Source organism: Solanum lycopersicum, chromosome 1 (assembly GCF_036512215.1).
Source record: "Solanum lycopersicum chromosome 1, SLM_r2.1".
In the NCBI taxonomy this organism is placed as follows: Eukaryota; Viridiplantae; Streptophyta; class Magnoliopsida; order Solanales; family Solanaceae; genus Solanum; species Solanum lycopersicum.
Window position 1 is genome coordinate 21,904,982 of NC_090800.1, and position 72,089 is coordinate 21,977,070.

At 34.0% G+C, this 72,089-nt stretch overlaps 1 protein-coding gene and 1 long non-coding RNA gene across 2 annotated transcripts; one reads left to right on the forward strand and one right to left on the reverse strand.

Annotated features, from left to right (window-relative positions):
- Window positions 1-24,228: 24,228 nt before the first annotated feature.
- Window positions 24,229-41,562, reverse strand: LOC138340814 (uncharacterized). The gene is made up of 2 exons (XR_011213664.1): window positions 40,333-41,562; window positions 24,229-24,473 (listed from the first exon to the last, which is right to left on the reverse strand). It is a non-coding gene; the product is annotated as an uncharacterized lncRNA (long non-coding RNA).
- A 9,857-nt stretch (window positions 41,563-51,419) lies between these two features.
- LOC138341704 (uncharacterized) lies at window positions 51,420-51,881 on the forward strand. The gene is made up of 2 exons (XM_069293303.1): window positions 51,420-51,563; window positions 51,684-51,881. Exons 1-2 carry the CDS (start codon window positions 51,420-51,422, stop codon window positions 51,879-51,881), a joined length of 342 nt encoding a protein of 113 aa, XP_069149404.1.
- The last annotated feature ends 20,208 nt before the right edge of the window (window positions 51,882-72,089 follow it).

Genomic DNA, 72,089 nt, shown 5'->3' on the forward strand with positions numbered 1-72,089 from the left:
ATTAAACTTTGGTTATTTGATAACGTGCCCATATAAGAAATTTGTCAATGCAGTTAGATGCGAAAAGTCATTTTTGGTGTAGTAAGATAGAGGATTCGGTTTTTAAGGATTTCATTTTTAGTTCATGTCTTAGGTATTTTAGCTTTTAACTTTTGGCCAAAATTTTACTTTAGCCAATATTTTTGGTAATGGTGCTCGAATTGAAATTTTGTTACAGCAATTAGCCATATAAATTCAGTTTTGAGCTCATAGGATGGTTGGTTTGAGATTTGAGAATTTTATTTTCGCTTTGTGTCGCTAAACTTTTTAACTTTTAACTTTTCACTAAAATTTGAATTAGGTCATTTTTTAGGAAAACATGCTAAAATTTGAATTTCGTTAGCACAATTAGCTATGGAAGGTCATGCTTTAAATTTATAGGATGGTTGGTTTGGATTCTTACGTTTTCATATTTAGTTTGTACCGTTAGGCAATTTAACTTTTAACTTTTAGCAAAAATTTAATTTTGCTTAGTATTTTTTGTAACGTGCTCTGATGAAAATTCAGTCGGCTCGATTAGCTTCAAAAAGTCACTTTTAAACCTCACAAGATGGTTGTTTCAGATTCTGAGACTTCCATTTTAAGTTTGTGTTGTTAGGCGTTTTAACTTTTAGGTTTTTGGCCAAAATTTAGATTTGGTTAATATTTTTGGTAAACGTGCTCAAATTAAATTTTTTGATATAATAATATGTGTCATATTGAGATTAATTAACTTGTTATCATAGATTTTACATTGTTTCATTTAAATATAACTTATAAATTTATTAATATTTTTGAATTTATATTCGTGTTCTTAGATTCTTAAATGCAATAAAATTAATAAATATTTTACTATCGAATAATCATTTAGTTGATAATTTTGAACATATTTTCAATTAATTACTAACCTAACATTGAACTTGAACTATATAATATCAATAAACTAACAATCAATTAGTAAATTTATTAGAAAAATAAATAATCATATTAACATATTAAAAAATTATCACAAACAAGGGTTGTGGTGTTGTGGTAAGTACTCCTGCATCCTTAACCAAGAGGTCTCAATTTCGATTCGTGTTGGGTACATAATCATCGTTATTAAGGAGTGCCTTACCACCTAATGTGGGACTTTTCGGTGTGAATCCAGATTAAGTTGAGCTCCAATGTAGGTACCGAACAACGGATGGAAAACCAAGAAAAATTTAAAAAAGTATTTAAAATTTATTGGCAAATTACCAACACAAATTTTTTGTTACTAAAATTACCAACCAATTACCAATGTATGAATCGAAAAATGAAGAAAAAATTTATCAACTCCTTTCATTTTGGTAGTAAAGGTACTAAATATATATAACCAAAAATTAGTTGGTAAATTTACCAACGGAAATTTCAGGGCCATATTTCAAAAGTTTGTAACATCTTCGGGTGTTTACCAACTGATTTTTGGTTGGTAAGTTTACCAAAAAATTAAAATCAGTTGGTAATATTCACTAACGAGCTTTTTAGCAACAGATTAATATAAGTTGGTATTTGGTTCGTAACTCCATTTGCCAACCGATTTGATCAATTTACCAAGAAGAGCAATCACCTCTTACGGGGCAGCGGAGTGGAGACAATGACGAGCTAGGATGAACAGAGACTTTTACCAACAAATGGAAACTCAAAAACGAACGATCTACCAGAAATCTGCAGAATCTCAGACTCGGGCAAACTTGAGAAAAACCGATTCAAAACAAAATAGAAAGTGTGATGATAAAAAATAAGTTTTCTACCTTGAACGTCTAACTATATTTTCCTTTGGTTAGTCTTTTCTTGATGTAGCTCTCAATATTTTAACTAAAATTTTCGACTAAAAAAAGTCCCCCCTTTAGATGAAAAGAAAAGACGTTTAGATAGAGTGGAATATGAGGTTTTTACCTTTTTTATGGAAAGGGGTATATTTCGGGTGAGAACAAGGGCAGAATTAGAATCCCGGAATCAAGTCTCAATTCAAATATTCCAAGGATGAAGGAACAACTGGTTGTACGAGAATGCAAACCAAATCCTCACGAAATCCAGGCGACAGGGAAGCTTGGACGGCTTAGATCGATCGATCATCCTTGAGTGCTACTGGCTTAATTTCTAGGCGAGCAAGGATGAGTAGACACAGCTGGAAGGAATGAAAAGCAAACTGTAAAAGCATACTGGTGAGGAAGACGACAACACATTAAAGAGAAATTGGTCTGCTTTTCCTTGTATTTTTATAGAAAAGGCGTCATTTGGAGCTGTTGTTGCTGCCCTCATGAGCTCGCCCTTGTGTGAGGAGCGTCCAGGCGTCACTAGTGTCACTGCTTCTCGACACGGTACAACTGTTGCTAGGTTTCTTTTTGTTGAAGGAATTAAATAAGACGAATTAATATTAATTAAATAATGAGCTTCTTAATCTTAACGAAATAAAATACTCAATTTTAATTGTAAAATTATTAAAGCATCAACTTACATCATCACTTTAATTAAGACTTAACTAAATTAATGAAAAATTTAACTTAAAAGTGCAAAATAATTTTGTGACGACTTCAACTATTTATGAAACATACTAATCGAATATATGTACCTATATAAAACACATTAATTATTTAGAATATTACACAAATAAGTAAAATCATTTTAAAAGCTTCAAAACATAGAATTTATATTTTCCATAAAACCACTTATTTCAAACTGTTTGGAAACTAAGAAGCTCAAAAGTTAATTTCTATCATGGCGGGTCAAAATTGGGTGTGAACAGGTAGTTTATTGATCATTTCAATATATAATTTAGTCGTATTCGCTTGAATTTTTGCAGAAGAACTTAGTGAAGGTAAAATGAGGCATGTCCAACAAGCTAAATCTTCTTGTATAGGAAGAATGGTAGCCAAAGAAATGGTTATGGCTTGTCAAAAAGCAAAAATATTTACATCTAAAAATTCATTCTTCTTTAGTTTTATGCAATCATCATATGTGTCTCCAGCCAGAGGCCCGATGCAATTGGTAAGATAGATATTCATGGATATTTTAGTTATCTATAACTAATCACTGACTTATTATCACATGATGATGAATCTTTTGTTCCATATGATAATGCATCCTTCAAACTGACAGAGCATAACATTGTCAGTAGCTACAATTTTTTTCCCACTAGACAGAGTAACATTGTATTTCAAGTTTCAAACAATAGACAATGGACGGTAAAATGAACTCTTGGAATAGCAAACGCGAAGTTCAGTACTGCTTGGATGGACTTTGTGTTGTACAACAACCTAAAAGATGGCGATGTTTGCGTATTTGAATGGACGCAAACTTCTGTTCAATGTCATGATATTTCCTTCTACTAAATGTATTTAAGATTGCTTTATCACTTGTTTAGTTTCCTACTTTAAACTCCTATCTATATTTTGTTCAGCTACTATGTGTTATGTTTGTTCTTATTGAGATAATGTATATCTGGATCTCTATGCCTCTCTTTCTTATGTTAGTTGATGAAATGTCTGATTTACTATGCAAGACTAAAGGTGCATTCAGGTCATAAATATCATTCAAAATAGTTCTATCTATTTTATTGTTCAACTCAATTTACTTACCTAAAATGAAGAAGAGGGAATGTTGTACTACTGGATTGATAATTCCATATTTCTTTTAGTAAATGTTTTAATTTTATTGTGTTAAACCTTTTTTCACTATCATTGCAATTGAAATTTAATATGATAATTGTATTAGTTATAACACTTTATCTTGGGATGCGTACAAGATTAATAAGACGGAAGTAATCTCTCGTCCTTAAGACGTGAGAGTTGAAAGGTATATCCATTTCATATTTTTCTTAATTAGTCTCTCCTTCGTTTGGGCCGAAACTAGACAAAATAAAAACCTACTCACAAGGGCCAAGCTAGTTAGGGTCATACCTTATGCATTTTTTTATTGGTGTGGTGGTGCTTTCCTTTCTTTGTGGCGAGAAGATTGAAAAAGACTCACACCATTGTGACAATAGGGGGATCACCCTATTTTAGTATTTCAGAATACATTTGCTTCTTTTTTTCAAAAAAAAATATAATTAATATGTTTATTTTTCATTGGATTAATTTTAAAAATTTAAGTTTAGCAGACTATCTTTGGATTGGAGTAGCAAAATTGTATCAGTAATGTTTTGATGTGAAAAATGCTCATACAATACATATGCCTTTTACATATTTCGCATTTTATGAATTAACTCAAAAACATATATTGCTCAAAATTTATTTCAATATAAAGATGATATCATAAATTTGAATATGCTTCTACAATTGCTGCACATTTCACTAATTATTTTAAATAAAACGTACAATATTTGTGTGAGTGTAAATAATTGGTAATAGGGTTAGGTGAATGAGTCTTTAATAGAAGTCAAAAGAAAGAAAAAGAAAGAAACAATCTTTATTTATTCCAAGAGAAAGCAATAGTAGTCACATTCACGTGGGTGTACGTCTTCTTTCCTCGTGAGACAAGCATTGCATTGTTCTTGTGAATCACACTCCTATATATAGTAAACACGTTCTTCAACTATTTCTCATCCTACCATCAATCACGGAAAACAAGTTCTACGTCTCTTCCTTATGGAACTTTTCTCCCAACAATCCTAAGTTCATCCAAACCATTACTTTATCAGATTAATTACGTCGTCTTGTAAGTAATTAATTGTAATTTTATTCCTTGTAATTGTTTATTTAGTCCACACTAATTATGTTGTATGAAACTAAATTTATCATTTCTTTTGCTGTCACGACCTAAAACCGAGCCGCGACTGGCACCCACATTTACCCTCCTATGTGAGCGAACCAACCAAATCTAAACCTTATCATTTATATATCAACAGAAAATAATGCGGAAGACTTAAACTCATAAGTAAAATAAATAATAAACTTCTATAACTCAAACTTATCATTATCCCCAAAATATGGAAGTCATCATCACAAGAACATCTATTTCAAATTACTAAATTAAGAATGTCTAAGAACTAAAAATACATAAAAGCTAGTCCATGCCGGAAGTTCAAGGAATCAAGACTTGAAGAATGTGATCCAGTCCAAGCTAGACGCATTAGCTCACCCTGAATTTCCGAAGGTAGTGAAGACTGGCTAGATCTACTGTTGGGTTGAAGTTGACGGAACGTTTGCTGCATTTCCACAATAACAAAGAAGAAAACATAAAAGTAGGGGGTCAGTACAACCACAAGTACTGAGTAGATATCATCAGCCAACTCAAAATAGAAAACAGTATAAATATCAGTTAATATCATAAATCAACTATAAACTCAACATGTAACAATAACAAGTACTATAACCATCAATAAGTACCATTAAGTTCATCCATGAGGGCTCAAGCCTCAATACCATGCTCATTTGGGAATTAAGTTCATTATATTGAGTATATTATCATCTTTCACGATTCATTATCTTTCTTCCTCTTGTGTCGGTACGTGACACTCCGATCCCCTATATGTGTCGGAACGTGACACTCCGATCCCCTATATGTGTCGGAACGTGACACTCCGATCCCCTATATGTGTCGGTACGTGACACTCCGATCCCCTAGTACTATGTGTCGGAACGTGACACTCCGATCCACTAATACTATGTGTCGGAACGTGACACTCCGATCCCCTAATACTATGTGTCGGAATGTGACACTCTGATCCACTAATCTCATTCTATCTGTTCGTCAAGCCTTCTCTATACCAAGGCATCATCAATCCCATTGCTTTAATTCATCAAGCCTTCTTTTATACCAAGGCATTATCATTAATAAGTAGATTAAAGTTTCTTTCAAGATTTGGGATTCAATGGTTTTCATCATGCTTGTTTTACCAAAATCACATAATCATATTCATGCAAGCATACAATTAAGCGTATAGACAGGTTTACAATACCACCAATACATACCATTCACTATTAAGAGTTCACTACGAGTATCGTAAGAGAAACCATAACCTACCTCCATCGAAGAATTGGAATCAACAAGCAATCTCCCAAGCTTTGATATTCTTCTTCCTCGTTCGACTCTCTCTCTCAATCGATCAATCTATCTCTCTCTTTTCTTTTCTCTTTTCTTATTCAAACCCTCTTTCTTTTACCCTAATTAACATATAATTAAGTGCAAAAGATGACAATAATACTCCACTAATTAACCCAAAGTTACCTCTTTTATCCCTCAAGAATTTTGAGTTATTAATGTAAACCCACGAAATCTATAATTAAGGAAAGAATAGTCCAAAACGTCCCTTAAAACGTGTAAAGAAATCCAATTCTATCTGGGATTGCGTAACCTGTGACGGGCCGTCGTGACTGCGACGGTCCGTCACTCAGGTCGTCGTGAGGGCCAGGACTTTATTTTCACCAAGGACACTGTGACGGTCCGTCACACCTGTGACGGTCCGTCCTGCAAGTCCGTTACGAAGTTCAGAGAGTCGATTTTCAGTACCCAATTTCAGAATTCCTAAGTATATTGAAATGAGACATCTGTGACGGACCGTCGTGCCTGTGACGGTCCGTTGTGGGTTCCGTTGTTTCAGCCAATTTTCCAGAAATAAAATCTGCTGCTCAAAACGACTAAACAGGTCGTTACATTTGCACACAGAGGATTCCAGTAGTATTTGCTGAATAACATTGCAAGAACATGTTAAACCACGTTTTTCTTGAGGCTCCTAATGAAAAATCATGGGAGGTTGAAGTGGAAAATTCTCAAGGACAAATTTGGATAGCCAAAGGATGGAATGATTTGTGTGGATATTACTCAATAAGCGTCAGGATCTCATTAGTCTTCACATATAACCCGCGTTCTCACTTTGTTGTCGCTATATATGATTAGAGTTCAAAAAGAAATTGAATATCCAATAGATCAAGAGAACGAATCAGAGAAAGAAGAGGAAGATATTCCAGAACTCCAAGCTAATGTTAATGTAATCAGATAAGAAGAAGACATTCCATGTAACCTTCAAGCTAATGCTAATGTAATCGAGGAAGAAGAGGAAGATATTCCAATTGACCTTCAAGATAATGCTAATGTAATCGATGAAGATATTCCAGTCAGCATTATCTTCATCAATTACATTAGCATTATCTTGAAGGTCAATTGGAATATCTTCCTCTTCTTCCTCGATTACATTAGCATTAGCTTGAAGGTTAATTGGAGTATCTTCTTTCTTCTATGATTACATTAACATTAGCTTGGATGTCTGAATATCTTCATCTTCTTCATCTGATTCATTCTCTTGATCTATTGCATATTAAATTTCTTGTTGAACTATGATCATATATAGCGACAACAAAGTGAGAACACGGGTTATATGTGAACATTGGTACCTGCAAACTAACTACGAATTATATCAATTCCACTTTTTATATGACAAGAGTGATACCAAGATTTTGGTATAGAAATAACACTGATCTTAGATCATAGTTTCAATCAAATACGAGATGCGCTTGACCTCAAAATCTATAATAGGATAGCCCAACTAATCCTTTGAACCAAATGACCCGCATAAAGAATTCCTTTTTATATCTTACTCTAATGAATTGCAACCATTTTTATGATTTTTTGCTAATCCACCATGAAATATATTTTCGATTGTAGCCTTCAAGTAATTAATGTGTGGTAAATTTTTCATTTCCTGTACCAACAACATGCTTGGTCCTGTTAGAATTGTTAAAATATCAATCTCATCCAGACAAACTACAAAAACTCATGCTTCAGGAGCAAAATTTTTCTCAAATTCTAGTGTTTCTACTACAACTAATCAATTTTGTTCTACCTAATCCCTCTTTCATGATCACATTTTTTCGAGCTTACAATGCCGAAAATCTTTGTTGAATGGAACTAATTTGATGATTCATAGGAGCATTATTATTTTATAGGCAAAACAATCAAGCAAGAAGAGCACTGAGGCGGAGGTGATCCCAAATAGAAACGTAGAAGCAGTCGCGATCGAAACTATTGACACAGATACTAATGTCTATTCTGAGAAAACGGTGGATGAGTCCAAAAATATGTGATCACATGGTTAAATCATATATGTAATAGTTTCTGGGCTATTTATTATTAATTATGGTTTCCACAGATATTTCGAATTATTAGTGAAGTGTTCTATTAAATATATGAACAGTATAATGTTGTTGCTTTTTAGATCATCTAAGAAGTGTTGAACAAGGTTCTTCCCTTTATGTGGAATTAATGTATGTGTGACTGCTACTGAGGCATTGGTTGCTTTATCAATTGAAGATATATGTATGTTTTGTTATTCTGAATGAATCCAATTGTCACACTTCTAGCACAGTGTTTGAATATTGACCCTAAAATTTGCCAAAGGAACAAGTATATTCTACCTATTCCTTTGAAGATTACAGTAGTTACATAATATAAAGCAAATAAAGTAATGATACAATATTTTATCGCGGAAAACCCCAGCTCATAAAGGGTAAAAATCTACGACCTACACCTCCATAGGATTTAACTCTACTTCATTAAACTCTGAGCCTCAACAAATGATTACAAATCTATGCAACCTAACAAATTATAAGCTCTAATTCCTAGACGACAATAACCAACTAGATCATCGATCCCACTTAAAGTTAAGAATTCAAATTACAACTCTTACAATCCAAGGAACTAACTCTAATTCCTAAACACCAACACAAACCCCCCAAGGTTTATGTTCACAAGTCTTTAAGTCACCCCAATTTAAAGACTATATTCCTACTCCAATTTATACTTTACTAGATCTAGAAAAGAATTTAAGATACAACTCAATACAAGCAAACTTGACTTAAGAACCGTAAAACATAAGCCTATGAATCAGTTCTTCAATTGTTGTTTCCTGGCGTTCACTGCACTTCGTAATCAGAAACCACTCAAATATAAACTCCCTCTATTTGATTGTATTCTGCTTGTAACTCTCTGTTTAAGTGCTCAAGTTTCTCCAAAGAAAATATTACCCTATTTATAGACTTTGAACTCTTCAAAACCTTCTCCAACTTGAACTTGATTTACATATTTGATCATGCTTCCTACCCTGAGGATTTGAAAGTTATTTACGTCGTTATACCTCCTACTCTGTTGATGCTTCCTACTTCGTTTATGCTTCCTACATAGCTTAGGATTTCTTTATGAGAGGAAAATTTTTGCACTAGATTCTTGTCGAAAAAGCAACCACTCCACCGCTTTATAACTTTTAATTCGCGTGGTTGACGTCCTCCTTATCTAAATGGGATTTGATCTCAAAGGAGCATGTCAACACAACCGGTTCCTTTCCTCTGTTTCTTTATTTGTCAATTATCAAAATCTTTCTCGATCTAACACATAGGGTGATGAGAGAGTAATTTCATGGCAGATCATTTCTTATTAAAGTATAAGACTGTTGAAATAGATAGGGGCGGAGGTACACTATGCCCAGGGTGTTCAATTGGACACCCTTCATCGGAAAATTATATCGTATATATAAGTAAAAATATATTATAAGTTGTTAATAACATATTTTGGACACCTTTAAGTACACTAAAGATTCTTAGAACAGTGGTATCTTTGTCAAACGCGAAGTGTTGCAAGTGTGCACGCGCACGGATTTGATTCCCAGTTGCTGCATTTGTTTTTACAATTTTAAAAAGCTCCTAATTAATTTCTAATTGTAGTTAAAAAATCAGTTATGTTTTTTATAATTCAATAATTAATATTATCTATTAAAAAATCTTAATTAGAGACCTAATAATAGTTACTAAATATTTTTTTTCAACAATTCAAAAATCATATTATCTATTAATAACAAAAAAAACATGGTAAACAATAAATTTTTGATCATTTTTTTTTTCAATTTTGAAAAAATTTTGTAAGTAATTATTTAATTGAAATTTAATAATCAAATTCTAAATTTTTTTTCCTATAAAGATACTAAAAGTGAAAAAGGCTCAACATAGAATTTCTTTTTAGAAAAAAATCGTTTGATATTACTCTTCAATTTTCATATCGTGTTGTTAAGTCACCAATGTTTGGTGAGATCTTGAAGTATAAAAGTAATTTTACTATACACTGAATTTTATCTTTATCTTTTTTCTTTTTCATTCACGTCATATTAAATAAATATGAAAATCCAAGCTAAATTTTACGTGGATTGATTTTTAAAAAAATAAATACATTTTTTAATTAAAAAATAATTGTTAATGTTAAGTAGTTTGATTGAAAAATTTTAGTACACCCATCGTCAAATTATATTTTTTTACCTATGCAAATCTTGGACATTCTTCGTGAAATTTATAGCTACGCCACTAAAAGTAAAGCTGGGGTGGGGTGGGGTGGACTACTTAGAGATTTACATATGGAGTTAATAAATTGTGAATTGTTTATATAAATTTTTTAGATGTATAATTTCATTTTATCTTGTGCAGATGTAATAACTATCTCTTTCAACGGTATATTTTTAATATCAGGCAAGATTTATACAATAAAATAGTAAAAAATCTCATTATGATGTTTGGGTGATCCATTCATCTTGTTAATGGTGGCTATATTTTTTATAAAGAATTTTTATTGAGAACAACTAAAAAATTTGTGAGGTACTGAAAAAATATCCATAGAAATATAAAAGGATTAGGATTTCCAAAAAACTGGTAGTGGATAAATAAGGTAAAAAGTTAAATGCATTTATTATAGTCACATGGGAATTTTGTTTATTTCTTAAAAAAACAACTCAACTTTGACAGATTTTGTGTCACGACCCAAATCGGATCGCGACTGGCACCCACACTTACCCTCCTATGTGAGCGAACCAACCAATCTAAACCTTAACATTTCAATGTAATAACAACAGAAAGTAATGCGGAAGACTTAAACTCATTAATAAAAACCAATTCAATAACTATCAATATTCAACATCTATTATTCCCAAAACCTGGAAGTCATCATCACAAGAACATCTACTTTAAACTACTAATTCTAAGAGTTTCTAAGAAGCTAAAAATACATAAGAAGCTAGTCCGTGCCGGAGGTTCAAGGCATCAAGACATGAAGGAGGAGATCCAGTCCAAGCTAGAAGCGTTAGCTCACCCTGAAGATCCGGTGTGACGAAGACTGGCTTGAATTACTGTTGAGTCGAAGATGACGGCACGTTTGCTGCATTCCACAATTAAACAAGAAGAAAACAATAAAAGTAGGGGTCAGTACAAAGCACGGGTACTGAGTAGATATCATCGGCCAACTCAAAATAGGGAACAGTATATATCAAATATTATCGTAAATCAACTATAAAACTCAACATGTAACAACAACAAGTACTATAATCATCAATATGTACCATCAAGTTCATCCATGAGGGCTCAAGCCTCAACACCATACTCATTTGGGAATTAAGTTTATTAAGTTGAGTATATTATCATCTTTCAAGATTCATTATCTTTATTTCCCCTCGTGTCGGTACGTGACACTCCGCTCCCTCATATTCATTATTCCTCTTGTGTCGGTACGTGACACTCCGATCCCCTAAATCTACGTGTCGGTTTGTGACACCCGATCCCCTAAATCTACGTGTCGGTTCGTGACACTCGATCCCCTAATTCTACGTGTCAGTTCGTGACACCCGATCCCCTAATTCTACGTGTCGGTTCATGACACCCGATCCCCTAATTCTACGTGTCGGTTCATGACACCCGATCCCCTACATGTGTCGGTACGTGACACTCCGATCCACTAATATCATTTTGTAAATCATCAAGCCTTCTCTACACCAAGGCATCCTCAATCCCATTACTTTAATTCATCAAGCCTTCTTCTATACCAAGGCATCATCAATCCCATTACTTTAATTCATCAAGCCTTCTTCTATACCAAGGCATCATCATTAATAATGTATATTAAAGTTTCTTTTCAAGATTTGGGATTCAAAATTTTCATCATGCTTATCTTATCACAATCACATAATCATATTCATGCAAACATACAATTAAGCATAAAGTAGGGTTTACAATACTACCAATACATATCATTCTCTATTAAGAGTTTACTATGAAAGCATGAAAACCATAACCTACCTCCACCGAAGAACTGAAATCAAGTAAGTTAATCCTCAAAGCTTGGTGTTTTCCTCTTCTTCTCGATCGTTTCTCTCTCAATTCGTTTCTCTTTCCTCCTCTTTGTTCTTTCTAGTTTTCTTTATTCAACCCTCTTTCTTTTACCCTAATTAATATGTAATTAAGGATAAAAGATGGCAATAATACCCCACTAATTAACTTAGGGTTACCTCTTTTAACCCCCAAGAATTTGAGTTATTAATATAAACCCACAAAATCTATAATTAAGGAAAGAATAGTCCAAAACGTCCCTTAAAACTTCACCAGAAATCCGACTCTACCTGGGATTTGCGCAACCTGTGACGGGCCGTCGTGCCTGCGATGGTCCGTCCTGTAGGTCGTCGGAAGAGTCAGAGACCCAATTTTTTCCACCAAGGGTCTGTGACGGTCCGTCCTGCCATTCCGTCACAAAGTTCAGAGAGTCGTTCCCTGTACCAAATTCTCAAGAGTTGAAGTGTTTTGAAACGGTGGATCACGACGGTCCGTCGTGCCTATGACGGTCCGTCCTGCGTGTCCGTCACAGAGTTCAGAGGGTTGATTTCAGCACCCAAATTTCAGATTTTCTAAGTTTTTTGGGACGAGACACCCTCGACGGTCCGTCGTGCCCATGACGTTCCGTCACGGGGTCCGTCGCTTCAGCCAGCTTTTTCCAGAATTGAAGTCTGTTGCTCAAAACGACTAAATGAGTCGTTACATTAGATACCAATTTACCCATCGTTCGTCCCCGAACGATCAAAAGAAGGAAAACAAGGGCGAAAAGGAGTACCTGAATCTGTAAACAGATGTGGGTATTTTTCTCACATATCCGCCTCCTTCTCCCAAGTGGCTTCTTCAACCGGTCGATTCTTCCATTGCACCTTGATGGATGCAATCTCTCTTGACCTCAACTTGCGAACCTCTCTATCTAAAATGGCAACAGGCTCCTCCTCATAAGACAAGTTCTCATCGAGCAAAACTGAATCCCAACGGATAATGTAGTTTCCATCCCCGTGGTATCTTTTCAACATCGACACATGGAATACCGGGTGTACTCCGGACAGCCCTGGGGGCAAAGCTAACTCATAAGCCACCTCCCCTACTCGCTTGAGTACTTCAAATGGTCCAATGTACCTTGGACTTAGTTTACCCCTTTTTCCAAACCGCATCACCCCTTTCATGGGCGAAACTTTCAACAAGACTTGTTCACCTTCCATGAACTCTAAGTCTCTAACCTTTCGATCTGCATACTCTTTTTGTCTACTTTGCGCCGCTAGAAGCTTTTCTTGAATAGACTTCACTTTTCCCATCGAATCCCTCAAAAGGTCAGTATCCCAAGGTCTAACCTCGAACGAATCAAACCAACCAATGGGAGACCTACATCTCCTACCGTACAATGCTTCAAATGGAGCTATATCAATGCTTGAGTGATAGCTATTATTGTATGAAAACTCCGCTAAGGGTAGGAAGCTATCCCAATGACCACCAAACTCTATCACACATGCACAAAGCATATCCTCCAATACTTGAATCGTTTGCTTAGACTGACCATCGGTATGAGGATGGAACGCAGTACTAAGGTCCAACCTAGTACCCAATTCCGTATGCAATGTTTTCCAAAACATAGAAGTAAACTGCGTACCTCTGTCTGATATGATGGATAGTGGAACCCCATGCAATCGCACCACTTCCGAGATGTAAAGTTTGGCTAACTTTTCTGCATTGTAAGTCACCTTGACCGGAATGAAATGAGCAGATTTAGTTAACCTATCAACAATCACCCAAATAGAATCAAACTTTCCCAATGTCTTGGGAAGACCAACCACGAAGTCCATTGCGATCCTCTCCCATTTCCATTCCGGAATGGGCATTCTATGAAGTGTTCCTTCGGGCCTTTGGTGTTCATACTTTACTTGTTGACAGTTTGGACATTTGGCAATAAAATCCACAATGTCACGCTTCATTCTACTCCACCAAAAGTGTTGTTTTAGGTCACGATACATCTTGGTTGCACCCGGATGTATAGAATACCTTGAACTATGATCTTCTGTCAGAATAGTGTTGATCAAATCATCGACGCGGGGTACACATACCCTTCCCTTGATTCTCAAAACACCTTCCTCATCGATTTGAGCTTCCTTAGCCTCCCCTCGCAATACTTTATCTCGAATTCTTCTTAGTTTTTCATCATCAAACTGTTTTCCCTTAATTTTGTCAAGAAAAGAAGATCTTGACTCCAAACAAGCCAACAATCCTCCCTTCTCATTTACTTCTAATCTCATCAAGTCGTTAGCTAGAGTCTGAACCTCTCTAGCTAATGGGCGTCTAGAGGCTTGCAAGTGAGATAGACTTCCCATACTTCCCTCCTTTCTACTTAAAGCATCTGCTACAACATTCACCTTCCCCGGATGATACAAAATGGTGATGTCGTAGTCCTTCAGTAGTTCCATCCATCTTCTCTGTCTCAAGTTCAAATCTTTCTGAGTAAAGACATACTGAAGGCTACGATGATCCGTGTAGACCTCAAACTTAACCCCATATAAATAGTGTCTCCATTGCTTTAATGCAAACACTACCGCAGCCAATTCCAAATCATGAGTTGGGTAGTTACGTTCATGCACTTTTAATTGCCTTGAAGCATAAGCAATCACACTCTTCTCTTGCATTAGTACTGCACCCAAACCCGAATAGGATGCATCACAATAAACAATGAAGTTCTTACCCTCTACTGGCAAGGTAAGGATAGGTGCGGTAGTCAACAAAGTCTTGAGCTTCTGAAAGCTTTCCTCACACTCATCCAACCATACAAAGGGAACATTCTGCTTAGTCAAGTTCGTCAATTGGGAAGCAATAGAAGAGAACCCCTTGACAAATCGGCGGTAGTAGCTAGCTAACCCAACAAAGCTCCTTATTTCTGACACATTAGTAGGTCTTACCCAATTCTTCACTGTCTCAATCTTAGAAGGATCCACCATCACTCCATCCTTAGAAACCACGTGCCCCAAGAAGGACACTGCATCTAGCCAAAACTCACACTTAGAGAACTTGGCATAAAGCTTTTTCTCCCTCAACATTTCCAATACCTTTCTCAAATGCTCTTCATGTTCCTTCTTGCTCTTTGAGTATACTAATATATCATCAATAAATACGATCACGAAGAGGTCCAAGTATGGCTTAAAAATCCCGTTCATCAAGCTCATGAATGCAGCAGGGGCATTCGTTAGACCAAAAGACATCACTACAAATTCGTAATGCCCATACCTCGCTCGAAAAGCAGTCTTTGGCACATCCGTTGCCCGTATTTTCAATTGATGATAACCATATCTCAAATCAATCTTAGAGAAGACACAAGCACCTTGTAACTGATCGAACAAGTCATCAATGCGGGGAAGAGGGTACTTGTTCTTAATAGTTACTTTATTCAGTTGTCTGTAGTCTATGCACATTCGAAAACTCCCATCCTTCTTCTTTACAAACCAAACCGGAGCACCCCAAGGAGATGCACTCGGTCTAATGAAGCCTTTGTTCAATAACTCTTGAAGTTGTGCTTTTAACTCTCTTAACTCCGCGGAAGCCATTCTATAAGGGGGTATAGAAATGGGGCGAGTACCGGGTTCAAGATCAATACAGAAGTCAATATCCCTATCCGGTGACATACCAGGAAGATCTGCAGGGAACACATCCAGAAACTCAAGAACTACCGAAACCGACTCAATCGAAGGTACTTGGGTAGTGTATCCTTGAGATGTGCCAAGAAAGCTAAATACCCTTTACTAATCATTTTCTTAGCACGAAGAAAGGAGACGATGCGGACCGGATTGGAAGTGTAGTCACCCTCCCACACTAACGGGTCTGTCCCAGGCTTGGCTAACGTCACCGTTTTAGCATTACAATCCAAGATTGCAAATTGCGGAGAAATCCAAGTCATACCCAGAATCACATCAAAATCGTCCATTTCTAAGATAACCAAATCTACATAGGTGTTGGTCCCCACAAAGTTCACCAGACAAGACCTATACACCTTTTCAACTACCACAGACTCACCCACCGGAGTAGAAACACGAATAGGCATATCAAGAAATTCACAATGTAAATTTAGACCATTAGCAAATGACGAAGATACATAAGAAAACGTGGATCCAGGATCAAACAATACGGAAGCCATGCAATCACAAACCAGAAGATTACCTGTGACGACAGCATCAGATGCCTCCGCTTCACACCGCCCAGGGAAAGCGTAACAATGGGCCCTATCGTTCGTCTATCCGTTGCCCCTACCATGTTGTGATGTAGTGGCCCCAGTTTGCCCATTACCTCTGCCGTTTTGGTGACCACCATTACCTCGACCACCACGTCCTCCAGAATAACGACCTCTACCATGACCACCTCTACCTCTAGCTATTGGGGGTCTATAACTTGGACTGGGACAATTTCTCCTAATATGTCCAATCTCCCCACATCCATAACATTCTCTGGAGTCACTCATAGGTCTCTCGGAGAAGTGTTGACCGGTCTGAGGTGGACCCCCAACTACAGCCTGTAGTGAAGATTGAATGGGTCGAACTGAGTAACCTCCGGAACCTTGTCCTCTAGAGTAAGAACCCTTAAACTCACCTCCCCTTCGAAACCTCTTTGATGTCGATGTCGTGGTGAAGTCGTCTGGCTTCACTCCTTCCACTTCTATCACAAAGTCTACCACTTCTTCGAAGGATTTGGCCGTTGCCGCTACCTGTAAGGCCGAAATCCGCAATTCTGACCTCAACCCCTTCACAAACCGGCGAATCCGCTCTTGAGGACTGAAACAGAGTTGAGTGGCATATCTGGATAGTGCACGGAACTTAGCCTCATAAGCATTAACCGACATCCTACCTTGCTCTAGGCTCAGGAACTCATCCCTTTTCCTATCCCTCAATGTCCGGGGGATATACTTCTCCATAAACAAGCTAGAGAATGAGGCCCAAGTCATAGGTGGTGCCTCTGTTGGTTGACACTCAATATGTGACCGCCACCACATTTTGGCGTTTCCTTGAAACTGATAACTCACGAACTCAACACCAAACCGTTCTACTACACCCATCTTGTGTAGTAGCTCGTGACAGTCAACCAGAAAATCATAAGCATCCTCCGATTCAGCACCCTTGAAGACTGGAGGTTTCTATTTCAAGAACTTACTGAAAAGTTCATGCTGATCATTTGTCATTATAGGCCCAGTAGTCAGACGTGGAAACGTGCCTATTTCCAATGGAACATCCATACGGGGAGCCATATAGCCGCATGTTGTACCTCCGGAGCCTGAGGTGCTGGTGCAGAAAACACTGGGGGTGTCTGGCCCTGATCAGACAACCCGCTAAGATAAGCCAGAACCTGATTGATCATCTCTGGGGTAGGTTGGGGTGGCATTTCCTCGTTTTGCACCTGTTCAGTTTCCCCATCCTCCCCTTCTCTTGTTACCTCCTCAGTCGGTGGAGGAGTCACTGCCCTAGTATCTGATGGGCTAGGTGCTCGTCCTCTTCCCCTAGAGGACGTCCTCCCACGACCTCTACCACGGCCCCTTGCCGTTGTTCTTCCTCGAGCCACAGCCCCAGTGGCTGGCTCAGTTGTTTCTTGTATGGCCGGTGTTGGTGTTGGCGTAGTCGTTGCTCTAGTTCTAACCATCTGCGAAAGAGAGTGAAGATGGTCAGATACCAATTTGTATCGCCTAGATACCAATTGGACTCAAATAGTAGCACGAAAGAAAGAATGAAAACCAATTCAATAACTATCAATATTCAACATCTATTATTCCCAAAACCTTGAAGTCATCATCACAAGAACATCTACTTTAAACTACTAATTCTAAGAGTTTCTAAGAAGCTAAAAATACATAAGAAGCTAGTCTGTGCCGGAGGTTTAAGGCATCAAGACATGAAGGAGGAGATCCAGTCCAAGCTAGAAGCGTTAGCTCACCCTGAAGATCCGGTGTGACGAAGACTGGCTTGAATTACTGTTGAGTCGAAGATGACGGCACGTTTGCTGCATTCCACAATTAAACAAGAAGAAAACAATAAAAGTAGGGGTCAGTACAAAGCACGGGTACTGAGTAGATATCATCGGCCAACTCAAAATAGGGAACAGTATATATCAAATATTATCGTAAATCAACTATAAAACTCAACATGTAACAACAACAAGTACTATAATCATCAATAAGTACCATCAAGTTCATCCATGAGGGCTCAAGCCTCAACACCATACTCATTTGGGAATTAAGTTTATTAAGTTGAGTATATTATCATCTTTCAAGATTCATTATCTTTATTTCCCCTTGTGTCGGTACGTGACACTCCGCTCCCTCATATTCATTATTCCTCTTGTGTCGGTACGTGACACTCCGATCCCTCATATTCATTATTCCTCTTGTGTCGGTACATGACACTCCGATCCCCTAAATCTACGTGTCGGTTTGTGACACCCGATCCCCTAAATCTACGTGTCGGTTTGTGACACCCGATCCCCTAATTCTACGTGTCGGTTCGTGACACCCGATCCCCTAATTCTACGTGTCGGTTCGTGACACCCGATCCCCTAATTCTACGTGTCGGTTCGTGACACCCGATCCCCTACATGTGTCGGTACGTGACACTCCGATCCACTAATATCATTCTGTAAATCATCAAGCCTTCTCTATACCAAGGCATCCTCAATCCCATTACTTTAATTCATCAAGCCTTCTTCTATACCAAGGCATCATCAATCCCATTACTTTAATTCATCAAGCCTTCTTCTATACCAAGGCATCATCATTAATAATGTATATTAAAGTTTCTTTTCAAGATTTGGGATTCAATATTTTCATCATGCTTATCTTATCACAATCACATAATCATATTCATGCAAACATACAATTAAGCATATAGTAGGGTTTACAATACTACCAATACATATCATTCTCTATTAAGAGTTTACTATGAAAGCATGAAAACCATAACCTACCTCCACCGAAGAACTGAAATCAAGCAAGTTAATCCTCAAAGCTTGGTGTTTTCCTCTTCTTCTCGATCGTTTCTCTCTCAATTCGTTTCTCTTTCCTCCTCTTTGTTCTTTCAAGTTTTCTTTATTCAACCCTCTTTCTTTTACCCTAATTAATATGTAATTAAGAATAAAAGATGGCAATAATACCCCACTAATTAACTTAGGGTTACCTCTTTTAACCCCCAAGAATTTGAGTTATTAATATAAACCCACGAAATCTATAATTAAGGAAAGAATAGTCCAAAACGTCCCTTAAAACTTCACCAGAAATCCGACTCTGCCTGGGATTTGCGCAACCTGTGACGGGCCGTCGTGCCTGCGACGGTCCGTCCTGCAGGTCGTCACAAGAGTCAGAGACCCAATTTTTTCCACCAAGGGTCTGTGACGGTCCGTCCTGCCATTCCGTCACAAAGTTCAGAGAGTCGTTCCCTGTACCAAATTCTCAAGAGTTGAAGTGTTTTGAAACGGTGGATCACGACGGTCCGTCGTGCCTATGACGGTCCATCCTGCGTGTCCGTCACAGAGTTCAGAGGGTTGATTTCAGCACCTAAATTTCAGATTTTCTAAGTGTTTTGGGACGAGACACCCTCGACGGTCCGTCGTGCCCATGACGTTCCGTCGTGGGGTCCGTCGTGGGGTCCGTCGTGGGGTCCGTCGCTTCTGCCAGTTTTTTCCAGAATTGAAGTGTGTTGCTCAAAACGACTAAATGGGTTGTTACATTTTGAAATCTCATATGCAATAGTTTCTCATTTCCTTTGATTAGCACTTCCAATAAATTAAATTGTAATAATGTTTGGACAAATAAATTGAAAGGTCGAATGTACGTATTATAATCAAGGGTTATTTTGAATTATTTTTTTACAAAAAAAAATTTAACTTTTACATGTTTTGAATTTTCAAACTCTAAATGCAAAAGTGTGAGCTAATATATGGAGGAAATTAACAAATATAATAATTTGTATTAAAAATGAAAAAAATAACTCTTCAGTTTCTGGAAAAATTTTAAACTACGAGGTCAACATAATAAAAATTTATTAATTTAATTAATGACATAGATAAATAACATACATTGTATGTATGTGTAGTTAATGTGATGATAAAAAAAAAACTCTTTCAGAAATCATTTTTATCTCTTTTAACGTAATTTAACCTTACAATACTAGTGTTATAGAAAATCATATAAAGTCATAAGCTATTGCAAATTCTTATAGTAACTAGTGAATTCAGCCGCGCTTCGCACGGTCATAATAACTCGTTAAATTCACTAACTAACTTTTTAGAATAGTTGAATATTTAAAATATTTTATATATTTTCTATAGTGAAATCCTAACAATTAAATCAGATTTCATGTTTTAATGAAATATATTATTAGTATTTAAGTTTTATATCTTTTATAATCTTAAGTAAGAGTCTTTATCTTCTAATAATATTTTTTTATATCGCTAAACTTATGCTCCTTATTTTTGTAAGTAAAAGAAAATTTGATTCAAGAAGTTATATACATGTTTATATATACACAAGTTTTCCTTTCATTTATATGGAAGCATTGATGAAAAACATTTCAATATAAATGCAACAACCTATTTGAATTAGTTATTTAAACTTGAAAATAAAAAAATTAAAAAAACGTAGAAACATAAGAAAGAAATAGTTTTGAATTGTGAAAACCCAATTGATCATTTGACCTTCATTTTTATGATTCTACTATTTTAAATTTTCACGACTTAAAATTTAAAAAAATAGAAAAACAATGAATAATAACTTTTATTAAAAAATAATCAATATATATCGTATGGTAAAAATAATTTAAAAAACTAAACAATCTATATTTTTTCATTCCTCTACAAATTTATATATGTCATGTCCATCCAATCACAAGTAACTAAAAGGATGTATTTAATCATTATATTTATTTATTTATTTTGAATTTCAACTATGGAAAACTCAATTTGACTATGAAAGTTTAAAATTTAACTCATAATTTTTAAAATTTTGAGAAATAATAAAAAAGATTTTCAATCCAAATCATTGGCAAAAAGTCAAAGTAATTTGCATTACACAACCCCAATTTTCATAAATTATTTTTCATTTTTTAAAATAACAATTTTTTTAAAAAAATTGTACAATAAAAGTGGACAATTGCCTATAAAGTTTTCTGATTTATGGTCATAATTATTGTGTCTTAAGAAATTTATATAAAAAAAATGTAGTGAAGCAAACTCTCTTTGGTGTCTTGATCTCGTTTTACTTTCTTTTTCTCTAGCAACTACATGGATAAAGAATTAACAATTCATAATATAAATAACGATCAATCTCTTTTGCTGTATGAATTTTTGAGCAACATTTTTTTTGTTTATTGGCTTCTAAAACAATTTCTTGAATTTGAATTTAAATTTGTTCCTACAAAAAATATAATATTATACTTACAGTTCACATTTTATAGATGATTATGTCTTTTAATATGCAATTTTTACAAAAATGTATATTAAAAAAATAATTTCACTTCTTTTGGTAGGTGTGAATTTTAAGCAACCTAGTTTTGTTATTGATTTTCAAATGTGTCTCTTAGGTTGAGACTCTAAATAACACTTCTTCCAACAAAATATAAAATTATAGTTTATAGTTCACATTTTAACATATTACTTTTGAAAAATGTATATAGAAAAGAAAATAGATATTCTCACTTCTTTTGATATGTGTGAATTTTTTAACAACCTTTTTAGGTTGAGACTCCATATAAGACTTTCTCCTGCAAATTATAAAATCATAATTCAGGGCTCACATTTCATAAAAACTCATATTTTTTAATAGATTCCTTTTGAAAATCAATATATATATATAAATGAGGACCATAGAGGAGGTGATGTGGCACCTCTATATGGCCTCCATTTGCATTTAGTTTTTTTCATCTTTTTTTTTAAAAAATAATTATTATATATCATAAAAAATTACTTAAATTTATTATAAATAATTATTATATTAATGGTGGGTCATTTATAACAAAAACTCTTCATATTTTTTATTTATTTATCTCACTTATAATTAAAAGAGAAACATAATTTATTTATTTTTGACTTTTTTTAATTTAAATTAATTATTTTATTGTAAAAATATATTACTTCATTTATACAAATATACAAATAAATACTTTATTAATGTATGAACATTTATAATAATAAAAAAATTCTATATTTTTTTTCTATCTGTTTATCTCACTTCTAATCATGAAATCATATTATTATTTTTTTACATTTTAAGTATTTTTATTTTTATTTTTGAATTTATTCACTAGGAGTTACTACCCATGACTTGCCCTTCTTTAATTTTTACTTTTAATAATATTCATGACTCTCATAATTTTTATATTCATAACCTCCAATTTAATTTATAAGTTTATGTGTCTTATAAAATTAATTTATTTTGCCTATAAATTTATATTAGTTTAATGAAGATTCACTTTCACAATTATTCTTTCTTTTTTCATCATATAAGTTTGATCTGTAACAAAAAAAAAGTACATGAAGGTAAGAAATACTTCATTTAACTTTTTATTTTTTATTTCATCTATTTTTGTCTATAAATTCGTATTTGATTTGTGAAGGAAACTAACATGTAACCAAAAAAAAAGTACATGAAGTTAATCAATATATCATTCTCAAGTCCTTATTTTTTTCATTTCCTTTATTTTGTCTACATAGATTCATATTTATTTTCATGAAGATTCACATACAAAGTTATAATTTCTCTTCTCCATAATACTTGTTTGTGAATTAGCTAACATGTAACAAAAAAAAATATATGAAGGTAAGATATATTTCATTCTTAAATCTTTCTTTTTATTTTTATGGACTTAAACATGCTTTCTTAATATATATTTTTATGTTTGTATTATAATTTATCAACTAAGTATGATTAAAAAAATCTCTTTAATTCTTAACAATGTTTTGTCCGTATGCAATTACTTTTTTTATAGTTAGTTTTCCATATATAATATAGTTTGATTATAATATTTGTTAGATTTCAAGAAATAACTATTATTTAGTATTGTTATTACTATTGAAAAGATAATATATAAATATATTAAATATGATTTATATTTCGTTCTTTTTTTTGACATAATTATTTTTAATTCGTATATGCTTTTTTTTTATTCAGTTGGTTGCATATATGAAGAGTTTGGCATATGGATCAAAACATGATGACGGATCTCTTTGCAAAGGAAGATGGTACAAGGAAAAAAAATTAAGCATAATTAGAGATTATTTTTTCACTTTAAAATTTATTAGCAACTTAATTACTTTTGCTAGAGTTTTTAAAATTTTAATTTATATAAATAATTTAGCTAAATGTATTATATTGTCAATACTAATCATTTGATCCTTTAGTATTCTATTTTCTCTTTGTTATGAAAAAAAATATAATTATTTCATTTTAACAACAACAAAATTTATGATGATTAGTTTCACTTTTATTATAAATTATAAAAAGTAATTGAAAAATATATTATTATTTTCATGATGTCATTTTTTGCGTATGTAACAATTTGTCGTCGTTCTATTTGCTTTGAAATGTATTTATAATTTTTATGTAGTCACCAATTATTATATTTTCTCGGTTCATTTTTTGTATTTTCACACCTTTTTTCATTTTTTTATTTTACAAATAAAATCAATACATAATTAGTAATACATTTAGTGGCTAATAAAATTATACATTTGAATTATTTATAACTCATGTCTCTTCATCTTACTTGTAAAGTTTAATATTAAATATGAATCATGACTTTATATGCTTCATTTTTCAAAAATCTTACAAGTATTTAAATAATGTTTAAAAAATTATAGTAAGCAAATGTAATAATAAAATAAAAGAAAATAATTTTATTTGACGAAATCAGAGTTTAGATAGAACATCACTACTCCTAAAAAAGATAGAGAAAATTAAAACATCTAAAATATTTTCAACCTAATTCCAATATATTGTTATTTCAACATATTATCCCTTATTCCATTTACTTCACCACGGTGAATATTTTTGTCATGACCCAAAAATGGGCGTGATGGCACTCGTCTTATCCCACCAAGACAAGTAAGCCTAAAACTCAGCTATTATAATAAAAATGCGGAAAATTTACTATCAACTTACATTATACCCCAAAACCTGGTTGTCACGTGTACAAGCCTCTAAAGTATTACAATCGGATCAAAAGAAAATATAAGTCTCAAATGAACTTGTTTCTAGAGTAGAACAAAATCATAAACAAGAGTAAGGAGGGATGTTGAGATGACCAACAATTACCTCACAAAATCTCCAGGAAGCCTCGGAAAAGAAGAGAATATATCATAAAAGTCCGGGCTAGTAACCTACAAAAATTTGTAGAAGCAAGGGGTGAGTACCAAACCACACGGTACTCAGCAAGTAAACCTCTAAACACAAGCTAAGGGGATGAAATACGGGTACTCCTACCACCCCTAACCGAACCTCCACAACTCCAACCTGCATAAACATCAGCCCAACCTAACAGCTCACAGTTTACATAGAACGTAACTCAACAAAAACATTTAGACAAATTACATATCCCCCACAACAACACTTTAACAAATTACATATCCTCCACAACAACACTTTAACAAATTATATATCCTCAACATCAACACTTAAACAAATTAGATATCCTCAATAGCAACACTTCCAAAAATTTACATATCCTCAATAACACACTTCAACAAATTACATATCCTCAACAACAACACTTCAACAAATTATATATCCTCAATAACAAGCTCAGTATTCAACAATCACAAGTTCCACAAAAAGTCAATCACTAGATCAGCAAAACACAATATTAAGTTCACTAATGATAAGTATGTGCAATGTAATGGAATGCAATGTCAAGTATAATGATGCATGTCTGACCTAGTGATACACACTCGCTGTCTCTCAGTCCGGGACCCATGGGGGACATATCTGTCCATGCATCTGTCGCGGCGCATGACATGACCCTCGATAATAGTAACCATCGCGGCACGCGATACGTCCCTCGAAATATAGTATCCATCGCGGCGCGCGATACGTCCCTCGAAATTATCACGACCCAAATCCGGGCCGCGACTGTCACCCACACTTACCCTCCTATGTGAGCGAACCAACCAATCTAAACCTTAACATTTCAAGGTAATATCAACATAAAGTAATGCGGAAGACTTAAACTCATTAATAAAATCAATAACTATTATTATTCCCAAAATCTGGAAGTCATCATCACAAGAACATCTATAATTAAATTACTAAACTAAGAGTATTCTAAGAAGCTAAAAATACATAAGAAGCTAGTCCATGCCGGAAGTTCAAGGCATCAAGACTTGAAGAAGAAGATCCAGTCCAAGCTAGAAGCATTAGCTCACCCTGAATTTCTGATGTAGTAAGACTGGCTTGAGTTACTGTTGAGTCGAAGATGACGGCACGTTTGCTGCACTCCACAAATAAACAAGAAGAAAACAATAAAAGTAGGGGTCAGTACAAAACACAGGTACTGAGTAGATATCATCGGCCAACTCAAAATAGAAAACAGTATATACCAAGTAATATCATAAACTCAACTATGATACTCAACATGTAGCAACAACAAGTACTATATCATTAACAATTACCATCAAGTTCACACATGAGGACTCAAGCCTCAATACCATACTCATTTGGAAATTTTGTTCTTTAGATTGAGTATATTAACATCTTTCAAGATTCATTATCTTTATTTCTCTTGTGTTGGCACGTGACACTCCGCTCCCTCATATTCATTAATCCTCTTGTGTCGGTACGTGACACTCCGATCCCCTAAATCAACGTGTCGGTTCGTGACACCCGATCCCCTAATTCTACGTGTCGGTTCGTGACACCCGATCCCCTAAATCTACGTGTCGGTTCGTGACACCCGATCCCCTAAATCTACGTGTCGGTTTGTGACACCCGATCCCCTAAATCTACGTGTCGGTTCGTGACACCCGATCCCCTAATTCTACGTGTCGGTTCGTGACATCCGATCCCCTAATTCTACTTGTCGGTTCGTGACACCCGATCCCCTAAATCTACGTGTCGGTTCGTGACACCCGATCCCCTAATCTCTTTCTATCAATTCATCAAGCCTTCTTTCTCACCAAGGCATCATCAATCTCATTACTTTAGTTCATCAAGCCTTCTTTTATATCAAGGCATCATCATTAACAAGAGATTAGGTTTTTATCAAGATTTGGGATTCAATAGCTTCATCATGCTTAATATAATCACAATTATATAATCACGTTCATGCATGCATACAATTAAGCACATAGCAGGGTTGTACAATACTACCAATACATATCATTCTCTATTAAGAGTTTACTATGAAAGCATGAAAACCATAACCTACCTCCACCGAAGAGTTGAAATCAAGCAAGTTAATCCTCAAAGCTTGGTGCTTTCCTCTTCTCTCGATCGTTTCTCTCTCTCTCCCTTCTTGTTCCTTCTGTTTTCTTATTCAAACCCTCTTTCTTTTACCCTAATTAGTATATAATTAAGAATAAAAGATGGCAATAATACCCCACTAATTAACTTAAGGTTACCTCTTTTAACCCCCATTTATTTGAGTTATTAATATAAACCCACAAAATATATAATTATAGCAGGAATAGTCCAAAACGCCCCTTTAAAACTTAACCAGAAATCCGATTCCAACTGGGATTACGCAAGCTGTGACGGGCCGTCGTGCCTGCGACGGTCCGTCCTGCTGTCCGTCGCATAGTTTAGAAACTTGATTTTGGGTGAATGGCTTGTGACGGTCCGTCCTGCCACTCCGTTACGAAGTTCAGAGAGTCAATTTTCGGTGCCCAATTTCAGATTTTCTAAGTGTTTTGAAACGAGACCCTGCGACGGTCCGTCGCGCCCATGAAGGATCGTCGTTTGGTCCGTCACCTCAGCCTGTTTTTCCCAGAAATAAAATCTGCTGCTCAAAACGACTAAACAGGTCGTTACAATAGATACCAATTTACCGATCGTTCGTCCCCGAACGATCACAAGAAGAAAAACAAGGGCGAGAAGGAGTACCTGAATCTTTAAACAGATGTGGGTATCTTTCTTGCATATCCGCCTCCTTCTCCCAAGTGGCTTCTTCAACGGGTCTATTCTTCCATCGCACCTTGATGGATGCAATCCCTCTTGACCTCAACTTGCGAACTTCTCTATCTAAAATAGCAATAGGCTCCTCCTCATAAGACAAGTTCTCATCAAGCAAAACTGAATCCCAACGGATAATGTAGTTTCCATCCCCATGGTATCTTTTCAACATCGACACATGGAATACCGGATGTACTCCGGACAGCCCTGGAGGCAAGGCTAACTCATAAGCCACCTCTCCTACTCGCTTAAGTACTTCAAATGGTCCAATGTACCTTGGACTTAGTTTACCCCTTTTACCGAACCGCATCACCGCTTTCATTGGTGAAACTTTCAACAAGACTTGTTCACCCTCCATGAACTCTAAGTCTCTAACCTTTCGATCTGCATATTCTTTTTGTCTACTTTGCGCCGCTAGAAGCTTTTCTTGAATAGACTTCACTTTCTCTATCGAATTGTGCTTTCTTAGCCTCCCCTCGCAATACTTTATCTTGGATTCGCCTTAGTTTCTCATCATCAAACTGTTTTCCCTTAATTTTGTCAAGAAAAGAAGATCTTAACTCCACACTAGCCATCAATCCCCCCTTCTCATTTACTTCTAATCTCATCAAGTCGTTAGCTAGAGTCTGAACATCTCTAGCTAATGGGCGTCTAGAGGCGTGCAAGTGAGCTAGACTTCCCATGCTTCCCGCCTTTCTACTTAAAGCATCCGCTACAACATTCGCCTTTCCCGGATGATACAAGATAGCGATATCGTAGTCCTTTAGTAGCTCCATCCATCTCCTCTGTCTCAAGTTCAAATCTTTCTGAGTAAAGACATACTGTAGGCTACGATGATCCGTATAGATCTCACACTTAACCCCATATAAATAGTGTCTCCATTGCTTTAATGCAAACACTATCGCAGCCAATTCCAAATCATGAGTTGGATAGTTATGTTCATGCACCTTTAATTGCCTTGAAGCATAAGAAATCACACTCTTCTCTTGCATTAGTACTGCACCCAAACCAGAATAGGATGCATCACAATAAACAATGAAGTTCTTACCCTCTACTGGCAAGGTAAGGATAGGTGCGGTAGTCAACAAAGTCTTGAGCTTCTGAAAGATTTCCTCACACTCATCCGACCATACAAATGGAACATTTTGCTTAGTCAAGTTCGTCAGTTGGGAAGCAATAGAAGAGAATCCCTTGACGAATCGGCGGTAGTAGCTAGCTAACCCAACAAAGCTCCTTATTTCTGACACATTAGTAGGTCTTACCCAATTCTTCACTGTCTGAATCTTAGAAGGATCCACCATCACTCCTTCTTTAGAAACCACGTGCCCCAAGAAGGACACTGCATCTAGCCAAAACTCACACTTAGAGAACTTGGCATAAAGCTTTTTCTCCCTCAACATTTCCAATACCATTCTCAAATGCTCTTCATGTTCCTTCTTGCTCTTTGAGTATACCAATATATCATCAATAAATACGATCACGAAGACGTCCAAATATGGCTTAAAAATCCTGTTCATCAAGCTCATGAACGTAGCAGGGCATTCGTAAGACCAAAAGACATCACTACAAATTCGTAATGCCCATACCTCATTCGAAAAGCAGTCTTTGGCACATCCGTTGCCCGTATTTTCAATTGATGATAACCGGATCTCAAGTCAATCTTAGAGAAGACACAAGCACCTTGTAACTGATCGAACAAATCATCAATGCAGGGAAGAGGATACTTGTTCTTTATGGTTACCTTGTTTAGTTGTCTGTAGTCTATACACATTCGAAAACTCCCATCCTTCTTCTTTACAAACAAAACTGGAGCACCCCAAGGAGATGCACTTGGTCTAATAAAGCCTTTGTTTAACAACTCTTGAAGTTGGGCTTTTAACTCTCTTAAATCCGTGGGAGCCATTCTATAAGGGGGTATCGAAATGGGGCGAGTACCCGGTTCAAGGTCAATACAGAAATCAATATCCCTATCTGGTGGCATACCAGGAATATCTGTAGGGAACACATCCAAAAACTCGCGGACTACCGAAACCGACTCAATCGAAGGTACTTGGGTAGTGTCATCCTTGAGATGTGCCAAGAAAGATAAACACCCTTTACTAACCATTTTCTTAGAACGAAGAAAGGAGATGATACGCACCGGATTGGAAGTGTAGTCACCCTCCCACACTAACGGATCTGTCCCAGGCTTGGCTAACGTCACCGTTTTAGCATTACAATCCAAGATCGCAAATTGCGGAGAAAGCCAAGTCATACCCAGAATTACATCAAAATCGACTATTTCTAAGATAACCAAGTCTACATAAGTATTGCTCCCCACAAAAGTTACAAGACAAGACCTATACACCTTTTCAACTATCACAGACTCACCCACCAGAGTAGAAACACGAATAGGTATGTCAAGCAATTCACAATGTAAATTAAGACCATTAGCAAATGCGGAAGATACATAAGAGAATGTGGATCCGGGATCAAATAATACAGAAGCCATGCAATCACAAACCAAAAGATTACATGTGATGACAGCATCAGATGCCTCCGCTTGAGACCGCCCAGGGAAAGCGTAACAATGGGCCCTATCATTCGTCTGTCCGTTGCCCCTACCATGTTGTGATGTAGTGGCTCCAGTTTGCCCATCACCTCGGCCGTTTTGGTGACCACCATTTCCTCGACTACCACACCCTCCAGAAAAATGGCCTCTACCATGACCACTTCTACCTCTAGCTATTGGGGGTCTGTAACTCTGTTTTGGACAATTTCTCCTAATATGTCCAGTCTCCCCACATCCGTAACACTCTCTGGAGTCAAGCATAGGTCTCTCGGAGAAGTGTTGACCGGTCTGAGGTGGTCCCCCAACTACAGTCTGTAGTGAAGACTGAATTGGTCGGACTGAGTAACTTCCCGAACCCTGTCCTCTAGTGTAAGCACCATTAAACTCACCTCCCTTTCGAAACCTTTTTGATGTCGATGTCATAGTGAAGTCGCCTGGCTTCACTCCTTCCACTTCTATCACAAAGTCTACCACCTCTTGGAAGGATTTTGCCGTTGCCGCTATCTGTAAGGCCGAAATCTGCAATTCTGACCTCAACCCCTTCACAAACCGGCGAATTCGCTCTTGTGGACTGAAACACAGTTGGGTGGCATACCGGGATAATGCACGAAACTTAGCCTCATATGCATTGACCGACATCCTACCTTGCTCTAGGCTCAAGAACTCATTCCTTTTCCTATCCCTCAAAGTTCGGGGGATATACTTCTCCATAAACAAGCTAGAGAATGAGACCCAAGTCATAGGTGGTGCCTCTGTTGGTTGACACTCAATATGTGACCGCCACCACATTTTGGCGTTCCCTTGAAACTGATAAGTCACAAACTCCACACCAAACCGTTCTACTATACCCATCTTGTGTAGTAGCTCGTGACAGTCAACCAGAAAATCATAAGCATCCTCCGATTCAGCACCCTTGAAGACCGGAGGTTTCAATTTCAAGAACTTACTGAAAAGTTCATGCTGATCATTTGTCATTATAGGCCCAGTAGTCAGACGTGGAAATGTGCCTATGTCCAATGAGGCCTCCATACGAGGAGCCATAGTGGCTGCATGTTGTACTTCTGAAACCGGAGGTGTTGGCGCAGAAAACACTGGAGGTGCCTGACCTTGATCAGACAACCCACTGAGATAGGCGAGAACCTGATTGATCATCTCTGGGGTAGGTTGGGGTGGCAATCCCTCATTCTGCACTTGTTCAGTTTCCCCATCCTCCCCTTCTCTTATTACTTCCTCAGTCGGTGGAGGAGTCACTGCCCTAGTATCAGATGGGCTAGGCGCTCATCCTCTTCCCCTAGAGGACGTCCTCCCACGAACTCTACCAAGGCCCCTTGCCGCTATTCTTCCTCGAGCCACAGCCCCAGTGGCTGGCTCAGTTGTTTCTTGTCTGGCCGGTGTAGGTGCTGGCGTAGTTGTTGCTCTAGTTCTAACCATCTGCGAAAGAGAGTGAAGATGGTCAGATACCAATTCGTATCACCTAGATACCAATTGGACTCAAGTAGTAGCACGAAAGAAAGAATGAAAGAGTGAAATTTTCCTAAAGTTTTATAGCCTCTCAAGGAAAAGTAAAGGCGTCCCCCTACCGTTCCTTAAGACTCTACTAGACCTGTTCTTGTGTGATGAGACCAACGAACCTAATGCTCTGATACCAAGTTTGTCACGACCCAAATCCGGGCCGCGACTGGCACCCACACTTACCCTCCTATGTGAGAGAACCAACAAATCTAAACCTTAACATTTCAAGGTAACATCAACATAATGTAATGCGGAAGATTTAAACTCATTAATAAAATCAATATCTATTATTATTCCCAAAATCTGGAAGTCATCATCACAAGAACATCTATAATCAAATTACTAAACTTAGAGTATTATAAGAAGCTAAAAATACATAAGAAGCTAGTCCATGTCGGAAGTTCAAGGCATCAAGACTTGAAGAAGAAGATCCAGTCCAAGCTAGAAGCATTAGCTCACCCTGAATTTCGGATGTAGTAAGACTGACTTGAGTTACTGTTGAGTCGAAGATGACGGCATGTTTGCTGCACTCCACAAATAAACAAGAAGAAAACAATAAAAGTAGGGGTCAGTAAAAAACACGGGTACTGAGTAGATATCATCGGCCAACTCAAAATAGAAAATAGTATATACCAAGTAATATCATAAACTAAACTATGATACTCAACATGTAGCAACAACAAGAACTATATCATTAACAATTACCATCAAGTTCACACATGAGGACTCAAGCCTCAATACCATACTCATTTGGGAATTATATTCTTTAGATTGAGTATATTAACATCTTTCAAGATTCATTATCTTAATTTCTCTTGTGTCGGCACGTGACACTCCGCTCCCTCATATTCATTAATCCTCTTGTGTCGGTACGTGACACTCCGATCCCCTAAATCTACGTGTTGGTTCGTGACACCCGATCCCCTAATACTACGTGTCGGTTTGTGACACCCGATCCCCTAAATCTACGTGTCGGTTCGTGACACCCGATCCCCTAAATCTACGTATCAGTTCGTGACACCCGATCCCCTAATTCTACGTGTCGGTTCGTGACACCCGATCCCCTAATTCTACGTGTCGGTTCGTGACACCCGATCCCCTAAATCTACGTGTCGGTTCGTGACACCCGATCCCCTAATCTCTTTCTATCAATTCATCAAGCCTTCTTTCTCACCAAGGCATCATCAATCTCATTACTTTAGTTCATCAAGCCTTCTTTTATATCAAGGCATCATCATTAACAAGAGATTAGATTTTTATCAAGATTTGGGATTCAATAGCTTCATCATGCTTAATATAATCACAATTATATAATCACGTTCATGCATGCATACAATTAAGCACATAGCAGGGTTTTAGAATACTACCAATACATATTCATTCTCTATTAAGAGTTTACTATGAAAGAATGAAAACCATAACCTACCTCCACCGAAGAATTGAAATCAAGCAAGTTAATCCTCAAAGCTTGGTGCATTCCTCTTCTCTCGATCGTTTCTCTCTCTCCCTTCTTGTTCCTTCTGTTTTCTTATTCAAACCCTCTTTCTTTTACCCTAATTAGTGTATAATTAAGAATAAAAGATGGCAATAATACCCCACTAATTAACTTAAGGTTACCTCTTTTAACCCCCAAGAATTTGAGTTATTAATATAAACCCACGAAATATATAATTATAGCAGGAATAGTCCAAAACGCCCCTTTAAAACTTAACCAGAAATCTGACTCCAACTGGGATTACGCAAGCTGTGACGGGCCGTCGCGCCTGTGACGGTCCGTCCTGCTGTTCGTCGCTAGTTCAGAAACTTGATTTTGGGTGAATGGCCTGTGACAGTCCGTCACACCTTTGACGGTCCGTCCTGCCACTCCGTTACGAAGTTCAGAGAGTCGATTTTCGGTACCCAATTTCAGATTTTCTAAGTGTTTTGAAACGAGACCCTGCGACGGTCCGTCGTGCCCATGACGGATCGTCCTTTGGTCCGTCGCCTCAGCCTGTTTTTCCAAAAATAAAATCTGCTGCTCAAAACGACTAAACAGGTCGTTACAGAAATAGAGTATCCATCACGGCGCGCGATACGTCCCTCGAAATGGTACATCCTCTTAAGTACCCATTCTTTCTCAATGCACATAACACTTGTCACAACCAATGTCTCAGAATAATGCAGATGACAAGTTCACACAAAAAAATGAGGAGATGATTATTTTCATAACATTGCACAGTTCACAACCACACAAACATGAAGTTACATCAATAATGATTCAACAAGACTTCAATTCTTTCTCAACACAACACACATAAACAATTAATCACATTGCTTTTTGTTATCCCATTCTTCAACCCATCACCAATCCCGTTACTTCCAAACATATATCACAAGGACATACACGCATTTCATACACTTAACAAGAGTTTAGAAATCCACTTGCCTCAATTTATCGAACAATCACTTCGGGACATTAGCCTTCCTCCTTTGTTGCACTTCCAAATAAAATCTAGTCTATTCAACCTGAACATATCAATATCATACCAAGGATCCACCACTAAAAGCTTCCTTATAATTAATGCTTAACACATCCAATCGTACTAACAAGCTAGTTGGTATCTCGAATGTGAATTCAACACCAAATCTTATCATATGAGCATGTAATACAATAGATAACTCCTAAAGTAGTTAGTATTTTCACTTAACAATCAACATGTCCGTTCTCATGTACCACTAGTAACACATCATGAAAATTCGTTACATCCACCACTAGAACATATCATATCTATCAAGAAGATCATTTCCAAATAAGTCACACACTTTATCCATCAAATAGCTGTAAAATATTACCAGATTAGTTTTGTATCTAACCCAAGCTATATGTATCCTTTCGTAAGCAAGGTCAATATCAAAAGTAACACACTCCATAATTCTAACCAAGTACCCATCAGTACCATTGTAATAGTCGTATCATGACCTTCTTTGGTATGCACTCAATCTGTGAAACCACATAAGGGATTCTGACCTGAATTGGTGCAACATCATTTGCTAAGCAACTCATTAATGGTATGACAACTATATCAATTGTATTACACTATTTATTATCTAGTCAATTCTTCAAACATTTAACTTCTAATTATCGAACCACTCCATATTTTGCTTATACCAGATAAGTAATATATTTATTATTATTATTTTACAATGATAACTAACCTTACTCAACTCTTTCAAATATTTGTCCTTGCATCTGTCGCGGCGCACGACACGACCCTCGATAATAGTAACCATCGCAGCGCGCGATACGTCCCTCGAAATATAGTATCCTTCGCGACGCGCGATACGTCCCTCGAAATATAGTATCCATCACGGCGCGCGATACGTCCCTCGAAATGGTACATCCTCTTAAGTACCCATTCTTTCTCAATGCACATAACACTTGTCACAACCAATGTCTCAGAATAATGCAGATGACAAGTTCACACAAAAAAAATGAGGAGATGATTATTTTCATAACATTGCACAGTTCACAACCACACAAATATGAAGTTACATCAATAATGATTCAACAAGACTTCAACCCTTTCTCAACACAACACACATAAACAATTAATCACATTGCTTTTTGTTATCCCATTCTTCAACCCATCACCAATCCCGTTACTTCCAAACATATATAACAAGGACATACACGCATTTCATACACTTAACAAGAGTTTAGAAATTCACTTGCCTCAATTTATCGAACAATCACTTCGGGACTTTAGCCTTCCTCCTTTGTTGCACTTCCAAATAAAATCTAGTCTATTCAAATAATTAAACACTATAAGGTTTCGAAGTTAACAACACACATATTGCACGTGTCTAGACTAAACCAAAAAAAAACTCACGCAAATTTATAATTAAGTTCTTAAGTTTCAAGATTAGGATTGAATTTTTTTTTATTTCTTTTCAATATCATAAATCTTAAGGCATTCACTTAATACCATATACCTAATACTTAATTATATATATTAATATATCAAAACTTAAATGATAGTATGAAAACTATTAAAAAGATCTCAAATTGATTCCAATTTATATCACCCATATTTGAACACCAAAATAAAGATATTTCATGAAATACTTTTATACGGAAGGCTTCTTGCATGTCTATTTACCTCCCTTCCCAATAATTGTTTCATGATCATCAACAATTGGTCATAATTACTTAATGACTAAGGTGAAATTTATGCTAAATAACATATGCATACATGTACACAAAATTAAAAATTAGTTTTACATATTAGTGTAAAATTATACACGTTTTAATCTAAAAAATCTACTTCTAATTACATGAAAACTTAATAGAAAGGATGAAAATAATTACCTTGACGCCGTGAGATGAAAATATTGATTTTTTTCCTCCTTTTCCCTTTTCTTTTCCTCCCTTTCTTTTCTTTTCTTCTCTGCGTTTTTTTTCTTTTTCTTTTTCCAATCGTTCTTTTCCCAATCCTCATATAAGCCGTCAGAGGCTTTAAAAGGTTAGGGCACTTTGCCCCTTTTCTTTTTATTTTATTTTATTTATTTATTTAATTAATTTCATTTTTCTTTTTTTTCTTTTTTTTCCCATTATTATTAGCAACAAAATAATATTTTATTAAATCTAAAAATCATGTCACTCATTCTTATAAGTCATATAAATTAATAATAAAATTTACTAAAAAGGTTAATATAAAAATAATGGTTGAAATTTCTAAAACGACTAAGAGGATCACTACATTATCCACCACTAAAAATCATGTTCGTCCTCGAACATAAAGTAGGAGAAGGAAGAATAACTAACACGACCAAAAACTTGAGGTATGATTTTCAAAGTCGTGTTCATCTCTCCAAGTGATCAATTCATCTTTAGCACATTCCATTAAATATCAACTACCAAGAACTGAAGTTTTGAACGAAACTTCGGAAGATTTACATATCACGCCATAAACCAACCAATGAACCCAATCTCAACTGAAACCTACTGGAACATAACACAATCATCACAACAAATCTTTTCTTACATAACAAAGATAACGTTCTGAATTCATACCGACTACAATCTGAAGTGAACCTAGATCAACGATCACATACACCTATTACACAAATCATCATAGACCTTATCAAGATTCCCTTGTCATAACCTAATCTTTTCATGAGCTTAAACTATGAAAATTTGATCTTTAGACATCGAATACTCATCAAGGGATAATCAAACAGATCTAATCCAATGAAGAACAGATCAAGTAAGCACCCAACAAATGGTACACGCTAGGATGCAGAACCTTTTACAACACTGTCGGATAACCATAACTATTCATGAAAGCTCTTTTGTAAGTTCCCATAAGCAAGGTTGTGCATATAAAAATAGTGATATATTTCTAATTTTTCAAACAACATCAAATATGTCATAACTGAAGTGACCTAGTCTGCCTAAAGAACATACCCTATCAAGAGAATATAAGAGGATCGGCACATCCGATCCACCACTAGGAATTCACCCATAGATGTAAAAAAAATGTGGGCATATGCAGTGAATCATACTCCAAATCATGTCCGAAACGAAGTAGGTGGTCAACTTAAGATTATACGGAATCAAGGTCGAATAACACTAGATACTTTCTCCATAATCCCATATCAATATTTTCATTCATCTGACTATATCCCTCAATTTTATTTTTTTTTTTATTTAATTTTTTTTTACACCCAAAATCAACCAGTTGATCTCTATTACAATTTTACACATGCTGGATTTGCCAAACCCCGTATACTTCTCACAGTACTCCATCAAAGCCAACACTATTAATATTAACAAATATCATAACCACACCAACCATTTACCTTACTTTCGCACCGTCAGTAGTATTACATTCTCCTTAGCAAGTACATTGTAGTCTCCAAGACTTTGAACTATGGTTTCTTATCTTTCCATTTAAGCGCCCCGTGATAGATATAAGTCACACCCAAGACCGATAACACTAATTTCAAATCTATATTTCTCCTTTAGGGTAAAATAAAAAAAGAAACACTTAATGTCAACTTCACCTAAACTTTCACATACCATTTTCAACCACCATCTGTACTATCATTTACCTCATGCGATAACTAAAAGAAACCCTTGATCACTCCAATATTAATGTATACTATAATCTCATAACCTCTACTCACCATAAAATGTCTATGTAACACATTATAACAATCTATTTTGTCTCGTCAACAAAATAATTTTAATCCCCTCTAATCCTCATTAATCATGTAAAATTGTAGGTCTACACTATTTAACATCCATTTGTTACTTAATCACATTCTGAACAATCTAGCTCGACATAACCATATATAATCTTCCATACATCATTTATTGTAACCCAATCAAAACTTAATATTTAGAAAAGTTAATAATACACCCATAGTAAGTAGGTGCCGAACTAGTTCACATCTCATAGTCATATCTAAACTCAAAGGCGAAATCACTACAACCATCACCTCCGAATCCAATGTTTGTACGAGAGGTCTTATTGTTCCTTTGCCTTTCTTCAAAACTTTCCACGACGGAAATTTCAAATAACTTTAACTCTTCAATACACCATAATTTTTCTCCTTTTTGCTAACTCACTTACCAGTCTTATATATATATATTTTGTTTTTGGCCAACAATATGGGAAACCTTAGGTATAACAATCAAAAGTAACCAAATGTACTACTCAAATTTTAAGTCCTTCTAAATGCTTCATACTCAATGTGATCGATCATTTCTTACCTTACCAATTCATACCTTGACAAGATACACTATCAGAAATCTAAACTCTCCATGTAAACTTGAAGTTTTGATCCCAATCATGTAACACAATCCCATTATCTTACAACATTAGCTCATACAAAAAAAAATTACTTAACGTATTTTAGCTTATTGTTGATCGCCTCTTCATTGACCCTACCATATCTTTTTTTAAAAAGTCATATCGTACTCCTTACCAAATCAAAACCAAAAAAAAGAAATAATCATCATACTCGAATTGAACGTCTGTACACTCCTTTCTCAAGTTTTATCCAATAGTTTATTTTTTTAATCAATCTATTGATCTTGTGACACTATATTATATCATAATCTGGAAGAAACAGGTAAAATCACTTGTCTCTGAACCCAATTCTCCAAATTCCTCTGAAGATACATCATCAACCCTTGCAAACAAAGTAAAATAGCCTAGTTTTATCCTCGCTCTGAAAGTTAAACTATTTACCACTAATTCTTTCCATTATGGCTCTAGCTCCTTTCAATTTTATTCGATCACATCTCAACTCCTTATAAAAATTACCATAAAACCACACTACTTATGAAATAGAAACAACCATAACCTTAGATAATCAAAATTCATCATTACCATAAAAAAATTGTTTTAACCAACACCCGTATCATATAGTTGCATTTCAATCGTAATGCGTCATAAAATCTTATAATCATCATGCTTAGTTCGTCATTTCCCTCACTACGAATTTAGCCTCACCATTAACATGACAATACAAACCTAGCTATGCCAACCATCCAAGGTACTTACTCAATTTATATGCACTTTCTCACTAAAATTCTCAATTACATTCACACAAGTATACTTTTTGAGATTTCCTTTACTTGTAAGTTTATCATCCATATTTCCACTTCCACGAAATTTAAGATGAAATCAACACTCATTTACAATCCACAAAATACATTTTACAACCTGAACATATCAATATCATACCAAGGATCCACCACTAAAAGCTTCCTTATAAATAATGCTTAACACATCCACTCGTACTAACAAGCTAGTTGGTATCTCGAATGTGAATTCAACACCAAATCTTATCATATGAGCATGTAATACAATAGATAACTCCTAAAGTAGTTAGTATTTTCACTTAACAATCAACATGTCCGTTTTCATGTACCACTAGTAACACATCGTGAAAATTCGTTACATCCACCACTAGAACATATCATGTCTATCAAGAAGATCATTTCCAAATAAGTCACACACTTTATCCATCAAATAGCTGTAAAATATTACCAGATTAATTTTGTATCTAACCCAAGCTATATGTATCCTTTCGTAAGCAAGGTCAATATCAAAAGTAACACACTTCATAATTCTAACCAAGTACCCATCAGTACCATTGTAATAGTCGTATCATGACCTTCTTTTGTATGCACTCAATCTGTGAAACCACATATGGGATTCTGACCTGAATTGGTGCAACATCATTTGCTAAGCAACTCATTAATGGTATGACAACTATATCAATTGTATTACACTATTTATTATCTAGTCAATTCTTCAAACATTTAACTTCTAATTGTCGAACCACTCCATATTTTGCTTATACCAGATAAGTAATATATTTATTATTATTATTTTACAATGATAACTAACCTTACTCAACTCTTTCAAATATGATCACGCATTTGTTTCATAAGTATATCATTTTCACCTTAATACCAGATCTAACATCAAACCAATACACGACATGCCAATGATTCGTAAAAAGAACTGTGCACGAGTCATCACATAAATGAGAGCGAATGGAGTGAAGTGATAAGAATCAAAATGGGACCAAGTACGCACAATAGAGATCCAAGAAATGAAGATATTTCCTAAAAGTCACTACAGCCTCTCGAAGATAGGTACAGACGTCTCCGTACCGATCATCGAGACTTTGTTTAGACTCGACTTGTACTCACGTGAGACCTAGGAACCTGGGGCTCTTATACCATTTTGTCACGATCCAAAAATGGGCGTGATGGCACTCGTCTTATCCCACCAAGACAAGTAAGCCTAAAACTCAGCTATTAATATAAAAATGCGGAAAATTTACTATCAACTTACATTATACCCCAAAACCTGGTTGTCACGTGTACAAGCCTCTAAAGTATTACAATAGGATCAAAAGAAAATATAAGTCTCAAATGAACTTGTTTCTAGAGTAGAACAAAATCATAAACAAGAGTAAGGAGGGATGTTGAGATGACCAACAACTACCTCACAAAATCTCCAGGAAGCCTCGGAAAAGAAGAGAATATATCATAAAAGTCCGGGCTAGTAACCTACAAAATGTTGTAGAAGCAAGGGGTGAGTACCAAACCACACGGTACTCAGCAAGTAAACCTCTAAACACAAGCTAAGGGGATGAAATACGGGTACTCCTACCACCCCTAACCGAACCTCCACAACTCCAACCTGCATAAACATCAGCCCAACCTAACAGCTCACAGTTTACATAGAACGTAACTCAACAAAAACATTTAGACAAATTACATATCCTCCACAACAACACTTTAACAAATTACATATCCTCCACAACAACACTTTAACAAATTATATATCCTCAACATCAAAACTTAAACAAATTAGATATCCTCAATAGCAACACTTCCAAAAATTTACATATCCTCAATAACACACTTCAACAAATTACATATCCTCAACAACAACACTTCAACAAATTATATATCCTCAATAACAAGCTCAGTATTCAACAATCACAAGTTCCGCAAAAAGTCAATCACTAGATCAGCATAACACAATATCAAGTTCACTAATGATAAGTATGTGCAATGTAATGGAATGAAATGTCAAGTATAATGATGCATGTCTGACCTAGTGATACACACCCGCTGTCTCTCAGTCCGGGACCCATGGGGGACATATTTGTCCATGCATCTGTCGCGGCGCACGACACGACTCTCGATAATAGTAACCATCGCGGCGCGCGATACGTCCCTTGAAATATAGTATCCATCGCGGCGCGCGATACGTCCCTTGAAATATAGTATCCATCACGGCGCGCGATACGTCCCTCGAAATGGTACATCCTCTTAAGTACCCATTCTTTCTCAATGCACATAACACTTGTCACAACCAATGTCTCAAAATAATGCAGATGACAAGTTCACACAAAAAAATGAGGAGATGATTATTTTCATAACATTGCACAGTTCACAACCATACAAACATGAAGTTACATCAATAATGATTCAACAAGACTTCAACCCTTTCTCAACACAACACACATAAACAATTAATCACATTGCTTTTTGTTATCCCATTCTTCAACCCATCACCAATCCCGTTACTTCCAAACATATATCACAAGGACATACACGCATTTCATACACTTAACAAGAGTTTAGAAATCCACTTGCCTCAATTTATCGAACAATCACTTCGGGACTTTAGCCTTCCTCCTTTGTTGCACTTCCAAATAAAATCTAGTCTATTCAAATAATTAAATACTATAAGGTTTCGAAGTTAACAACACACATATTGCACGTGTCTAGACTAAACCAAAAAAAAACTCACGCAAATTTATAATTAAGTTCTTAAGTTTCAAGATTAGGATTAAATTTTTTTTTATTTCTTTTCAATATCATAAATCTTAAGACATTCACTTAATACCATATACCTAATACTTAATTATATATATTAATATATCAAAACTTAAATGATAGTATGAAAACTATTAAAAAGATCTCAAATTGATTCCAATTTATATCACCCATATTTGAACACCAAAATAAAGATATTTCATGAAATACTTTTATACGGAAGGCTTCTTGCATTTCTATTTACCTCCCTTCCCAATAATTATTTCATGATCATCAACAATTGGTCATAATTATTTAATGACTAAGGTGAAATTTATGCTAAATAACATATGCATACATGTACACAAAATTAAAAATTAGTTTCATATATTAGTGTAAAATTATACACGTTTTAATCTAAAAAATCTACTTCTAATTACATGAAAACTTAATAGAAATGATGAAAATAATTACCTTGACGCCGTGAGATGAAAATATTGATTTTTTTCCTCTTTTTCCCTTTTCTTTTCCTCCCTTTCTTTTCTTTTCTTCTCTGCGTTTTTTTTCTTTTTCTTTTTCCAATCGTTCTTTTTCCAATCCTCATATAAGCCGTCAGAGGCTTTAAAAGGTTAGGGCACTTTGCCCCTTTTTATTTTATTTTATTTTATTTATTTATTTAATTAATTTCCTTTTTCTTTTTTTTTTCTTTTTTTTCCCATTATTATTAGCAACAAAATAATATTTTATTAAATCTAAAAATCATGTCACTCATTCTTATAAGTCATATAAATTAATTATAAAATTTACTAAAAAGGTTAATATAAAAATAATGGTTGAAATTTCTAAAACGACTAAGAGGATCATTACAATTTTGTTCTAATATATACATATACTAAACAAATAAATATATTTTATATGTTTTTAAAAAGTCTATAATATCGCAGACGAGGAGAAATATAAATATTATCTATATATTCGATACTAACCTAAATATTATATATTTCATATTATTATCTTATAGATATTTCATATAATCGCGCGAAGCGCGAATAGTTTCACTAGTTGAATAAATAAAAGAAGATAGATATTCTTACCATCAATTCATATAAAAAAAATAAATTTGAGCCTCCAAGCAACAGTCCTCAAAAATATAATATCATAATTCAAGGTTAACAAATTCATAAACACTCATGTCTTTTGATAATTTTTTTCTGAAAAATGCATAAATAGAAAAAGATAAATATTCTTATCATCAATTTATATAAAAGAAAATAGATAATCTCAACTTTAAAATAAACAGTAAAATATCACCAGCACCCAACATTGACTGAGCTTCTCAATCATTTGCAATGTTTCTTATATTTATATGTGCAAATATGATATAACTACAATACATAATAACTCATATGGTAAATGCCATTAAAAATAATGACTTTTCACATTTTTGTATTTATTAAATTACAAGGAAACTTACCTTTTGAATTTCATAACTACTGCATTGATCATTTCTACATTTCCTTATAGAAATATAAGTAATACAAAAAAAGTGAAAAAAAATTAGGGGAAGAGATTAATAATAATGGTGGAGAATATCCTAAATATGGATAGATTAAATATGACATTCATACATGTAAATTATAATAATAACTAAATTAATAGGTGAAATTTAGGGACAAAATTGAATATTTGCAACACATAAAATGAGTTTTACGTATCGTTGTCCAGTTGGGTATATTGTAACGTACATATACAAAATAATAAAGGAATTAATGTAAGAATTTAAACGAAAATGATTAATAGAGGGCATTTATCTAATTTATTTAATATATTAAGATGAAAATAAGATAAAATAAAAAATCAGGCATGAAAATTACATACTAAGATAATAAAATATGGACAACACTGACAATGCTAAAATAAAATAATTTAAAAAAAAGGAAAAAAAGAAAGAAAAAGACTTCTTGCAAAAAGAGTTTGAAATAAAAAGAAGAAGAATTGAAAGGAAATTATGAATGAAAAAGGACAAAATGTTATGTAGTGTTAGATATTTGCTTTAGTATTTATAGTTAGTATAATAATTAGTAACATATGAATATGAAAAGATAAATAATAATTAGTAACATATGAATATGAAAAGATAAATAACATTCATTGGAGTAATTATAATTCAATGACTTTAATTGTGATTAGCTTCAATATTTAAGAGACTCTTTTTATATTTCAAAATTTAAAAAATATATTTTTTTAAAAAAAGATGAATATTTTTCTAACCCTTAGAGGCATGCCACATCAGCGATTTGGAATTCAGATTTATATATATATATATTGATTATTTAATTAAATTATATGCCGATTATTTATATTTAATTATTTATAATCATTCTGAAAATGTATAAACTAATTTTGAAAAGCTCGTAAAATGAGAAGTCATTTTTTATCATAATTATAGCTATTATTAACATTTAGTATGACAACATTTTAAAAAAAGCAACCTCTTTTAAATATTAATTGTTTCTAAATTAATGTAGCCAAGAATTTAAAATGTTTTGACGTTTTGTTAATCTAAACACGCATAATTTAGTTTTTGAACTTGAAACATGTAATTAAGTGTTGGGCGAATAATAATTTTATTTTTAATGTTTAATCAATTAAATAATTTTAAAATTTGTAATATAGAGTGTGTTTGGTATGCAGAAAAATATTTTCTGGAAAATGTTATTTCAATTTTCCTTTGTTTGGATGAGACAAAAGTTTTGGAAAATATTTTCCAAATCAACTAATTTTCCTCAAAATTAAGGAAAATGACTTCTCTTCAAAAATTAAGAAAAACATTTTCCATAACTCTCCTCCAATTTCAAATTACATTTTTTTGGGAAAAACATCAATTTTAAAAAAAATATTTTCAATTTCAAAAATTTATTTTTTCACCTGATACCTAACCCTCCCCTCCCCACCAACCAGCCCCCCAACCTCCCCCCCCCCCCCCAAAAAAAAATTAATTTTGCTTTTTAAAAATATTTTCAACTTCAAATTATTATTTTTAAACTCTTAAACCACCCCCCCTCCCCCTCCCCGCCAGCCCCTCTACCAGCCCCCACCCACCACCAACCTCCAAAAAATTTAATTTTGTTTTTTTAAAAATACTATCAACTTCAAATTTTTACTTTTTTCACTTCTACCCCCTCCCCTCCCCCTCCTGTAATGACCCGAAAGGTCATTTTTGGAAATTTTAAATATTTCCTTAACTTGAATTAATTAATCGATAGTTTATGGGCTAAAGTGATAATTTATTTAAGACCCTATACTCTTTAGCCTATATTTAATTAAATATGTGGGTAAAACCTATCACTTTTAGTGCTTAAATAATTCAGAAAAAAAAAAGAAGGGGCGAAGGGTTTCTCTCTTGCGGCTACGAGAAGGTGAGTTTCTTTTCCTTTAGCTTCTTATTTTCTGCACATAGATGTGCATACATCTCAATTTTTATATAGTTAATTATATTATATATATGTATAACAAGGAATGAAAATTAAACAAAACAATTAAAGAAAAAGACAAAAAAAAAACAAATGGCATGCATGCTGTAATGTGAAGAAATTAGGGGTGTTCAACGTGGCAACGTGGGTTCTGGAAAAACGATTTTGAAACTAGAATTTAATGCAAATATATATATATATATATATATATATATATATATATATATATATATATATATATAGGTAATGATTGCTATATTATGTGTGGTTAGTAGATAATTTAATTTAATTTCTTATTCTTATCACATTATGGGTTAAGTTTTGGAATATTAAATTAAGTAATTAAATATTAGATATATCATATTATATAAATACCAATCGAATTATGATAGTTGAAATGTTAATTGACATCGAGAATTACAAATTTGATTATAAATTTGGGATGTATTTTTAGGTCAAGATTAAACACACAAAAGTGTGAGTGTTGTTAGTTCTGAAACCTTATTGCGAATATATATACTTGCATAGATTGCATCGATTTGGAAGCTCAATGGAAAGGGAAGGCTCAAGTCCCAGAGTGATTATTAGAGTGATTGAGGCAAGTGGATTTCTAAACCCTTGTTAAGCGTACGAAATTCGTTTATTTCCTTGTGTGATGTTGAGAATGATTTGGAGACTTGTTGCTTAATTGTTGGTGTTGTATTTCTTGTTGCAAATTGTGCTTTGTTATCAAATGGTTATCTCCTCCTTTTCATTTGAGCATGTCATTTGCATTGTATCTGAGACATGGTTGTGGTAAGAGGATGTACTATTTTCGAGGGTCGTATCGCGCGCCGCAATGGATATTATATTTCGAGGGACGTATCGCGCGCCGCGAAGGTTACTATTATCGAGGGTCGTGTCGTGCGCTGCGACAGATGTATGGACAGATATGTCCCCCATGGGTCCTGGACTGAGAGACAGCGGGTGTGTATCGTTAGGGAAGACATGCATCACTATACTTGACATTGCATCTCATGGCATTACACATTTGATTATTGATGAACTTGAACACGTGTTTTGTTGATCTTGTGAGTGTTTCTCTGTGAAGCTTGTGACTGTTGAATATTGAGTTGTTATTGAGAATGTGTAAACTGATAGAGTGTGGTTATTGAGTTGTGTGTTTGGTAAACTGTAAACTATTAGACTGTAGCGCGGAGGTTTAGATATGGGGTAAGAAGTGCCCGTATTTTGTTCAGTTAACTTGTGTTTAGAGGTTTGCTTGTTGGGTACTGCGTGGTTTGGTACTCACCCCTTGCTTCTACAAATTTTTGTAGAATACGAGCCTGGATCTTCGTGATACCTGTCATTCTTTTTGTTTCCGAGGCATCTTGTGGAGGATTATGAGGTAGTTGCTTGTCATCTCAGCGAACTTTCCTACTCCAGTTTATGACTTTATTTTTACTTGAAAGACAACTTCATGTTAGACTTCTATTTTATTTCAATTCCAATATTTACATTAGAGGCTTGTGCACGTGACAACCTGATTTTGGGGATTGGATTAATATGACTTGTTTTCATAATAGGAATTGTTGTTGGATTGTCATTTACTTCCGCACTTTGTTAGATATTTGGTTTTAGGCTGACTTGTCTTGGTGGGATAAGACGAGTGCCATCACACCCATTTTTGGGTCGTGACAAAATGGTATCAGAGCCCCAGGTTCATAGGTCTCACGTGTATACAAGCCGAGTCTACGTAGAGTCTCAAAGATCAGTACGGAGACGTCTGTACTCATCTCTGAGAGGCTATAAAGATTACTAGGAAACTTCCTTTTGTTCATTCTTTCTCATCGTGCGTAGTTACCTTCGTTAGTACTGAGTTGTTGTATACTCTTTTGACAGATGACGAGGACTAGAACTAATGTTATTGGTGGTAGAGGGGAGGCACTTCCCGAGGCAGTTGTTGAGGCCCCAGCTAGGGGTAGGGGTAGATCTCGAGCTAGAGGTCGTGCTAGTAGTACGACAGTAGCCAGAGGTTGTGGACGTGGAGCAGCACCAGTGAGAGGTCGTGCTAGAGAGGTCTCTACAGAACCTCAGATTGATGGCAGGGAGGACCAGGTTCCTCCAGATCCTGTAGTCACGCCTTTGCTTCAGGATACACTATTGAGGGTGTTAAGTGTGCTTGAGGGCTTTTCTCAGGGTGGTGGTGCGACTACCACACCACATGACTCTCGTACTAGAGAGGGGGCTCAGACCCAAGAGCAGCAACAGGCTCCAGTTGTTCAGGATGCGGTGGGGCAACTACCAGTAGATCCCGCGGTTCAGAATGATGTTGCACCAGCAGTTGGGGGTCAATTTGCATCGATGGTTGTTCTGACAAAGGATGAGCAGCGTAGGTATGAGAGATTTCGAAAGATGGACCCACCTCAGTTTCAGGGTGGGAAGAGCGAGGACGCTCATGAGTTTCTAACTACCTGCCGAGAGTTACTAGAGGTGGTTCGATTAGCTGAGTCACATGGGGTTAGATATGCTACATTCCAGCTTCGTGGACCAGCGAGAGACTGGTGGAGGACTTATTCGGGGGTTTTGCCAGTTGGATCTCCTCCTGTGACTTGGGAGCAGTTTGCTAGTGCATTCCAAGATCGTTTTATCCCATGGAGCGTGAGAGAGGAGAGTCGCTTGAGGTTTGAGAGTCTGAGACAGGATGGTTTATCGGTTATAGAGTATGAGGCGCGTTTTTGTCAGTTGTCTAGGCATGCGTTGGCCATTATTCCAAATGAGACAGAGAGGATCCGCAGATTTGTGAGGGGATTGACTTTCTCTATCAGGTCAGCTGTGTTTCGGACATCTAGGGAGGGGACTTCTTTCCAGTCCATTGTGAGCGCCGCCAAAGAGGCGGAATTGATGGAGAGAGAGGAGTTTGGGGACCCTAAAAGAGCCCGTATATCAGGACAGTTTCATGGTGCCTCATCTGGAGGTAGGGGATCACAGAGAGTGAGTGGTTCTTTTCAGCAGCGGGGACCTATTCATGCATCTATGCCGACATTTGAGGGTGGCCAGGCATCTAGGGGTTCTTATAGCTCGGGTTAGAGCTCGTACGATTCACAGCAGCGACCTACAGGGCGAGGAAATTATAGTGGGTTTTCAGGGTCCACACAACAGTTCCCAGGTCAGAGATTTTGTTTTACTTGTGGAGATCGCGATCATCTAATGCGGCAGTGTACTTCTCAAAGGGTTCGTGGTGGTCCTCGACCTAATTCTTCATTCTAGACTAGACCACCAGCTCCACAGGGTAGAGGTCGTGGCAGAGTTCAGTCAGGTAGAGGTGACAGAGTTTCTAGTAGTGGTGTTGTAGCTCAGCAGAGTGGGGGTAGAGGTACCACCCAGGCTGGAGGTGGACGAGGAGCCCACTGCTATGCTTTCCCCGGGAGACCTGAGGCGGAGACCTCTGATGCAGTTATTACAGGTATCTTCCCAGTATGCCATCGACCTGCGTCTGTGTTGTTTGATCCAGGTTCTACATTCTCTTATGTGTCTACGTATTTTGCTGCTAAATTTGATATGATATGTGATAGCATGACTGTACCTATTCGTGTTTCTACACCCGTGGGTAAGCCCTTAGTGGTGGATCGAGTGTATCGATCCTGTCTTGTTTCTTTGGCTGGGTATGACACTTGGGTAGACTTAATCATTCTGGGGATGGTGGATTTGATGTTATCTTGGGTATGGATTGGCTTTCTCCTTATCATGTTGTCCTTGATTGTAATGCCAAGACTGTGACTTTAGCAATGCCTGGTGTTCCGAGGGTTGAGTGGAAGAGTGTTAGTGGTTCTTATCCTAGAAAGGTCATCTCTTTTATCCGTGCTCAGAGATTGGTGGAGAGGGGGTGTTTGTCTTACTTAGCTTTTATTCGGGATACTAGTGTTGAACCACCTTCCATGGACTCTGTTCCCGTGGTTCAGGAGTTTCTCGATGTATTTCCTTCTGATCTTCCAAGTGTTCCTCCCGATAGGGATATAGATTTTGCTATTGATTTGGAGCCAGACACTAAGCCTATTTCTATACCTCCATATCGTATGGCCCCAGCAGAGTTGAAAGAATTAAAGGATCAGTTGCAAGATTTATTGAGTAAGGGTTTTATTCGCCCTAGTGTATCACCTTGGGGTGCCCCTGTATTGTTTGTGAAGAAGAAGGATGGGACTATGAGAATATGTATTGATTACAGACAGTTGAACAAGGTAACAGTGAAGAATAAGTATCCTCTTCCGCGTATTGATGACTTATTTGATCAGTTACAGGGAGCATCATTGTTCTCTAAGATTGATTTGAGGTCTTGGTATCATCAGTTTAAGATTAGGGCGTCAGATATCCCTAAGACAGTTTTTCGGACCCGGTATGGGCATTATGAGTTTCTAGTGATGTCCTTCGGATTGACTAATGCCCCTGCAGCATTCATGGAGTTGATGAATGGGGTGTTTCGACCATACCTTGATTCTTTTGTGATTGTTTTCATCGATGACATCTTGGTTTACTCTAAGACTGAGGAGGACCATGTCCGACACCTGAGGATTGTACTTCACAGGTTGAGAGAAGAGAAGTTGTATGCCAAGTTCTCAAAGTGTGAGTTCTGGCTTACTTCTGGGACATTCTTGGGACACGTGGTGTCCAAGGAGGGTATTAGAGTAGATCCGGCCAAGATTGAGGCAGTTAGAGGCTGGACGCGACCTACTTCACCTTCTGAGATTAAGAGTTTTATGGGATTGGCAGGCTATTATCGATGATTTGTTCAGACTTTCTCTACTATTGCAGCTCCATTGACTAGATTGACTCGACAGGATGTGGGTTTTCAGTGGTCTGATGAGTGTGAGGAGAGCTTTCAAAAGCTCAAGACTTTGTTGACTTCTGCTCCTGTGTTGACTCTACCTGAGGAGGGTGTAGACTTTACTGTGTATTGTGATGCTTCAGGAGTTGGTTTGGGTGGTGTGTTGATGCAGAAGGGGAAAGTGATTGCTTATGCTTCTAGGCAGTTGAAATCCATGAGAAGAACTACCCTACTCATGATTTGGAGTTGGCGGCTGTGGTATTTGTACTTAAGTTATGGCGTCATTCTTTGTATGGGGTGCATTGTGAGATCTTCACTGATCATCGGAGTCTTCAGTATATCTTTAGCCAGAGGGATTTGAACTTGAGGCAACGAAGATGGCTTCAGTTGCTGAAAGACTATGATGTGACCATTCTGTATCATCCAGGAAAGGCCAATGTTATGGCCGATGCTCTGAGTAGGAAGACTCCTAGCATGGGGAGTCTTGCAGAGCTTAGTATTATGGAGAGACCATTGGCTAGAGATGTGCAGATATTAGCTAACAGTCTTGTCCGCTTGCAGATTTCAGAAGAGAGTGATGGGATGATTGCTTTTATTGAGGCTCGGTCTTCTTTAGTCAAGCAAATCCGTGCACACCAGTTTCATGATGAAAAATTATGTCTCATTCGAGACAAAGTATTGAGAGGGGAAGCTAAGGAGGCTGTCCTTGATTCTGATGGTGTATTGTGGATTGGAGGCAGAATTTGTGTGCCTAGGACAGGCGATTTGATTAGATTGATTCTTGAAGAGGCCCATTGTTCTCGGTATTCCATCCATCCGGGAGCGGCGAAGATGTATCATGATCTGAGTCAACATTATTGGTAGTGTGGGATGAAGAGAGATATTTCAGACTTTGTTTCGAGGTGTTTGACTTGCCAGTAGGTCAAGTGTGAGCACCAGCGGCCCGGGGGTGTATCTCAGAGGATGCCTATTTCTACTTGGAAGTGGGAGCGGATTACTATGGACTTTGTTGTGGGTTTGCCTACCACAGTGGGTGGTTATGACTCTATTTGGGTTGTTGTTGATAGGCTGACCAAGTCTGCCCACTTTATCCCGGTTCGGGTGAAGTATACAGCAGAAAAGTTAGCTGAGCTATATATCAGTCAGATTGTGCGACTACATGGAGTTCCTATTTCTATCATATCAGATCGAGGTTCACTATTTACTTCTCACTTCTGGAAGGCATTACAACATGGTCTGGGTACTCAGTTAGATATGAGTACGGCATTTTACCCTCAGACAGATGGTCAATCTGAGCGGACCATTCAGGTATTGGAAGATATGCTTCGAGCGTGTGTGATCGATTTTGGTGCAAGATGGGATCGACGTTTACCCTTAGCGGAGTTTTCCTATAATAACAGTTATCACTCTAGTATTCAAATGGCCCCATTTGAGGCATTGTATGGTAGACGGTGTAGATCTCCGATTGGTTGGTTTGATTCGGCGGAGATGGACTCTTTTGATACAGACTTGCTTAGAGATGCTATGGAACAAGTTCGTGTGATTCAGTATAGACTGTTGACAGCCCAGAGTCGACAGAAGAGTTATGCAGACCGGAGAGTTAGAGCCTTAGTGTTTATGGAGGGTGATCATGTTTGGCTCCGAGTATCACCCATGAAGGGCGTGATGAGGTTTGGAAAGAAGGGCAAGCTTAGCCCTAGGTTCATTGGACCTTTTGAGATTTTGAGCTGAGTGGGAGAAGTGGCTTATAAGTTGGCGTTGCCACCTAGTTTGTCAGCAGTTCATCCTGTTTTCCATGTCTTTATGCTTCGGAAATATATTCCGGATGAATCTCATGTGATTTCACTCGATTCTGTGGAGATGGGTCCAGACTTGACATTTGAGGAGGAGCCTATAGCTATTTTGGATAGCAAATTCGAAAGCTTAAGACCAAAGAGATTGCTTCAGTGAAGGTGCAATGGAAGCACCGATCAGTGGGAGAGGCAACTTGGGAGACTGAGTCTGACATGCATGCCAAATATCCTCAACTTTTTGAGGCTTCAGGTAATTACTTTTACTCTATGTTCGAGGACGAACATGATTTTTAGTGGTGGATAATGTAATGACCCGAAAGGTCATTTTTGGAAATTTTGATTATTTCCTTAACTTGAATTAATTAATCGATAGTTTATGGGCTAAAGTGATAATTTATTTAAGACCCTATACTCTTTAGCCTATATTTAATTAAATATGTGGGTAAAACCTATCACTTTTAGTGCTTAAATAATTCAGAAAAAAAAAAGAAGGGGCGAAGGGTTTCTCTCTTGCGGCTACGAGAAGGTGAGTTTCTTTTCCTTTAGCTTCTTATTTTCTGCACATAGATGTGCATACATATCAGTTTTTATATAGTTAATTATATTACATATATGTATAACAAGGAATGAAAATTAAACAAAACAATTAAAGAAAAAGACAAAAAAAAACAAATGGCATGCATGCTGTAATGTGAAGAAATTAGGGGTGTTCCATGTGGCAACGTGGGTTCTGGAAAAAAGATTTTGAAACAAGAATTTAATGCAAACATATATATATATATATATATATATATATATATATATATATATATATATATATATATATATATATATATATGTAGGCAATGATTGCTATATTATGTGTGGTTAGTAGATTATTTAATTTAATTTCTTATTCTTATCACATTATGGGTTAAGTTTTGGAATATTAAATTAAGTAATTAAATATTAGATATATCATATTATATAAATACCAATCAAATTATGATATTTGAAATGTTAATTGACATCGAGAATTACAAATTTGATTATAAATTTGGGGTGTATTTTTAGGTCAAGATTAAACACACAAAAGTGTGAGTGTTGTTAGTTCTGAAACCTTATTGCGAATATATATACTTGCATAGATTGCATCGATTTGGAAGCTCAACGGAAAGGGAAGGCTCAAGTCCCAGAGTGATTATTAGAGTGATTGAGGCAAGTGGATTTCTAAACCCTTGTTAAGCGTACGAAATTCGTGTATTTCCTTGTGTGATGTTGAGAATGATTTGGAGACTTGTTGCTTAATTGTTGGTGTTGTATTTCTTGTTGCAAATTGTGTTTTGTTATCAAATGGTTATCTCCTCCTTTTCATTTGAGCATGTCATTTGCATTGTATCTGAGACATGGTTGTGGTAAGAGGATGTACTATTTTCGAGGGTCGTATCACGCGCCGCGATGGATATTTTATTTCGAGAGACGTATCGCGCGCCGCGAAGGTTACTATTATCGAGGGTCGTGTCGTGCGCCGCGACAGATGCATGGACAGATATGTCCCCCATGGGTCCCGGACTGAGAGACAGCGGGTGTGTATCGTTAGGGAAGACATGCATCACTATACTTGACATTGCATCTCATGGCATTACACATTTGATTATTGATGAACTTGAACACGTGTTTTGTTGATCTTGTGAGTGTTTCTCTGTGAAGCTTGTGACTGTTGAATATTGAGTTGTTATTGAGAATGTGTAAACTGATAGAGTGTGGTTATTGAGTTGTGTGTTTGGTAAACTGTAAACTATTAGACTCTAGCGCGGAGGTTTAGATATGGTGTAAGAAGTGCCCGTATTTTGTTCACTTAACTTGTGTTTAGAGGTTTGCTTGTTGGGTACCGCGTGGTTTGGTACTCACATTTTGCTTCTACAAATTTTTGTAGGATACGAGCCTGGATCTTCGTGATACCTGTCATTCTTTTCGTTTCCGAGGCATCTTGTGGAGGATTGTGAGGTAGCTGCTTGTCATCTCAGCGAACTTTCCTACTCCAGTTTATGACTTTGTTTTTACTTGAAAGACAACTTCATGTTAGACTTCTATTTTATTTCAATTCTAATATTTACATTAGAGGCTTGTGCACGTGACAACCTGATTTTGGGGATTGGATTAATATGACTTGTTTTCATAATAGGAATTGTTGTTGGATTGTCATTTACTTCCGCACTTTGTTAGATATTTGGTTTTAGGCTGACTTGTCTTGGTGGGATAAGACGAGTGTCATCACACCCATTTTTGGGTCGTGACACCTCCGCCCGCTCCCACCCACTACCTCCACCACCACCACCCACCATCACCCCAAAAAAATATTAATTTTTATTTTAAAAAACATTTTCAATGTCATAAATTATTTTTTACTCTAGTAAAAATAAAAGATGTCTCTCAAAAAAAAATTTCATTCAAAAATCAAACACTAAAAATCATTTCCGAAAAATAATATCTACTCACCAGTCAAACATGAGAAAAATAAGTCAAAAACCTAGTTGTTTTCAAGGAATTCTCCCACTTTTAGTAATACTAGTTCTGACGCACATGCGTTGCACGTAAATTTCGAACCAGATCGTCAATGATTGTCATTCAAACTTTAGATTTTAGAAGAGAAGAATGGAAAAAAAGAAAAAAAAACATAATTAAAAGACGTTTGAAACCCCCTTAATTTATAGTTAACAAAGTGTTGTGAGAGCATGTGCATATTATTTCTTATAATAAAAGTCACAATCCTTTGGAAAGATGCACAATTCTTCGAAAAAGTCATAACTATTCAATGTGAAATGATGTCTTCTCTTATATAATATAATATAAAACATAGAAGAGACATTAAATGGGTGTTTTATGAAGAAGAAGAAGAACAATGAAAAACATTTTAAAATTGTGTTTCAAAAATTTGAGGAAACCCCTCTTTTTATAGACAACAAAGAGTAGTGTATGAAGAAAATATTTATTGTGCCCTATCAAAAAATAAGTACAACCCTTTAGAAAAGTCACTATCAAAAACGACAAAACTCATCGAAAAAGTCATAACTCTTTGGAGAAAATCACAATCCTTCAGAAAAGTAACAAATTTTTGAAAGTGGCAACCCTGTAGAAAAATCACAACCTTTCAAAAAGGTCACAACTCATCAAAAAAGTTATCTCTTTGGAAATGTCACAACACATCGATGTTAAAAGGTGTATGTCTTTAATATAATATAATATAATATACTTAAATTATTATAATACAATACATAGAGATATAGTAAATTTGATGTGTTAAGTTGGGGGTAATAACTTAATAAAAAAGATTGTAATTGCATAATTGAATAACCCTCAAAATCTTCCTTATTTTAAGAAGAATAGAAAACTTACAAAAGTTGTAATTTAATGGTGTGAGAAAATCTCTCTATTTCTAGAAAACTAAGGATAGTATGAAAAGGTGATTATCATGACTTATCATATAACTCACAACTCTTCAAAAAAAATCATAATTTTTCGTAAATGTCATAACAAATCAAAAAAGTTACAACTCTTCGAAGAAGTCAGTACCCATCAATGTGAAAAGGTGTCAGCTTTTTATATAACAAAAAGTACATAAATATAATATAAAATATAGAATAGAATAAATTGGGTATTTTAAGTTGGGATATTATAATAATTTAACATTCAAGTTTGAGTTCATGGTTGTAAGATAGTACTAATCCTTGATACATGTTTTGCACTTGAGTCCCACGAAAATATTATATGTGGTAGAAGTTATATTAAAATCACTAAACAAAAATGAAATTTTAACAAAAAAAATATTAAACACATTTTGAAGAATTTCACAAATAATTTAACGAAATGAAATAATTGAATAATCAACCTATATAAATGACTTCTTTATTGTAAAATGTAAATTTCAAATAATTGGATATTTTGATAACCTGTCAAATTTGGATAACAAAATTTAATGTGATAAATAATTTACCTTTTTATGTTATTAGGTCGAAACTTGCAATATATTAATTTGTTACTTTTCTGAGAAAGGGACTATACAGACATAGCACACCTTCTCAATTTGTACCAAAGTTTAATTTGAATTATCTCGTAACAAGTATATATGTTATCTCCATATTACATTGAAATGACATAGTGTGTTTATTCTCCTTTGTAGCATGAACAAAAAATTTCAATAGTTTGATCATGTTTATTTTTCATACTTCTTATCATACTTTAATTTTTTTATCCTTTTTTTCTCTTACTTTAATATTGTTTTCTCGAACATTACTTTTTTGTATCATTTGCCTTAATATAATTCTTGTGTTCCCCTTTCGTTTATGTTACCTCCATTTTATTTTTACTGTTTACTTTTTTACTTAAGACATTTTCAGTCATAAAAAAATAAATAAATAAAAGGATTATATACAAACAAAGAATAATTAAAAGTGACTTTCCTTTCACTTTTGATTGTAATTTATAAATATGTAAAATTTATTTTGAAGAATCTAAAAACCTAATTTTAATTTAGGAAATGATATAAAATAATTAGATAATTTAACCTTCGTATTCTAAATCATGATTCATAAGTAAACATGCATATACATTTCAAAATGATGAATACATGTGAAAATGCTTTCTTTTCAAAATTAAAAAAAAGTATAAAATATGTATTTAAGGAAAAGATAAGCAACATGTTTATTTTATTATTAAACTTAATATTCAAAAAGAACATTGAAAAATAATTCTTGTGTGGCTTTGACTCCCTCCTTGCTTATCAAATAATTCATGTACATCCCCATATATATAATTGTTAACAATTACATTAAAGTTGACAATAATAATGTGAAATATGTGTCATGATATCTCTTCAGTTTTGAAATGCTTGGACTTCTGCTAAATCAATGTAATGCATATTTGAATATATCTTAAAATTGTTCTATTTATATCTAGATTTGCATTTAGCTATTAATTATTATTTTTATTTTGTACATAAAAATAATATTTAAATGAAGGATAAAATGGTAACCCCACTTTAGGGTTAAGAACTTCCACTTATTATAATATATAATATGATAATATAATAATTATGCAGAAAGAACGGGTAAACCCTTCTGGATTGAACACGAAGATATGGAAAGAAATATATTTAAGTCAACAACAGAAGCCCAAGCTTATGCAATTGTTGATTTTGTAGCGGTTCAAGGAAAATAACATGGATTTTGTGCAAATATGTGATATGAGATTTTATCTTCGAATTGAATATTCTATTAAGTAAAAGTAATTCACCATCATTCGGTTACGATCAATCTAAATCAACCCATCATATTATGTACACGATTCAACATGCCAACTATTAAACAACTTATTAGAAATACAAGACAACCAATTAGAAATCTCAAGAAAGCCCTCACTGTTTGGGGGTGCCCTAAGCGTCGAAGAACATGTACTAAGGTGTATGTGTGACTTGTTTAGATCATGAGTTGGCATAAAAAGTAAGAAAACTATTTTTATAGTATCAATGATCACCACCGGTGAATGGGATAGGATGGAAAAAGGAACTCCATCCATTATTTTTAAAAAAAAAACTACCATATCCCTCTATTGTGTATGAAGTTTATGATTTCCGTTGGTGTAAATCCAATCACCTGAATTTAAGATGATAAGAAATTCTCCATTGCTAACAAATGTTTTACCCATTAAGCGGATGAAATCTTATTTAAAAAGCATAAAGCATAAATATTAGGTAGGCTCCCAATTTGACAAGAACAGACTAAGAGAGTCAACTACCCAACAAAATTTCATAATTAAATACCCTTGTTGTATAGGTAGATCTGATTGTGAAAGACCTATTACTAGATAATTCATGGGTAGAGCCAAAACGTGTGAACTATACAACTTCCCAATAACATCAATTAGTTGATTAAATATTAAATTTAAGTATAAACTAAAAGCTCTGGTGTATGGAGAAGATCTCACCGTTTAAGAAATAACGATACGAAGGAACCCACTATTTTTTTATTTCTTTTATTTACTATATTTTTGATACCTAGGAAAACACAATTTCTTAGTTCTATCTTATTTTGCAGTGAAATACCTAAAAAGAAATCGTGATCGGGAAGCTTAAGAGTAGTCAAAGCCATTGGAATTTGATTTTATACATTGGAAAAATCTGTTTTGTTATTAATAGACTAGGAATGGGGGAAAGAGTAACTGAAAGAAAGGCAATCAATTAGTTATTCGTCAAAATTCCATTTATTTAATGACCAGAATTAAATGGGGATATATAGCCCAGAGACGTAGAACAAACATTCGTTTATTTGCATCAAGCTTTCGAGGGACTCATTCAAGGCTTACTAGAACTATTACTCCACAGAAAATAAGAACTTTAGTTTCAGTTGCTATAGGGATATATATATCTATATATATAAAAAAATATGAATATGATGATTAAATTAAATATACATTTAGATCATAGATGATAAATATTATTTTATTAAATATTTTAATTAGGAATTAATCTAAGAAAGTGCGAAAGTCGCTCACATTTTTTTTAAAATGATACAATTTAACATTCAAATTAAATAATTAAATGCTTTTATAACATTTTAATTTATAGTAGAGGTAAAATCATAATTTAATTTTTAACTTTTTTTTATCACTCTTATAATAATATATAAAAAAAATATAAATATAAATATATATGATGATTAAGAGAATGTCTTTAGTGTAGTTAAGAACTTATATATCAACACGAGTATAACTTATAAGTAAAATCAGTGTTTTAAAAGGCAGCAGTGTGAGGCGAGGTGTTTCGTAAAGTACATGGTGAGGTGTAAGTCCATGGATCTACGGGGCATAGTCTTGTGTATATTCAATTTTATAGTTTTATTACTAATTAAATTCCTTTCAATGATTTTACAAATAATTTTTTATGAAAATCATATAATATATAGAAATTATATTATGATTTTTATTTGAGATAAGTATTAATAATCTATAATAAATAAATAATTACTATTTAATAAATATTATTACACCACTTATTATAAAAATATGACTTAAAGTAGTGTTTTAAAAGGCTAGGGCGTGAGGCGGCGCATTTTACTTAGTATAGGGCGAGGTGTAAGCCCTATGTATCTTTAAATTTTTAATTTATAATATAGTATAATTATTCACTAACACAAAATTATAAACGTGCATCAATAGTTTGAAATAAATATAAAGATGATTAAGGAAACTTATAGAAAATAAAACTTCTAACATGACTATACAAGTATAAATAATCTAATATCTTAACATTTTTATACTAAAAGAATCTATACATCACTCTTTCATGAATAAAAATAGAATTACTTCCAAATAGTTAAATAAAATATAATTTTGAGACATATGACAAAACCTTGAAGATCAATAATGATAAGTGAAAAGGTAAAATTTCGCTACATAATTTTAATAGAAAGGTTACGTAATATATAATTATTTACCTTTATAATGTTACTAAATAGTACATATGTGATACTACATATGTTGTTTCAGTTACTCTCAATCATGTTATCTCTATAGATTAAGAAGTTACGTATCCTTCATTTTATTCAAGAATTATGAGGGTCAACAATGTTAATTAACGATTTTAACACATAATATGTGTAAGAATTGTTAGGCGGTCCCCGGCTTTAGGCGTTGGGCGTGCTTAGGGCGTATAGTCTGGAATAAATATTGTAGAACTAAGTCCCAAACTTGAGTCTCGAGGCGTTTTACTAGAGCCCCTCCCTAGGGCGAATCCTTCAAGAGTATTTTAAAACACATAGTAAGATCCTTAAACTGTCCTAAAAATAAATTGCAACTCCAATGTTCCAATTTATGCATAAAAACTGAATTGACACATATAGTTTTAAAATGAAAATAAAGTTCACTGTTAAAAATAGTAATTATAAACATGTGACGACATTTTATATGTGCCATAAGACTTTTAAAACTTTTGATCTTAAATATTCCATAATATTTTAGTAGAAATCATATCATAGTAATTGTTATACTTATATCAAGTTGCTGCAAAATCAAGAGGATGGAGAAGCTAATAGAAGTGAACAAGTTGGTCCAAAGAATAGCACTTGATACAGTTCGTGAACTTTAATGGTGACAATCCGCATTTTTAAATGGTTATATAAAAGGTGTATACTACTTGTATGTATTGTGTTTTTCAGATTTGCTAGACTTTTCATTCATTTGCATACTAATAATTTTTTTTCGAAAATCTAATGGTTATGTTTGTTTAATGAGTATGTTTATTAGACTATTTCAATGAAATTCACCAAAATATCACCTTATATTGAAACATCGCCTTATTTATTTCTGGAGTACTGAGTAGGACAGTACAACATTAAGAAAAACAATCATATTTATTGAAATATCACCTTATATTGAAACATCGCCTTATTTTGGTATCAGAGCTTTAGATCAAAAAGAACTTATATGAGAAAAGATTATTATTTTAGAAAAACTAGTGCTTATCATAGAACTTTGTTTTATAATAGACAACATTTAAAAATAGTTAAATTATATAAAAAATCTTTAGAGAGTCATGTATATAACTTAGGATTAAGATTATCCTTAACTTATACATATAAAAATTCACTAAAGACACTTAGAGAAACTATTAGACAATCTGAAAAATAAATTAGTGAAGAATTAAATCAGGTAGAATTTGAAATAAAAGAAATAATAGAAAGAATAAAAGTAATTAAAAATAATCCATATTATTATAACTCAGTAGGTTAATATATGAGAAGACCATATAGGAATACTAGAGAATATAAAAAAGTTAAAAAAGAATTATTAAGTTTATATTTTGAATCAGATAGATTATTAGAAGATTTAAAAACAACTATCTCAATAAGCTCTAAAAAAAGAAATAAGTAACAGATTAGATCATATATTTTTCTTAGCTAAAATACTAGAAAAGAAATTAATAAGACATCTTATATCTAGAAAAATCTCAAATAAATTTATTTTATGAAAAATCTTCCTTTTGCTAAATATATAAGATTAAATTATTATATATTATATAGATATATAAACGAAAAACAAGGACTACAAAAAGAAGAAAAAGAACTAGAAGCCTATATATATATTTGTGAAAACGAATTTTTCAAACCAACAGATTTTGAACATAATATAAAAAACGAAGAATATATAAAAGGATTAAAGTGGGAGCTACAAGGTATTAATACGAGTATTTATAATTATACTAAAAGGATAAAACAATTTAGAAAAAATTACAAACCAACTACGTTAGGATAAAATAAATAGTAAAAAAAGCTTCCTTAAAAAATATAGAATATTTAGATTTACAGATAACTTTAGAAAAAAGATTTAAGAGAAAAGGAGAAAACATTATTAAGTGTAATTTTGATAGTGAAGAACATAGTCTACATACAGAAGATCCTCAATATAATACTTTAATAGATTTATTAATAAACCTTAGTGAAAAAATTAAAGAACATAATTGTAAAATCATACAGATATTAAGCGAATAAGAAGAAACCTATAATAGACAAAAACAAATTTTCAACAAGATAGAAAAAAATTTAGATTATTTAAAAGAACAAGGAATAGAGTTAGCTAAAAAAATAAATAATAAATTAAAAGAAGAAGTTAATAAAACTTTAATCATAAAACTACAAGAAATAAAGAAAGAATTAGAATCAATAAAAGAAATAGTTCTTTCATGATAGATTTAATAGAAGTAGAAACACATAAAGAAGCAATAAGATTAATAAATAAATAGTTCTTCCATCAGATTATAAAGAATTTAACCCATCTTCAAAGTCAGATCAAGTTATTATACAACAGAATAATATAATAATATCACTTTTATTACAATTATATAAAAAGATAGATAAAAAAGAAAAATCTGAAGGTAAAAACATAAGCACAACTGGAGTAGAAGAATTAATAGAAAAGCTAAATAGAATAAAAATTACTCCTCAACAAGAAAAAATAGTTAAAAAACAGAAGAAATGGACATTTTTCCAACTAGATCAAGAGATAAAAGACCAGGACCTAGTTATACCCAGAATAAAATAAGTAATAATTTTATATCAAAAATACTAAATAGAAAGGCAAGAGAAGAAAATAATCAACAATTAGACGAAATTATAGATACAGATAAAGATACACAAATTTTCCAACAGAATCAATTAAATTTATTAAATCCAAAAATTTTATATAATACAAATTCAAAATCTCAATTATATAGACATTATAGAGAGGAACAATTATCAGTATTAGGAAAAAACTCTGTATCTTTACCCCTCATAAATGAAGAATCTGTAAAAAAAAAATATGTTAGAAAAGATTTAATGCATTTAGGATTAATATTAATAGGAATTAAAGGACTAACTAGAAAAAATTTAGGAACAAAAACATTGATTACCATATATGATAATAGATGGTCAGTACAAAAAAGGCAATAATAGGATTAACAGAAGTAAACATGACTAATAATGGAGGAATTTTCTATATAAGTCCAGACTTTATGATGAATTTAGTCAAATTAGGAACCCAAATTAGAATAGGAATACAAACTAAAGGATATGAAGAAATAAATAGTGGAAAAAATTTATTAATGTGTGTAGGATTCTTAGGAAAAATGACAGATAATAGTAATACTAGATTTAAATTACAAATAAAAGATGTAGTAGAAGTAATGGGAAATAAATGAATAAAATTAATAAAACCTATAAAAATAAATCCTGAAGAATATGCAGGATTAGAATGGAAATTAGGAGATTTTAAAGCAAAAGAAGCTTTAATACCCGATGCTCACTTAATATATACAAATTCTAAAGGAAAACCTTCAATTAGATTTACAGATTATAATTACGAAGCTAAAAAAGGCTTAGAAGAAAAAAGTATCATAGAAGAAATGCCTTTAACAGGAATGAATATAGAAGTGATACTAGAAGAAGATTATGTAGTAGATTTAGCTATAGAAAAAGCAAAAGAAATATGTAAAAATAATAAAATTAGACTATTTACATGTAAAGGATGTAAATTAAAAAACTTAAATTTAGAACAAACTATATCTCATTTTAAAATATGTGAACAAAGAACTGATAACAAAGGATATCGATTAGAAAAAACTTTACAGGATAAGTTAGAAAAAAGTAATAATATAATAACACAAATACAAGACAACGATAGTGAAATATATGAGTTAGAATCTATACTAAGTCAAAAAGAATTAATGAAAACAGCAAGTTCTAGTAGTCCATTCCAAAAAATAAATGAACAGGGATATACGGCAGACAATAGTACAGGAAATATACCACGAAGGAGAGTATATAGACAAGGAGATACTCCAATAACAGAAGTTAAACCTATGGGAAAAAGAATGCCTATAGAAGAACCAATAATACTCCAAGAAGGAGGAAGTAAAGGAAAAATTTTAAATATAGCAGCACACGATCCACAAATATGGAATTCAATAATAGACTCATGGAAAGGAATAGTAGTAGCAGATTTTATAAAAAATTATACTGAAACTGATGCTGAAACCATGTATAAATACTTAGAAACATTCTTAGGAGAATCAACTAAAGCTCTATGGGAAGCTTATAAAGTAGAATTCCCATCAGAATTTCAGTATTTAGTATCATTAGGACCAAATCCTTATAATTTTACAAATAAAATACATACATTGATAACAGGAGAAGTTCCAAATAGTGGATTATTAGCTTTACAACGAAATGCAGTAATAAAATTAGAACAATTAAGTATAAGTAATTGGTATTATATAAAGAAATTTTTAAATGATTATTTCTATTATTGTACAATTAGTGGAAATGTTTTTGACCAAGACCTAGACAAAAAATTATTTAATAAACTACCAGGAGCCTTAGGAAGAGAAAAAGAAGAAAGATTGACTAAAAGAGAAGGAGTAGCACAAAACTCTCAAGCTAAATGGTCAATAGGACATAGAATACAACATATAATGGAAATATTACAAGAAAAATGTACTAATTTACAAATACAAAAATAATTAAAACAAAATAAAATGAATTTCTGTAAAGACATAATATATACAACCCAAAGTTATGATAAAGACCAATATAAAAAAAATATAAAAGATATAACCCACAAAATAATAAGAGATATAATAAAAAAGGATATTTTCTTAGAAAATCTTCAGCCAGAAAACCATATTTAAACAGAGATAGACATGTTAGAAAATATAGAACGGGTAGAAATTATAAAAATAAATTAGAATGCTTTACATGTGGAAGTATAGAACATTTAGCAAATACTTGTCCTAAAAGATATAATGTCAAGACTAGAAACGCTCAATTAGTAGAAGAATTTAATGAAGCACTATTAAATGTAGATGAATATATGTCAGATAATGAAAGTATTTATTCTATAGTAAGTATTGATATAGATGAAAATAACAAAGAAGAAGACTCTTCTAATTCAGAAGGAGAAGAATTAATTAATGAAATAGGAATGGAAAACTTAAACATGGATGACTTAAAAATTAATTTTATGAATATAATAGAATGTGAACATAATTTTGAAAAAGATACTGGATTAGATAGTAATCCATCTAATTGGTGTAAACGGTATCCAAGTAAATACAAAAGAACTAAATGTAATAAATGTTTCATAGAAGGATGTATAAATTGTATAGAAATACAATTAGGAATAATAACTCAGAAAAAGAAAGAGGTATATACAAATGAACCTTTAATAAATTTAAAAGTATTAGTATTAGAAGCAAAAGTAAAAGAATTATAAGAAAGATTAATAAGATTAGAAAAAGGAAAAAATATTGAACAGGAACTACAACTAGACAATCAAGAATTAATGAATGAAGAACCTAATACTTTGATCTGTAATGAACATAAAAATATAAATACTATTAAAATATTAGCAAAACTTCAAATTGAAAAATATGAAATAGAGACTTTAGCATTAATAGATTCAGGATGTACTAAAAGTATTTTAAATAAAAAGATTGTAGCTATAGAAGTAATAAAAACCTTAGAAAAGCCACTTGCAGCTATGCAAATGGATGGAATACATAATATATATAGACATTATATAGATAAAGCTCAAATAAGTTTCTTAAACACGTGTTCAGAATTTTATAAACCCACCTATAAAATGGATAAAATATGGATACGAGATTTGGATATAAGAGTAGATTTTGTGTTAGGACTAGACTTTATACTACACAACAAAGGAGGAACTTTAATAACTAGAGACTGTCACGACCCAAACCGGGTTGCGACTGGCACCCACACTTACCCTCCTATGTGAGCGAACCAACCAATCTAACCTTAACATTTCAATATAATATCAACAGAAAGTAATGCGGAAGACTTAAACTCATTAAATAAAGACCAATTCATTAACTTCTAAAATTCAACATCTATTATTCCCCAAAATCTGGAAGTCATCATCAAAAGAACATCTACGATCAAATGACTAAACTAAGAGTATTCTAAAAGCTAAAAATACATAAGAAGCTAGTCCATGCCGGAAGTTCAAGGCGTCAAGACTTGAAGAAGAAGATCCAGTCCAAGCTAGAAGCGTTAGCTCACCCTGAATTTCCGATGTAGTAAGACTGGCTTGAATTACTGTTGAGTTGAAGACGATGGCACGTTTGCTGCACTCCACAAATAAACAAGAAGAAAACATAATAGTAGGGGTCAGTACAAAACACGGGTACTGAGTAGATATCATCGGCCAACTCAAAATAGAAATCAATATATACCAAGTAATATCATAAAATCAACTATGATACTCAACATGTAGCAACAACAAATACTATATCATTAACAATTACCGTCAAGTTCACACATGAGGACTCAAGCCTCAATACCATACTCATTTGGGAATCATGTTCATTAGATTGAGTATATTAACATCTTTCAAGATTCATTATCTTTATTACTCTTGTGTCGGTACGTGACACTCCGCTCCCTCAATATTCATTAATCCTCTTGTGTCGGTACGTGACACTCCGATCCCCTAAATCTATGTGTCGGTTCGTGACACCCGATCCCCTAAATCTACGTGTCGATTCTGACACCCGATCCCCTAATACTACGTGTCGGTTCGTGACACCCGATCCCCTAATACTACGTGTCAGTTCGTGACACCCGATCCCCTAATACTACGTGTCGGTTTGTGACACCCGATCCCCTAATTCTACGTGTCGGTTCGTGACACCCGATCCCCTAATACTACGTGTCGGTTCGTGACACCCGATCCCCTAATTCTACGTGTCGGTTCGTGACACCCGATTCCCTAATCTCCTTCCATCAATTCATCAAGCCTTCTTTCTTACCAAGGCATCATCAATCCCATTATTTTAGTTCATCACGCCTTCTTTTATACCAAGGCCTCATTATTAACAAAGAGATTAGGATTTTGCAAGATTTGGTATTCAATAACTTCATCATGCTTATATAATCACAATTATATAATTACATTTATGTAAGCATACAATTAAGCACATATCAGGGTTTACAATATTATCAATACATATCATTCTCTATTAAGAGTTTACTACGAATATCGTAAGAGAAACCATAACCTACCTCCACCGAAGAATTGCGATCAACAAGCAAATTTTTCTCCAAGCTTTGTTTCTCTTCGTTTCTCCTCTTTCTCGTTCGACTCTCTCTCTCTTTCTCTTTTTCTTTCTATTTTCTTTATTCAAAACCCTCTTCCTTTTACCCTAATTAACATATAATTAAGAATAAAAGATGGCAATAATGCCCCACTAATAAACTTAAGGTTACCTCTTTTAACCCCCAAGTAATTAGACTTATTAACATTAACCCACTAACTTTATAATTAAGGCAAGAATAGTCAAAAACGTCCCTTAAAACGTATCAAGAAATCCGACCCAGACTGGGATTTCGCAGTCTGTGACGGCCCGTCGCGCCTGCGACGGTCCGTCCTGCTGCCCGTCACAGAGTTCAGAAACTCAATTTCTCTGAAGAATCTGTGACGGTCCGTCCTGCCTATTCCGTTACGAAGTTCAGAGAGTCGATTTCAGTACCCAATTTTCAGTTTTTCTAAGTGTTTTGTAACGAGACCCTGCGACGGTCCATCGTGCCCATGACGGTCCGTTGTGGGGTCCGTCGCCTCAGCCTGTTTTTCCAGAAATAAAATCTGCTGCTCAAAACGACTAAACAGGTCGTTACAGAGAAGGAATATTTTTTATTAAAAATACTACTTATACTTCAGTTTTAACTAACAAAACTGACACTAAAGTAAGACATAAAGAAAAATGTTGTGACAACTGTGCAAATAATATAAAATGTATTAAGAAGGAATGTAATACATTATATGAGAATTAGAAATAGATGAAGAAAATGAAATAGTTAATAAAAACTATGTTCTAATTGAAATGGAGACAGAATTATATAATTTTAAGACAGGAATTCAGCAAATAGGACAAATAAAAAATCAAAAGGATCTTGATTATATAGTGAAAATATTAGATCAAATAGAAATAATAGGAGAAAAACCTTTAAAACATTGGGAAAATAATCAAATAGTATGCAAACTAGATATAATAAACCCAGAATATATAATAAAAACGGCCGTAATAGAAGTCACAAATCAAGATCAAGAAGACTTTAAAATACAAATTAAAGAATTATTAGAATTAGGAGTAATAAGAAGATCAACTTCAAAACATAGATCAGCAGCCTTCATGGTAAGAAATCATAATGAAATAGTTAGAGGAAAAGCTAGAATGGTTATAAATTACAAAAGATTAAATGATAATACTAGAACGGATGGATATAAATTACCAGACAAAACAGAGTTAATAAATAGAATTCAAGGTAAAACAATTTTTAGTAAATTTGATTGTAAGTCAGGATTTTGGCAAATAAAAATGCATCCAGATAGTATAGAATGGACTGCATTTACTTGCCCCGAAGGACATTTTGAATGGCTAGTTATGCCATTTGGATTAAAAACAACACCTCCAATATTTCAAAGAAAAATGGATAAAATATTTGGAGATTATAAAAGATTTGTTTTAGTATATGTAGATGATATTTTAGTATTCAGTAAAAATATAAAAGAACATTTAGGACATTTACAAACAGTCTTTAGGTTATTTGTTAATAATGGAATAATAATTAGTAAAAAGAAGATAGAATTATGTAAAAATTACATAAATTTTTTAGGAATCACTTTAGGAGAAGGGAAGGTTAAATTACAACCTCATATAGCTAAAAAGGCCTTAAATATACTAGATAAATTAGATAATTTAAAAGATTTACAAAATTTTTCAGGTATAGTTAATTATGCAAGACCTTTTATTAAAGATTTAGGAAAAATAGCAGGACCATTATATTCTAAGACAGGAAATAAGGGACAAAGAAATTTTAATATTGAAGATATAAAATTAGTGCAAAAAATAAAGGATAAAATAAAAAAATATACCTGATCTTAATATGCCATTAGAATCAGATTATCTAATAATAGAGACAGACGGAAGCTTTGATGGATGGGGAGCAGTATTAAAATCAAAACCACATAAGTATAGTTCTAAAAAAGAAGAAAAAATTTGCGCTTATCAGAGTGGAAAATTTAAAGAAAAAGAAAATAAAGCTAGCATAGATGTAGAAATTTTAGCTGTAATATATGGTTTGAATAGTTTTAGAGTTTATATCTTAAATAAACCAGAAATTTTAATAAGAACTGATTGTGAAGCAATAGTAAAATTTCATCAAAAAATTAATGATAAACAAGTAGTAGAAGAAGATGGCTAAATTTTTAGACACTATATCAATTTATAATTCTATAATTTTTGAACATATTAAAGGAAATGATAATAATATTGCAGATCAATTAAGTAGATTATTAATCAAAGTATAATTTTAAATTTTCCAGAATGAGACCATCTTTCCAAGACAAAGGCAAAGGAGTTCAACCTCCAACCCAAGATTACTCAGACATATATAGACAGACAGTATTATCTAATTTACAGTTCAGACCTTTAAATAAAATAGATGATAATAGAGTAGAAAGATTACAATTTGGACAACATAATCTAATAGCATATGAATTATCTAATTTAACTTTTAGAAGTTTACCTATATATCAGATAGATAAACAACAAAAATGTTTAATAGATAATATATGGATAGCCCATAATAAGAAAGACACTAAATATATAATTGCGGTTTTAAATGCCTTAGGATTTTATTTTAATAGTAAAAATAAAGAAAACAAATTTAAATACAATGTTGTTATTCATGGTAAAACAAATGAAATTTTTCAGACCTGGATAGAAGTATTAGATTCTACTAAAGGTTTTTCAAAACCACTTTTTAAAGGCTTTAATGATTTTACTGAAGCACTAGATTATGTTAGAGGGGTATTAGGCCCCAACTACTATAGCTCTCCCTCTCTTAAACAAAATTCAGACAAAATTCCTCAATACCATATTCAGAAAGACACAGATAAAATTATATTTTGCGATCATTGTTCTTCAATGACTGAAGCTTTCAAGAGACTAAATCTCAAAAACGAATTATTAGCTCAAGAAAATCTCCAGCTAAAAGACAGGATGGCAAAAATGGAGAATGACTTAAAGATAAAAGACAATCAGATCAATATATAGGGTTTTCCATCCCCAATAAAAATGGATGAGATGGGTGTACATTCCCCTCTGAATGTAAATAGATCCACTGTATCGGATAAAGATACAGCTAGTCCGGTTTAAACGGTAGCCGATAAAGACTCGTCAAATCCGTTAATGGCTGTCACTTTGCCAAAAAGTGAAAAAGAAGAGAGCTCATCCTCAAGAAGACAACTACCATTTTTTTCAGCAAAAAAAATCAGAACAAAAAACCAAAAATCCAAAAAAAATAAAGACTTAGAATCCATCATAACCAAGACTGTAGAAAAACTACTTAAAGAACAACAAGACAAAGACAAACATATAAACCCCAGCCCAATACAAAGCCCAAGACAAAATTCAGATTTAAGCCCAAATAATTCAGATGGTTTTTCAGACACTATGCAATTTGCTCAAGACCCAAACGACTATGATTCGGGTATGAGTTTTGATTCCATTGCTTTACACAACTTAGACACATAAATAAATAAATAAAAAATAAAAATATATATAATAATATAATCAAAAAGAGGAATGTCTCTTTTGTCAACAATGTGAGTCCCACTTTACTCACTCCCACACATTTGTGGAAAAACTGTTGGGACGCGTCTTTATGAATAGACAGGCATTAAAAAATAAAGTTTCTTTTTGAATAAAGACAAATAAAAAGGAGATAATGGAATAGAAATAATTCAGACAAAGGACGGATGATAATGCAAAAGAAGGAATCATTTCACGTGCGATGGGGCCCAATGCGCACCAGGCGGGAAAGATGAAATTATATTTCATTCTGAAGTCCGAAGTTTGAAGTCCATATTTGTGTATATATAGAAGACATTATCAGAAGAAGAAGTAGAGTGGAAGAAAGCAAGGAGAGCAAAAATATACAACCCGCAAATCATCTTAATCTCTCCAAAGATCTTTTAAATATATATGATTCTAATGGCATATTAAGATCAGTCATATTTTTTATTTTATCCTTTATTTTTTGCACTAATTTTATATCTTCAATATTAAAATTTCATTGTCCCTTATTTCCTGTCTTAGAATATAATGGTCCTTCTATTTTTCCTAAATCTTTAATAAAAGGTCTTTCATAATTAACTATACCTAAAAATTTTTGTAAATCTTTTAAATTATCTAATTTATCTGGCATATCTAAGGCCTTTTTAGCTATATGAGGTTGTAATTTAACCTTCCCTTCTCCTAAAGTGATTCCTCAAAAATTTATATAATTTTTACATAATTCTATCTTCTTTTTACTAATTATTATTCCATTATTAACAAATAAGCTAAAGACTGTTTGTAAATGTCCTAAATGTTCTTTTATATTTTTACTGAATACTAAAATATCATCTACATATACTAAAACAAATCTTTTATATTCTCCAAATATTTTATCCATTTTTCTTTGAAATATTGGAGGTGTTGTTTTTAATCCAAATGGCATAACTAGCCATTCAAAATGTCCTTCGGGGCAAGTAAAAACAGTCCATTCTATACTATCTGGATGCATTTTTATTTGCCAATATCCTGACTTACAATCAAATTTACTAAAAATTGTTTTACCTTGAATTCTATTTATTAACTCTGTTTTGTCTGGTAATTTATATCCATCTGTTCTAGTATTATCATTTAATCTTTTGTAATTTATAACCATTCTAGCTTTTCCTCTAACTATTTCATTATGATTTCTTACCATGAAGGCTGTTGATCTATGTTTTGAAGTTGATCTTCTTATTACTCTTAATTCTAATAATTCTTTAATTTGTATTTTAAAGTTTTCTTGATCTTGATTTTGGCTTCTATTGCGGCCGTTTTTATTATATATTCTGGGTTTATTATATCTAGTTTGCATACTATTTGATTATTTTCCCAATGTTTTAAAGGTTTTTCTCCTATTATTTCTATTTGATCTAATATTTTTACTATATTATCAAGATCCTTTTGATTTTTTATTTGTCCTATTTGCTGAATTCCTGTCTTAAAATTATATAATTCTGTCTCCATTTCTATTAAAACATAGTTTTTATTAACTATTTCATTTTCTTCATCTATTTCTAGTATATTCTCATATAATGTATTACATTCCTTCTTAATACATTTTATATTATTTTTCACAGTTGTCACAACATTTTTCTTTATGTCTTACTTTAGTGTCAATTTTGTTAGTGAAAACTGAAGTATAAGTAGTATTTTTTCATAAAAAATATTCCGTCTCTAGTTATTAAAGTTCCTCCTTTGTTGTGTAGTATAAGTCTAGTCCTAACACAAAATCTACTCTTATATCCAAATCTCGTACCCATATTTTATCCATTTTATAGGTGGGTTTATAAAATTCTGAACAAGTGTTTAAGAAACTTATTTGAGCTTTATCTATATAATGTCTATATATATTATGTGTTCCATCCATTTGCATAGCTGCAAGTGGCTTTTCTAAGGTTTTTATTACTTCTATTGGTACAATCTTTTTATTTAAAATACTTTTAGTACATCCTGAATCTATTAATGCTAAAGTCTCTATTTCATATTTTCCAATTTGAAGTTTTGCTAATATTTTAATAGTATTTATATTTTTATCTTCATTACAGATCAAAGTATTAGGTTCTTCATTCATTAATTCTTGATTGTCTAGTTGTAGTTCCTGTTCAATATTTTTTCCTTTTTCTAATCTTATTATTCTTTCTTCTAATTCTTTTACTTTTGCTTCTAATACTAATACTT

Coding starts and splice junctions, on each gene's coding strand:
- LOC138341704 (XM_069293303.1), top strand. CDS start 51,420: ATGGACTCTTTTGATACAGACTTGCTTAGAGATGCTATGGAACAAGTT. Junction 51,564..51,683: donor TGTTTATGGAGGGTGATCAT/GTTTGGCTCCGA, acceptor GTGGCTTATAAG/TTGGCGTTGCCACCTAGTTT.